The sequence below is a fragment of the Condylura cristata genome, unplaced genomic scaffold, assembly GCF_000260355.1.
Source record: "Condylura cristata isolate star-nosed mole 26May11 unplaced genomic scaffold, ConCri1.0 scaffold00015, whole genome shotgun sequence".
NCBI classification, from domain to species: domain Eukaryota; kingdom Metazoa; phylum Chordata; class Mammalia; order Eulipotyphla; family Talpidae; genus Condylura; species Condylura cristata.
The window spans coordinates 38,674,141-38,746,229 of NW_004567116.1; the positions used below are offsets into that span (position 1 = coordinate 38,674,141).

The 72,089-nt window shown below is 39.0% G+C and overlaps 3 protein-coding genes across 6 annotated transcripts in view; 2 read left to right on the forward strand and 1 right to left on the reverse strand.

Annotated features, from left to right (window-relative positions):
- Positions 1-14,712: 14,712 nt before the first annotated feature.
- Positions 14,713-57,368, forward strand: MRPL48 (mitochondrial ribosomal protein L48). Of its 3 annotated transcripts, XM_012725070.1 has the most exons (8): positions 14,768-14,876; positions 23,252-23,304; positions 26,342-26,373; positions 30,262-30,350; positions 43,923-44,092; positions 52,896-52,998; positions 54,046-54,135; positions 55,414-57,368. In XM_012725070.1, the coding sequence occupies exons 1-8, from the start codon at positions 14,856-14,858 to the stop codon at positions 55,486-55,488; spliced, it is 633 nt and encodes a 210-aa protein (XP_012580524.1). In that variant the 5' UTR covers positions 14,768-14,855; the 3' UTR covers positions 55,489-57,368. The 3 variants fall into 3 exon arrangements, with proteins under 3 accessions (XP_012580523.1, XP_012580526.1, XP_012580524.1); XM_012725069.1 differs by lacking the exons at positions 23,252-23,304; positions 26,342-26,373 and having other exon boundaries at positions 14,713-14,876; XM_012725072.1 differs by lacking the exons at positions 23,252-23,304; positions 26,342-26,373; positions 52,896-52,998; positions 54,046-54,135; positions 55,414-57,368 and adding an exon at positions 47,985-48,094 and having other exon boundaries at positions 14,713-14,876.
- A 5,248-nt stretch (positions 57,369-62,616) lies between these two features.
- On the reverse strand, positions 62,617-65,865 carry LOC101622041 (cytochrome c oxidase assembly factor 4 homolog, mitochondrial). The gene is made up of 2 exons (XM_012725251.1): positions 65,776-65,865; positions 62,617-63,419 (listed from the first exon to the last, which is right to left on the reverse strand). Exon 2 carries the CDS (start codon positions 63,405-63,407, stop codon positions 63,153-63,155), a length of 255 nt encoding a protein of 84 aa, XP_012580705.1. The 5' UTR covers positions 63,408-63,419; positions 65,776-65,865; the 3' UTR covers positions 62,617-63,152.
- Positions 65,866-65,996: 131 nt separating this feature from the next.
- PAAF1 (proteasomal ATPase-associated factor 1) overlaps positions 65,997-72,089 on the forward strand; it is a 30,835-nt gene continuing 24,742 nt past the window's right edge. Inside the window, exons 1-3 of one of the 2 annotated variants that reach the window (XM_004683190.1) lie at positions 65,997-66,055; positions 67,448-67,488; positions 70,239-70,342. In XM_004683190.1, the coding sequence (XP_004683247.1) occupies positions 66,009-66,055; positions 67,448-67,488; positions 70,239-70,342 (192 nt within the window). In that variant the 5' untranslated portion in view covers positions 65,997-66,008. Of the gene's footprint in view, positions 66,066-67,447; positions 67,489-70,238; positions 70,343-72,089 lie in introns of both variants that reach the window. The other variant, XM_012725511.1, reaches the window with a different exon arrangement.

The window sequence follows — 72,089 nt, forward strand, 5'->3', positions numbered from 1 at the left end:
TGAATCCAGAAAGCAAGCAAAACATAGTCGATAAAGGTCCCCTCTGAGGTCTCTAGGAAAATTCCATTTCCTGGAATCATTGAACTGAGCCAATGTACATATTCTCTGAATTTTTATACATTTTATTTAGTTTATTAATCTCATTCAATTTCTAGACATGTAAGTATCAACTAATTCTTCAGCATATGTGGTAAAGAAAAATCTCTCCACCTTCCAAGAATTTCCAATTCTTCAACGCTTGTCTTAATATTTTACCTAAATCTCTCCTTTCATAAATGAGTGCTTTAAAATTCTTCATTTTTGTTTATTTACAACTTTGCCATCATGTTCTCTACTGCTAGTGTTTACAGGAGCAGCAGTGAAAAGCAGGCCTTTCCAAGGTGTGCCACTTTGGCATGCTGACTATTTTGAGCTAAGGTCAGTCAAGCCCCTGCGGGTTCACAAGAAAACTGACCACTCCCTTAATAATATTGGGAATATCCCAATAATACTAGGAATATTATTTAGAATTAGAATTTTTACTAGAAGTAATCTTTTTTTTTTAGAGAAATCTATTTATATGGCAGAACAAATATTTAATGAGAGGATATTTGTCTTCATCATATGAATTCCCTTCCACTGCCATGAAGACCCAGTGCCTTATTCTTAGTTCTTAGTTCAGCATATATACCTTCATTTCCCTCTCTGGGGTTGGAATTCACATCTAGGTAGGTTCTCCAAACATATGTAATTAAATTTGGTTTGTTTTTCCTTCTACTAACTTGTCTGATATTAATTTGATTGCTTAACCAACCTGAGGAAGACCCAGAGGAGCAAGGAGATAAGTTCACCTCTCTGACACAAGATATCCCCCCAAAATATTGGGCCAAATCTTTAACCATGTAGTCTTGGTTTCCCCATGCGAATGAAATTAATGATGCCTGCAAAGCATTTAGCATAGTACCTGCAGAAAGAAATAATTCAATCGTTAAATATCATCTTGAGGAAGAAAGAGAAAAAATTGTTTGTCATAAAGTCATCCTCTCCTCTTCTGGGTTATCAACGCTTTTATATTATTTGACAGAAAACTTAACTTTAGTATCTAAACTACTAACCCATTTTGCTTATAAACTCCTAAGTTTTTGAGTGAAATTATTTGATTCATTAGTTGTAAAGAGATCACAGAGTACATTTATATACCATTGGGGCTCTGAGCAGGTCACCTCAAAATGTGCCACTTTGACATGGGGATTATTTTCAGTTGAAAACAGTCAAGGATCAAAAGACAAAGGAAAATCTTTTTTTTCTTCTTACACTGTAGTTTATTTTTGTACAATGTATGATTCCTCCTCAGGTGTAATTCTCATAAATTTCCCACCACCACAGTTCACCAAAGTTCTTGTGCTCTTACCTCCCGTTTTAACATCACCACCCTCACTTCTCCATCCCTGTATGCCTCAAATCTATGGTTTGCCTGCAAGCTTTGACTTTTTGTTAGGAAGAATCTTTGACCTTTTCCTTAACAACCTAAAAGAATTTAGAGGGCCAGTTTCAGGAAGGAAGCTTCCTGGAATATATTGCTGTAAAGATAAGCTAAATGTGGGAGATGGGAAGTCAGCAAGGACTACTTATTCAAATTCCTCTCTGTGTCCCCTTTTCTCTGAATGGCATGACAAACATTTGTTTTTTCCATCCTCCCATAAATTGTCTTCACCCCTTCGAAGTTCCTACCCTCTTCTTACTCAAGACAACATATAAACCCCAACTGACTTACCTTAAGAGAGTTCCTGGGTCTTTGCTAAATTAACTTTGTTTTTCTCCTATTAAGCTATCTTTTTTTTTTAATTTATTTATTTGTGCATACAGAACTGGGGTACAGGCCAGAGGCTCAGGGGCGGTGAGAGGCTTCACCAGAGACAGAGCGAGGAACAGAACAGGCAGATCTACGAAGTACACTGCTGAGGGGAGCAGCGGGCGGGTCAGGAGAGGTCTGCCACGCCATGTGGTCAGGAGAGGTCTGCCACACCATGTGGTCACCTCCATGGGCAGATGGGAATCGAACTCATGCGAAGCGGCTTTAGATTCTCAGTGCTATGCTTTAACCCGCTGCGCCACCAGGGAGGGCCCTATTAAGCTATCTTGTGTCATTAATTAGTAGACGAAAGAACCCAGAAAAGTGTAAAGAAATTTTTTTCTCCCTTCATTACAGTACCATCTTCTTAAAGTGTTTGTTTAGGGCACTAAAAATGAATCTACTATATGATCCGCTGATTCCACTCCTAGGAATCTCCCCAAAGGACACAAAAATACTAATTAGAAAATAAGCCAGCACTCCTATGCATTTGGCAGCACTATTTACAATAATCAAAATATAGAAACCACCTAAATGCCCCCAAACAGATGACTGGATGAAGAAGATGTAGTATACATACACAGTGGAATACCACTCTGCAATCAAAAAAGATAAAGTCATGTCATTTACAGCAACATGGAAGGAAGGGATTATGCTAAGACAAATAGTCAGGAGACAAAGGGAAATAGCAGATGGTTTCACTACATGTGGAATATAAAGAAATCAAACAAAAGACCAGGAAAAAGACAAAACTTGCACTTGACCACAGATCTGAGGCATATAGGAAGGAAGGAGAGGGGATGCAGTCAAAACAGGGGAGGGAAGTACACAAGGGATTATGGTGGTGAGAGAACTATGGGGATTACACCTCAAAGAAGTCCAAAAATTAACAATGGTGTAAGAAAAGAATAATAATAATGCTTTTTAAAAGTGTTTAGGGATTATTAAATTTCATTCAATTCTTAACTGAAGGTAAGATAAAGCCTGAGTATAACAAATCACTATTATTTTTACATTGATAAAATTTTTTGTTTTCTTACATTGTTGTTCGTTTCTGTTCAGTATTTGATTTCTCCCGTTGTGTGTAGTCCCTATAAATCTCACACTAACACACCTCCTGTGAACTATCACCACAGTCCCTTATGCTCTCCCCTCCCTTGTTCTGACAGATCTTTCTCCCTTTCCCCTGCTGTATGCTACTGATCTATTGTTTGCCCACAAGTTTGGTCTTTTTATTTTTATAACCCTTTGTTCAGATAAACCACGACTAAATATCAATGAGAAATTAAGAAAAAGCAAGATTAAAAAAAAGTATTTAAGTGTCTAGTTTTCTCAGTTTTCATTGTACTGTGTAGACTGTGAACATTAATATTCAGAACTCAGCTTAAATAAATTGAAGAGGTTAGAGAGTGCCCATGCATTTGTAAATCAGCAAACTGGGGGATCTAGCCTGTCTTGCTAGAGATAATCTCTTCCACAGATTACAAAGGGTTTGTTAGCCTTAGGTTCTGGAAAGTGTAGGTGGCTCTCACCATGAACACACTTTATTGCCACCTTCTTTTTTTTTCTTTGCATAAACCCTGTTGTTTGTCTTAACAAGTAATTACTTTTGTCTGAAGTCAACAAGAGTGAAAATATTGGTTAGCTCTATTCAATACTGGATATTTATGTCTCAGTAGAAATACAAAAGCAAAAGCCATGTTGATTCCAACACCACTTTACTAGAGGTTGGATTCTGTTCTTACAAAGGTAAATGCAGTCATGTGTCACTTAGTGATGGGATACCATTAGTGATTTCATCTTTGTGTAACCATCATGAAATGTACTTATCAACTTAGATAGTGTAGCCTCCTACACACCCAGGCAACTTATAGAGACCACCCTTGTAAATGCTGTCTATCATTTACTAAAGTTTCATTGGGTGATACATGGCTTTACTTGGAAGAGACCAATACTCAAAGTTCAAAGATGCAAGCTATGCAGAAATCACCAATTAGCTCTGGCCTGAATCCCAGTTCTATATGCATAAATAAACAACATTTGAAGAAAAAAAAATTCCTTGGGAACCTAAATTTCACCTTCACTTTCAACACTTAGCCCAATGTTTTACTCCAGTGGTATTCAATAATCACATGTGAATTGAAATAATGAATGCAGTAGATTGGTGTATCCTGGGCTGTTGTATTTTGTATCGGATTGGCAGATAAAATATAAGATGCCAAATTAAATATGAATTCAAAATTTTATATTTAACTGGGCACCTTTTTTTAAAATATTTTAAAGTTGAAGTAACACTGCATTATAACTTTATGTAGTTTAAATGTGCATCATCAGTCAACCTCTGTGTACACTACTACATTTAAAGCCCAATTCTATCCATCCTCATACAATTGACCCCCTTCTACCCAAATGACTCACCTCCCTCTCCTCTTCTAGTAACCACCTATTTTGTACTTAGAATGGAAGACTTTGTGCACTGTTTTGCATATTCATTAGTTCTGTCTAGCTTCCACATGTGAGTGAAATCATAAATGTTTATTTTTATCCATCTGACTTATTTCACTAAGCTTAACACCAAGTTCATACATGTTGCAAGTAGCAGGATTTCATCTAGTATTATTTTTAAAGATTTATTTACTTATGCGTACAAGATTTGGAGTGTAGGCCAGAAGTGCAGGGGAGGTGAGAGGGTTTACCAGAGACAGAGTAGGGCGCAGAACAGGCAGATGTACTGAAATATACCAGTGAGGGGGGAAGCTGGCAAGACAGGAAAGGTATGCTCACCATGAGGGTTAGCTCCCTAGCCCTGCTGAGGAATGGAACTGGTGCTGGCCATAACTTGATAATGCTGTCTTTAACCCCTGCGCCACCAGGGAGAACCAGAATTTCATCTAGTTTTACAGCTGAGTAGTTTTCCATTCTCACTGATATTAGACCTATGCCTTTAGATGCCATCCTTTTACAGATTCCAAGAGATTATTATAGATTTCTCTCCTAAACCCCAGACTCTTATTCTATGATCTTTGATATCTCATGTGGATTTTTCAAACTCAGTTTTTGTTATTTCTGTTTGTTAGATGGCAACAGTAATTATGAGTACCTTTAGTAAGAAATTAGATCTTGTGTTCCATAGACAGGCTACAGACTTCTCTTCTTAGCAGTAAGAATCCCCTAATCTGAAAAAAACTTGAACCTGTGGCCATTTTGCCCTCAATGTGATGGTTCTTGTGTGAAGAGGACTTTAAAACCAAGTAATCTCACATGCTCAACAGAGACTAAGCTTCAAAATATACTAGAAAAGTCTTTTATAAGGAAGATAAAGTAAAATACTATAACTCCTTGTAGAAATTTTGAGAAGGAGCATAGGAGATAATTATTATTCCCTTTTCATATTCCTAAAATGAGATATTTCTCTGTACAAAGGTAGGTAGGCTGGTAGAAAGCTTTGAGAGGGAGATACTGTAATTGGCAATTTTCCCACTTATCAATAGAATCAATTGCTGAGTAACTTCAGTTGTTATTTTGGACAAAATTCTTTAACACTTTCCAGAGTAAACCTCCCTGTTGTTTTCAAAAGCACAACATAATATATGAATGACCCAACTACTCTTATTAATATGGCTATAAAAAAAACTTGCAACTAACAAATGTTGGTAAGGATATGGAGAATTTGGAACCATCATACACTGCTGATAGAAATGTAAAATGGTGAAGCCTCTGGGAAAAACAATAGGACAATTTTTCAAATATTTGGAACATAGAGTACAACATATGATTCAGCAATTCTACTCTAAAGTATATGTATACTCAAGAATTGAACTGGGGATCAAATACTTGTATGGGAATGTTCATGGCAGCATTATTCTCAATCACCAAAGGCTAAAAACAACACAAGTTTCCATCAAATAATGAACAGATAAAAAATTGTCAAAGACCATGCAATATTATTCAATTATATAATGGAATAAGTACTGATAGTTACTACATCATGGATGAAACTTGAAAACACTAGGATAAATGAAACAAGCCAGACACAAAAGGAGGAACCTCAGATGATTCCACTTCAGTGAATGTCTAGAATAGACAAATTCAAACTTACAGAAAGTGGATTATAGATAACCAGAGGTTGGTGGGAGGAGGCAATGGAAGATAATGCTTAACAGGGAAGAATTACCTGTTTTCAAAATTTTGAAAATAACAATGACGGTTGCACAACATTGTGAATGTAATGCCACTACATTGCACAATAAAAGTGGTTACAACAGAACATTCTGTTATATACACTTTAACACAATTGTTTAAATTGAGCTGGACCTGGGACCCAATGATTTCTAAGTAGGATGGCCATCAATTCTGTAACAGTATGCATTTACTACAGTTATGTAAATCCTAATTACTACAGTATCCCCTTACATTCTTAAAGCTGCCCTACCTCGAATAAAATATATGGTCACTGTCTTTCTAAGGATCTCTGCTTTTCAGTAGTTCTGAGACCCTACCCACCGGCATTAGATCTCTGGTAAGGTTTTTACAATGACATCATCTCTGGAAAACTAACACCCACCGACCTCCGGAAAACGCCAGACGGTGGAAATGTCTGTACTTCACACAAACGCCCAGCACCCAAAGGGCAAACCATTCTTTCCGCGGGATCCCCGCGACTGAGGAGAAATACTGGGAGGGGAAAGTAGTGGCCTAGAGGGCAAACGGCCTCACCCAGCGAACGCACTCAGCCACACTCAGCATGGCCGCCCCTGAGGAAATGGAGACCTGCCCCATTTCTCCTCCCAAGGGGCGGGTCCCGAGCTTCAGTGGACCAATGGCGAGAGAGAAGGGGCGGGAACCAGCCGGGGGCGTTGGCCAGTGTGCGGTGGAAGGCAGCTGGGGCTTGGCTGGCCGCGAGCGTTTTGCTGCTGCCACGTTATTCCACTTTTTTCGTCTGGATTTCGCCCTGACGGCTGCCACCGTCAGCGCTTCCGGGTTAAACTCTACCAGACTAGATCGACCCACCCTATCTAAATGCCCGTCCTCCCCTTCAAAGCCACTTCTGGTCAGCCTAGCTGGCCCCTCCGTTTCATTTGCGAGGACACATTTACTCCCCAACTTACAGATAAATTGGCAGCCCCATGAGCGGCCCGACACGTTTGAAGTTAACATTTTTTTTCCTGATTATAAAAATATAGGCATAGTTTAGAAGATTGAGAAGTTGGGAAATGAATAGTGATATTAAAAATGTTTATCCCGGCCCTCCCTGGTGGCGCAGCGGGTTAAAGCACTGCACTGAGAAGCTAAAGCCACTTCCGCATGGGTTCGATTCCGCCTGCCCCGGAGGGTGACCACATGGCGCAGCAGACCTCCCCGGCCCCCCCCGCCGCTGCTCCCCTCAGCAGTGTACTTCGTCGATCTGCCTGTTCTGCTCCCCACTCTGTCTCTGGGAAGCTCCCCTCAGCAGTGTACTTCGTCGATCTGCCTGTTCTGCTCCCCACTCTGTCTCTGGTGAAGCCTCTCGCCGCCCCTGAGCCTCTGGCCTGTACCCCAGTTCTGTATGTACAAATAGATGAGTCTTAAAAAAAAAAAAAAGTTTATCCCACCAACAATTCTGACTACCTTTTGTCACTCATCCCCTCTCTCCTGGACCCCCCCACTCCATGTAACTATTTTGACAGCTGGCACACCAATATATAATATGGATTGTTTCTTACATATTATTTTTCTTTGTCATTCTAATTACAAGCATAGTAAAAAGTATTCCAGAGATGAATGTGTTAAAATTTCCTATTTCCCCAATGGGCATTTAAGCACTTGGAATTTCAAAGTATGCAGCTGGTTGAAGGTGGGGCAGATAGAAGAGGAGAGAAGCTAAGAACTGGCTATTACACAACCTCATCCTCCCTTTATAAAGTTGCCCCACAAGAATTACAAGATTATGGAACCTTCAGAGATTTCACAGTCTTAGGGATCTGGAGTATTATTATTACAAGAATTTTACTCTTGTAAAACTTAGAGTCATAATACTGCAGCGCTGGCAAGGATCTCTGAAGAAATAAGTCCAAACTTTGACCAAATGCAGCAGTATCGAACAATCAAGGCCTTCTGAAAAACTGCATCCTTTACATTAAGAAAGTCCCTCTATCTGTACTCAGTCTCCTGTGTCAAACAATTCGTCACACTGGTGAAGAAAGTTCCCAGCTTCTTCCTTGCTAAGTATCCAAGTGCTCTGTATCTTGAATACCTATTCTAACTAGACAGATAAGCAGGATAGGAAAGAGGGTGTTTCTTTGTTTGGCATGAAAGAAATAAATTTTGGTCCTTTCATGTAACTAGGAGGGTAGAAGTCCTTTCTTATGGCTGTGGAGGTAGAGGGACTTACTGACTGCTTAGGGGCTCAGTCATAATAATAGGCTGATCCAAATATGGATCTCCAATTCACAATTATGAAATGTGATCATATTGAGTGATGGTAGTTGAATGAAAAGAGCCCTGGGCCAAGGGACAAAACACCTGGATCCACTTTCTGTGTGATGTTGAACAAATCAATTCAATTTTCTAAGCTTAAATTTCCTTATCTCGTGATGAGAATATAAATTCATCTTTATTTGCTTCATAAGACTATGGTGAAGAATAATTGAGAACAAGTCTGTGAAGATATTTTATTTTTTTATTTATTTTTTTTTTTTTAAGATTTATTTATTTGTGCATACAGAACTGGGGTACAGGCCAGAGGCTCAGGGGCGGCGAGAGGCCTCACCAGAGACAGAGTGGGGAGCAGAACAGGCAGATCGACGAAGTACACTGCTGAGGGGAGCAGCGGGCGGGTCAGGAGAGGTCTGCCACGCCATGTGGTCACCTCCGGGGCAGGCGGGAATCGAACTCATGCGGAAGCAGCTTTAGATTCTCAGTGCTGTGCTTTAACCCACTGCACCACCAGGGAGGGCCTGTGAAGATATTTTAGAAAAAAGAAGACACTATGCTGCTGCTCCTACTCCAGTAAGGTGAAGTCTGGGAAATTTGTTTTGAAATCCGCCTCCATGTCATGATTTTGTAAAATCTGTACCTGTATCTTCTTTCCCAGTACACATATGATATTTGGTTTTAAGCAATGACAACAACACAAAGGACTCTTTTTTCTTTTTTGCATAAAAGAAATGAAGTGATCAGCAGTGTACTTTGTTAATCTAGCTGTTCTGCTCTCCACTCTGTCTCTGTGAATCCTCTCACCACCCCGGCACCTCAGGCTTGTATCCCAATTCTTGGATGTGTAGATAAATAAATCTTTAAAAAGAAGAACTGAGGTGAACAGAGGTGCAGTAGGTGAAAGGATTCACCAGAGACTGAGTGGGGAGCAGAATAAATAAATTTACTGAAATACACCGCTAAGGTTAATAGCAACCAAAACGGAGAGGGCTTGGTCCCTGGCTGGAATTGAAATCAGGCCACAGCAGTGATAGTGCTGAGACTTAGCCCCTGGGCCACTAGGGAGGCACCAAAGAATTCTTTCACTTCATAAGAAAGGTTTCTCTTCTATTGAGTATAAGATATAAAAGGTGATTTATTGAATGACAACCTGAAAGGGTTGGGAGAAGGAGTACTAGTGTAGTCTCTCAGGTGTGTCCAAGTTTGCCAATATCCTTATGGGGAGTGACTTTGTGAGCAGGTACTCTCCCAGTATCCTTACGATGGAGGCCACACTGAAACAACTTGAACATAGGTTTTGTGCTTTTAGAAAGATTCTTAATGGGTTGCATGCCTTGCTGCCTAGTGAGTGGCTCTTTGCCCTGTCTCCTTCCCTTCTTACCTGTTTCTATGATCTCACTAACCACTTGAGCTTCCTTCTTACAGCACCTTTCATCATCCTTCCTCCCTCTCTAGGGTTAGGTAATCCCTACTCACTCTGCCCAGCCTACACAAGCAGAAAACTCTTGATTAAGTACAAATTGAAAAGTGAGCACCAATCTCTTTCTGACTTTTCTTCTGTAGCCAACTCTGTTCCACTTCTGACCTTTTTTTTTTCTTTGAAGTACGATTTTCTTTGTGCCAACACTATACCCAAAATAGAGATAAAATACTTTTCCATATGAGGTAGTTTAATATATGTGCTTTCACTCAAGTAATAAATCAGAGCTATTTGGCACCCTTGGGAAACTTTTTATAGTAAATACTACAGAATTATTATTTTAACAGAAGTTTAATCTAAGATCAAAGACATTCTTCTGAAGGGACTCCCTTTATTCTCTCTTGTTCCCTAAGGCTTTCTCTGATGTGGTTGTGCTGAGCACTGGAGCATTAAAAAAAAAAAAAAGGCTTTTAAGAAGGCTGGCTTGTAATAATAAAACCTGAAAGGCCAAGTTCCTCCATGGTTTGGTTGTGGTGCAAAATCTTGAAAAAAAAATCTAAAACCCACAATTACATCTAGAAATTTTTTAATATTCACTCATTTATTATTTCATTCAATATTTATTAAAGCCTCTTTATGCTCTGTGATCTGTGCCAACTGCTAGGGATACAAAGAATGAAGTATGAGTATGCACAGGACTATGTACAGATGAAGTAGACAGAATTTAGGAGACAGTTGTGTGAATGGAAGGAGCTAGTACATCGCTGCAGAAAAATTGGTGTTTCAGTGCATTTAGTCTCCCTTCTTATCTGGAAAACAGCTGACTTCATTGTTTATTCTTCAACAATATTCACAATGATGCTTGTCGCCCATATTCATGTGTGCTGTGTAAATGCCAATCAACTAAAGTTGGTTTGGGATTTAGAGTTGGCAATGGAAGATCTCAGAGTATCTAGTTTGTTGTTGGTGTCCCTGACTATAAGAAAGACTCTTCAGAGCTAAAAATCTATTGCTATTTCCCTGATTTTGTGATGTGCAATTATTTAAGCTTAGGCAATCAACCTAAACTTCTCCCCTTTATTTTTGTCATCTACAAAGTGATAATTCCTATCACTCTACCTTGCACAAAACTGCATATGGTTCATGTAAAAATATAAAATAATACAAAAATGATATCTGTAGTTAATCTTTGAAGGGGAAGAAAAGAATACGTCTTTTAAGATTCGTAACCTCTAGTGGGATAGAAACATGAATGAAAAGATTTGACCTGGCACAAATTCACTTCTAAAATCCCAACAGCTTTTAAATATGTGCGCAGGCAATAACCAGTCATTGTCATAGAGGTGTGGCTTGTCCTCTGTTTCTCTAAGCTGAATTAATTACTATTTCTGTGTTGCCAATACTTTACACAGAATTCTGCCATTTTAGCTACCAGGCTATGTTTTATTTCTTACTGTTGCTTTCCCATGTTTTATTGTGAGTTCCTCAAAGATTGATTAATTCATTCCAGCATCTAGCACAGGACTTCTAACCTCCATTTAACAGCTGATTGACCATAAGTGAAACTTTCTGACATTCAGTTGCCTCATAATAATTGATAGTAACTGCTCTTAACTGAGTGACCACTTTGTACAATGCATTACACTCAGTGTATCATTTAACTGTGAACTTGTCTTTTTAGATGGTCTCTTAGCAACATTGTCCCAAAGGGGACATGTTGAGGGATATAGATTTATCTACATAGATCTTTGTTTTGCCTCAGAATTTCATCAAAAGAAGGATTGATAAAACAATAGAATAAGAGATAATGGTAAGGTTTCTGACAATAAAGCGAACTCCCTATCATTGAAGCCCCATTCATATTTAGCAATTTTTGAACCTTTTCCTTGCTAAGAACATAAATAATGAGAACAATAACCATAGCAGCAGTAGCAGGAACAATAAAAATAACTGCATGTTTATTATTTCATTTGATGCTAACTTTATACAACAATGTAATCCTTTCATAATAGAGTTTATATCTCTGTAATTGGAATTTCTCAGTGCTTTATTATTGTTTATGAGGTGCCTCCCTACTAATGTCTATAAACTACTTTTAAAAGTTAAAACTGTATATATTTAAGATGTGTAACTTGATGACTTCATATACATATATATAGTGAACTGATTACAAGCCAAGCTAGTTAATATAAAATAAAGTTATCTTATTTTCCTTCTTTCTTTTTTTTTTTTTGATGATGAGAGCACTTGAAATCTCCCTTAACTTATTTAACTTATTTCCAGTATTCAATACTGATGTTGTTTTTGGAGTTTGGAGTTCTTGGGTTCACTCTGGGAAAGGTGAGCTTCCATTTCAGCAGCACACGGTGAGTTTCTCCACAAGACAGAGATTTAGTTATATTTAGAGCGCAGGTTTATTAGGAGCAGGGACAGACAGAGAAGGACACTAGCATAGATGCAAGTAGGCAGGAAGAGCTTCCCCAAAGGGATGGGTTTGCTAAGAGAGGCCTGCATGGTTGCAGGCTGGCAGCCTTAGGAGAGCTGCCTCCTCTGAGGGAGGTGATACAGAGAAGTCTGGCATGGTACAGATCACTGACAGGCAGGGGGCTGCTGCCCCAGAGAGGGAGAGAGTGATGGAAAGAAGCACCTGCATAGTCACAGGTGGGCGGAGGACTGCTGCCTCAAGCCAGAGCAGAGACTGCCCTGATATAGTCCTTTTCTCTTGGGAAGGGGCTCACTCCTTTGTGGAGTGGTCTATTTGCTGCTGATTTTGTATAAATACGCGGACTCTCACAGTGGGCCCAATCTCTGTATCTTTACCCTCAGATCTGTGCTTCCAATATTCCCTACAGCAGTTTGAAACAGCAGTGTAATATAGGAGTCTCTATGACTGGGTTAATGGTCATATTAGTTCCTTCTGCTTCCACCTCCTTGCATGAGTCAGGTTTTAACACTGTGATGCCTCCCTCAGATTTTCTACTCTTTTCCTCCATCGAATACAGTGTAATTAACTCTAGTCATCATGCTTTACATTAGGTAGACTACACACATAACTAGAACTTTATATTTTTTGACCAACATCTCCCCTTCTTCCCTATGTCTCCAACCCCTGGTAACCACCATTTTACCCTTTATTTCTATGAATTTGTCAATTTTAGGTTCCACATATAAGTGAGATAATACAATACTTGACTTGTCTTTTTCTGACTGGCTTCTTTCATTTAGCATATTGACCTTCAGATTTATCCATGTTGTCATAAATGACAGGATTTTCTTCTTTTTAAGTTCAAGTGATTATATATTCTTCATTATATATATATATGTATATATACACACATATTATTTATGCATTCAATCCTCCATTGAGGAATCAACACTTAAGTTGAATCCATATCTGGATTACAGAGAATAATGCCATAATTAAAATGGGAGGGGCCCTGGTGGCACAGCGGGTTAAAGCACAGCACTAAGAAGCTTAAGCCACTTTCACATGAGTTTGATCCCCGCCGGCCCCGGAGGAGTTCCACATGGTGTGGCAGACCTCTCCTGACCCGCCCGCTGCTCCCCTCAGCAGCGTACTTCATCGATCTGCCTGTTCTGCTCCCCACTCTGTCTCTCTGGTGAAGCCTCTCGTCACACCTGAGCCTCTCGCCTGTACCCCAGTTCTGTAAGCACAAATAAATAAATCTTTAAAAAAAATGGGAGGGCAGCTATCTCTTTGAGATGCTGATTTTATTTTCTTTAGATATACACAGAGAAGTAGGACTGATTCCTTTTTCAGCAACCACAGAAGTAATAATTCTATTTTTTATTTTTTGTGTGGACTCTACATAATGTTTTCCATAATGGGGAAATTTGCATTCTTCCTTTCTCCAGATCCTTAACACCATTTGTGACCTTTGGCCTTTTTTATGATAACCATTCTAAAAATAAATAAATAAATAACCATTCTAACAGGTTGTTGTGATAGTGCACTGGAGTTTTGATTCGCATACCTGATGGTAAGTGAGCTTTTCACACATTTATAGGCCATTTGTTGTCTTCTTTTGGTAATTTTTTATTCAGGTTCTGAGTGTATTTGTTTTTGTGGTGTTCTTGTTTGAGTTTCTTATATATTTGGGACATTTCGATGTATGCTTTGCAAATATTTTCTTTCATTTCATAGATTCTCTTCACACTGTTATTTCTTTTGCTGCACAGAAGTTTTCCCACTTGATGTAGTTCTCTATGAACCACTTCAAGGCACAAACTATGTAATATTCACCTCTGTGTTCCCAGGATTCAAAGTGTTGGCACACTTTGCTAAGTAAAGTGGTTGAAGAATATAAAATATGTAAATGAATGTGTACAGTCTCATTATCATCTCATGTAAGACAGGGTGTGTGCAGTGAAAAACATTGTACTTGAGACTGAAACACACCTCTAAAGGGGGTAGATGTCCAGTGGATTATAGCACAAGGTTGTGAGTGCCTTGGTGGTGGATATGGTGTGGTAACATACATCTAAAGAAGTGTGAAACCTGTACCTCTGAGTGTTGTAAACCAATGTTACATCAATTAAAAAAAAAGAAAGAAAGAAACTCGCTTCTGCCTCAGATTATCTGCCCCAGACCAGTCCCTTAACCTCTTAAAATATCCTTATTTGTAAAATCAAGTGGTAACATCCCACTAACTGGGAACAAATTATGTTGATGCAACGCACATAGTGACCACCGAATAAAAAGCAGTTATTGTCAATTATTATGTAACTTATTATGGTAAATTTTACTGATTGTCAAGGTTAGAAGGCAGATCACCACATCCTGTGCCAGAAGCTGAAATGAGCTAATCAGACAGGATCTCAGTCCTTGAGGAATTCACGAGAAACATAAGCAAGCGATAGTAACAAATCATGAATAGGTAGGTGAAATAGTAGAATACTGTACAAAATATTGAATAACACATAGATGGCAATTTATTCTGCCTGAAAATTAGTGGTGAAGGTGACTAGAGCCGTAATGAGGGCGGAGTCTGAAGAAACGGCTGCCTGAGTCTGAAGCTGCCGGAACCAAGGTAATGCGGCAGTCGAGAGGATCTCGGTCGGGTATTGTTACTGGACCGGATCGTTCCGTCAGTGTTTTCAGATACCAAGGAGACAAAGGCTGCTCCGGGCGCTTTCGACTTTCAGAATTGCAGGCGGCAGCAGCGAAGGATGAGCAGAACTCTAGGAAAGGTAATGCGGGTCCCCTGCGGACTAAATGCGGGGGGTAGTGCGGACTAAGAGCGGAGTTGGCCGAGCGATCACCGCCAGTGTACACATCCGGGTAACCAGACTCTAGCGAGAACAAGGCTCTTTCCGGCAGCACGTGCGGCGCCTTTTACCCGACTGGACTGTGCTTTCTCCTACCCGCCGCCGCGTACTGGCCGGGGAACGCGTGAGCCACACCCCCCTCCGCGGGTTACTAACGCCGCCCATTGCCTGGAGAAGGAAAGGCTCTTACTGGGAGTCTGGAGTCCAGTATGTGGTTCCTATAATCTGTATGACCTTGAGCAGTCACTTTCTCTTTGGTTAAATTATCAACTTCCAGATTTTCTTTTTCAAAGAATACCTTTTCGATTTGATGACCTGATTTACACTTTTTTTTTAAATTTGCACTTTTACAAACCTTATCGACGTGACAGAAGTAAAACTTTTAAACCACCATAAATACATTGCTTTGTGATTCCCTCGTCCACTTAACACATTTCAGTTGTCCTTTCACTTGTATGATGCTGCTTATATTACTTATTTTAGCAATTTATAGTAAATTTTTATTTTAGACATTAATCGCAGAGACTGTCTCCAGGATGCATCTATCAGCATGATCATTTTTGCAAATAGTTCTCTAGGGAGCAGTTCCTGAATGTCTCCAGATTTGTTTCTTTAAATGCCCAAATCTCATTTCATACTTTATGAAATGAAAGAACTGTTGTTCCCTTTAGTTGAATTGTGAGAATTTTGTCGGTTTGGTGAAAAAATAAGAGTATCAATCAGAGAGTTTAAAACTTCCTTTGTTAAAGATGATCATATTGGTGTCCCACATTCTTGCTCTATTTGCCTTGAATTTAAGGATGGTGAAATGGAGGAATAATTTTTCTGAGTATATTGTTTTCAACCATTCTGTATTCCTGGAGATCCCATGGAAATCTGTCATTAGGATTGTCATCTAAAGATACCAGGATATACAGGGTTGCTCCAAATCTGATATCACTGTTCCCTTCTAGGCTTACTCTTCCTGTTTACCCTACTGCTTTGGCCACATAATCTCTTCTTTAGTATACTAATGCTGAATTCCTGATCCTTAATCTTGTGCATTTTTCTTATTTAGAGTGCCCTCACCCTTCTCACCACCTATCCAAATGCTCTATTCTTCAAGACCCAGCTGAGGTTTCATCTTTGCTATAAATCTTTTCTGACCACTTCCACTCATCTGTGAAATGAAGAACAAAAACTTACTTTCACCTTCCATTTTTCAGTATAGTATTACATATTTATATAAGTATATAGTATAAACATATACAATATATTATAAATTATATGTATTATAATAATATAATACATAAAATATAAAAATAATTTCTATATTTCCTCACAGAAAGATTTTAGGGTCAGCAACTGTAATTTCTTCATGTCTGTATGTATCCAGCCAACTTTGTACTTGACCATGACCTAAAGCAGGTATCTGATATTGAATAAATATGTGAATAGACAACCATTGACATTATATAGTAAGTACTTGTTCAAGCTTGGACTTGAGCTTCAGAATTCTTAGCCCAGTCTTCTTTATTTGGGACTCAAAGAAATTTTTTTTTTTTTTTTAAGATTTATTTATTTATTCATACAGAACTGGGGTACAGGCCAGAGGCTCAGGGGCGGTGAGAGGCTTCACCAGAGACAGAGTGGGGAGCAGAACAGGCAGATGGACGAAGTACACTGCTGAGGGGAGCAGTGGGCGGGTCAGGAGAGGTCTGGCTCGCCATGTGGTCTCCTCCGGGGAAGGCAGCAGGCGGGAATCGAACTCATGCGGAAGTGGCCTCAGATTCTCAGTGCTGTGCTTTAACCCGCTGCGCCACCAGGGAGGGCCGAAATTTTTTAATAATAATTTATTTTTACATATTTTTGTGCATTTTTCCATCTCAGTTGCAATCCCTTTGGGTTTCCCATCACCAAATCACCCATGTGCCCTCACCATAGTCCAGTGCATTTCCCTCCCCCCATTGTTCAAAGAAATTTTTAAATGCAGATCATCTCGAATTCTAGATGAGTGAGAAGCCCAGACTTACTGGATTTGATTTGGCTGGAATCATATACATTCTTGGGTCTGCAGATGTAACAGAGCAGGATGGACCCAATTAAGACACTATTGCAGATATTCATCAGACCCCAGAAAGCATATTAATTGATCGCTATGGCAGGATGGTGTCTATAGAAGTCAGAATGGGGATAGGTAATGACTCACCTCTAAATTACTTTGCACAGATATTAGATGATCCAAACTCATTTCTAGATGTCACTGACCCTGAGGTTATCATTCTTTTCTGAGGGATTTGCATAACCTTGTACCTACCACAGGGCCATTATGTTTGGAGGGGGTGCCCAGTCAGTTGAGTCTTACCAGCCCAGAAGGAAAAATCTTGGGGACCAATTTCATAGGTAGTGAATTTTTTTTTTTAAGATTTATTTATTTGTGCATACAGAACTGAGGTACAAGCCAGAGGTGCAGGGGTGGTGAGAGGATTCACCAGAGACTGAATGGGGATCAGAACAGGCAGATTGTCAAAGTACACTGCTGAGGGAGCAGCTGGTGGGCCAGGAGAGGCCTGGAGAGATCTGCCGAGCCATGTGGATCACTCCTGGGGCAGGTGGGGATCAAACTCATGCGGAAGTGGCGTTAGCTTTTTGGTGTTGTGCTTTAACCTGCTGCGCCACCAGGGAGGGCCGGTAGTGAATGTTTTGAAGGGAAAACATTGAAGGCCAACACTATACAGAGTTCATAAGAACAAATAACAGTGAAGGATGAAAGAAATGACATACCAACAGATATGAATTGGGAGAACATAAGGTATGAGACAGAACACAAATTTTAGAGTGCTTAAAGGCTAGGAGTCCAAAGCTTAGAAAGTGGTCAAGAAGTTGACTGTTTCTTGGTTGCTACTAGACTGTAAGTTCTAGAGTATAGGGAGATCTTTCTGTTTTATTCATGGTTGTATCTTTAGCACCTGTCACACACTGAGGTACATATTTAATTAATGATGAGTTGAGCAGTCACCATTCTCATCACTGCTATCGATCTGACCATTAATAATTGTCTTGCACCTATTGTACTAAGCCCTTTTCACAAAGCATCTAATATAATCTAATTTTAACAACTCTATGAAGTGTAAACTTTTATAAGGAAGTTTGGTAAGTAGCAATAACCATTGACATCTGCTATCTGCTAGAAATTATGGTAGATGTTGGGATGAACAATTAACTGTCTTCTTGGAATTTATATTCCTAGCCAAAGAGACAGATTAGTTAAACAGATAACTATATAACTAATGGTGATAGCTACCACAGAAGAATGTTTCTGGGTATATAAGAAGATCCAAGCAAGTTAAAGTAGTCAGAACATTTTTTTGAGTTGATTCATGACTTAGAGAAGAATTTAGACAGGAAGAACACATGCAGAGATTCTAAAATAAAAAACATACCTGGAGTTCCAAAAGGCCCAGAGGAAATTGGGAGGTAGAGAAAAAATGGGGGTTGGATCAAAGGAGAGTGTTCAGAGAAGCATGAGAATGAGAGTTGGAGACAGAGTAGAGGACTGGACTTATATTCTAGAATGTGACTACAGGTATTTCGAAACTGAATTTAGTCCTGGAGATGTTAGGGAATTGGTGTTACAAAGCTATGGCCTAGAAGTGCCAGCTAGCACTTTCATTATGATATGAGACCAGATATTTCTTTTCTTTCTTTAAAAAAAAAAAAAGATCTAATTCACATAATGTTCGCTCTTTTAATATGAACAGCTCAGTGATTTTTAGTTTATTCACAAAGTTGTGCTGCCATCACCACAATCTGATTCCAGAACATTTTTTAAAGGATTTATTTATTTATGCATAGAAAAACTGGAGTATATGCCAGAGGTGTGGGGTGGGAGGATTCATCAGAAACAGAATAGGGAGCAGAACAGGCTGATCTACTGAAATACATTGCTGAGGACTCAGTGGGTGAGACAGGAGAGGTCTGCTGCACCATGTGGGTCATATTGCTGGTTGGGAATTGAACTCGTGTTGCAATGGCTGTGGATAGCTTCATATGCTGCACTTTAACCCCTTATGCTACCAGGGAGGCTTCTGATTCCAGAACATTTTTATAGCCCCCCAAAGTAACACTGTATCTGTAAGCAGTCACTCCTTATTCCCCACTCTGCTACCCCTCTGGTAACCACTAGTCGACTTTTTGTTCCTATGGATTTGTTCCGGTCATTTCATGTAAATGAAATCATACCATAAAGAAGCCATATCTTTCTTAAGTGATTTGCCAAGATCATGCAGCTGGTAAAATGAAAGAAGTGATAGTTAAGCCTAGGTCTGGGTAAATCTGTCGTCTGTGTTCTCAACTGCCACTAAGACTCAGTGCAAAGACAGACTTTAATGTTCAACATAGTGAGCATATTCAGAAGAAAACGCCCCTCCCAAATATGCAATCTTGAAAACCTTAGGAGAGCTAGAACACCATTTACTAGTTATATATATTAGAGTTATGCATCTTTCTGAGCTTTACTTCCTCATAGTAAAATGGGATAAAAATATCTCACAGGGTCATTGTAAGGATTAAAAGAAATGACATCTGGTAGATAGCAGGTGCTCAACAAATGGCATTATTATTGATATAATTTTCATCAACATAAATTGGTATTACTTCTTTAAGAGGTGGTGGGTAGAATGGAAAACATTATAATAATACCTTATTAATGTTATGACTCAGTAATGCTATTTTAAATAATCATAAGTAGTATTCATTAGTATACAACAGAGTAAGTTCTGTTAATATTCATTTAAAAAGCTCTCAGTCAGTTGCTTGCCCCTGGGGCCCCTGACATACTGCTATGACTACCCACTTAAGCTACTCACACACTCTAGATTTTACCCCATGACTTTGTTTCTTTGATAGTTGTGCAGTCCTTTCCTGCTGCCTGGCTCCTAGGACAACTATTTTTGTAACATACTGCAGCAGCTGTGTCCTTGTTCATTCATTCATTCATTCACTAGCTTGACTGCCCTCTTCTTCCTTTAGCTTCAGAGTGGGAGCTGCTTTTCATTTGCTGAGAGGGGGAGGGAATATTTGTGGATACAGTCCCCAAATAGATTACTTTTGTCCTGATAAATAATGCCAAGCCCTGCAGGGGAGAGGACACACATTCATTTACCAGAGCTGAAAGGGAGAGAAGTCACACCACAATTTGAATGCCTTCCAAAAAGTTGTTAGCCATTAAGTCTGGCTTTTAGATAATTAAATCCTTAGCTATTGTAGAAACTCAGAAATATAAACAATTAAACCGTAGAAAAGTCAGTTTCATTTAGATCTTTCTTCCTATACAATTCCTCTTTTGTATGAAGTGACCCACTTACGAATATATTCTATTTGCTCTGATTTCTATTCTGTTTGTCATGGCTGATAGATTATAGGCCTGAAGAGTCCTTAGAGTTATTTGCTCTAAGTCCAAAGAAAGAAGTACTAGCCAAGGTATGGTGGCCATTGATGGGGGAGCTGATCAGAGCTCCTCTCTCCTGGGGCTCCAAGTTCCTTACTCTTTATGCTGATCCAATATTATATTAAGTATATTCCATACATACTTTACAGAGCATTTTAGTATCTGGTTTAAGTATAATTTTTAAGATTATCTACATATTTTGCTTTTGCTTCCATCTGTTCATTTCCTTCCCAATCTTCATGTCCTCGCATTCTTTGGAAGACTTTTTCTAAATGTGAGCATTTCCCCCATTCATTTATCTGAGAGAAGTGGTAAAGAGTAGGAAAATTATGGCTTTGGAGTCAGAAAACTAATACTCAATGATGGTTTTGACAGTAGGTTTGTGAGATAAATTTACTAAATCTCAGTTTCCTTACTTGTAAAATGGGATAATACTGTTTGTTTTATAACGATATTGTAATTCAGATACAGGGTAGATACTCTGAAAATTGATGTGGGGGCGTTCCCTGGTAGCACAGAGGGTTAAAGCACAACACTGTGAAGTTATCCGCAGCCACTGCCGCTCGAGTTCTGTCCCTGGCCAGCAAGGTGACCCACAAGGCCACATGGTGCAGCAAACCTCTCCTGACCTGCCCGCTGCTCCCCTCAGCAGTGTCAGTCAATCTGTCTGTCTCTGGTGAATCCTCTTCACCCCCACACCTCTCGCCAGTACCCCAGTTTCTATATGCATAAATAAATAAAATCTTTAAAAAAAAAGATATTGCTTTAAAAAATTGGTGTGGGTGCTTAATCATTGATGGTACCAGTGATTATCACTCATTCACTTATTTTTTCTTATCATTTGTTTATCACTAGAACAAACCTTTATTGTTTTCCAAGTGCTTGAGAAGAAATCAACATGACCTGTACCTCTGTAGATTTTTTTTTAAGGTGTATTTTAATTACTTCAGCACACAAGAACTGGGGTATAAGCCAGAAGTGCGGGTGTAAGAGGATTCACCAGAGACAGAGTGGGAAGCAGAACAGGTGGACCTACTGAGATACACTGCTGAGGGGAGCAGCAGTCAAAACAAGAAAGATCTGCTGTACCATTTGGGCCAGCTCCCCAGTCAGGGTTTGAACTCATGCTGCAGAGGCTGGAGATAGTTTATATCCCTGAGACTTTAACCCCTGCACCACAAGGGAGACCCCCTGTATATCTTTTCACCTAGTGCTCTATGGGTGACAAGTGAAACTTTTGAAGTAATATGAAGTAATACTTTATATATCTATGGATATATATTTATTTGTCTGTGGAGAAGATTCATGACTTTGAACAAACTCTAATCATTATATATAATACTACAAAAGCTAAGAAATCCTGCCCTTATCCACCTGGATTCCTATTTCCAACCATCCAAACTCCTATTTGGATTGTGCTTACACTTTTACATGGCTTTAATAAGATATAATTCAAATATCATAAATTCACCATTTAAAGTATACAATTCAGTATAAAGTATACAATTTAATGTATTCAGAATTGTGCAAACATCACCATAACCAATTTTTCATCACCCTAAAAAAAAAATCTGTCCCTTAGCTGTTATTCCCCAACTCCCCAGATCCTCCAGCCCTAGGCAACCACTAATCTACTTTCTCTATAGGTTTGTCTATTTTAGGTATTTCATATAAATGGAATCAGAGTAATTGATCCTTTGTGACTGTTTTCTTTTCATTTTACGTAGTGTTATCAAGATTCATTCATATTGTAACAATTAATTTTTATATTCCTTTAATATTCATGCAGTAAAATAAAATAAGTTTTATTTTAGAATAGTTTTAGGTTTATAGCAAAGTTGCAAAGATAATGTAGAGAATTCCCACATATCCCAAAGCAACTTTTCTATTATATTAGTACATTTTTTATAAATTAAATCTAATATTTTATTTATATTTCCTTATTTTTTATTATTATTATTATTTTAATGTAATGCCATTTTTCCATTCTGGGTTCCCATTCAGGATACTACGTTACATTTCATTGACATGTCTCCGTAGGCTCCTCTTACCTGTGACAGTTTCTAAGAGATACTTCTTTGTTTTGCATAATAGACTCTTAAAATATACATGTTGAAAGAATTGAAGTTGTTATCTATGGTTGCATACTTGAAGGAATTTTCTCTTTATATTAATGTACATTATGGACATTTAGTATTTATTACTTAATTACTTTATAAAAAGATTCTATGTTAAAAAGATTTTTGATTGGATGCTAGCAGAACAGAGTGAGATTGAAGTAACTGGGGAAAGGGAGGTTTATGGAGGCAACTACCACTGCATTTTTCCCCCCTTTCATTGTTTTGTTGATGTTTGTATCATCATCATCACTATTACTGATAGAGACAGTATGCTGTAATAGAGGCATAGCCTTTGAAGTAAAAATGTCCTCTGAGCCACTTACTAGCTATGATTTCTTAGAATATAAACTCTCTGGGCCTCAGCTGCTTCATCTATAAGATTAGCTTGCAGTGAATTTTGAGAATTAGGGAAGGGGAAAGGGGAAACACAGTGTCTGTGTTTGACGGGTACATAGTAATTGTTTACTAATATTAGAAAAAAAACTATCAAAGGAGAGATAGGGTGAAAAAACCAAAAAGCAACATGGAAGAGGGGTTTCTGTTTGCTAAGCATTTTTTGGAGTGGGTGGGAAAGAAGGCGACTTTGGTTTATCTGCAATTTTTCTATTGACAGTAAGACAACCCTGCTAGAGACTTTGGGTCCTTTTTTGGTTTGTGTGCTAACTACACAAACTGTTTGTGGGTGTGAAGAGATGCATGGAATTCTATGATTGCTTAAGATTGTCCTAACATGGCTGTTTTCTCTGTAGGTGCTATATCTGCAAAATGATACCATTTTTAAACAAGCCTTTTCCCTCTTAAGGTAAGGATATTAATAACAATAATTAACTATAGCTAATATTTTTGTTCTGCTAGATAGTAGTTCACATAGCATTCTCCTTTCATCTCTATTTATTGCCCTGCCATCTTGCTTGTTCCCCGTTCTCACTTAATTGATAATTCCATCCTTCTGGTTGCTCAGGTCAAAGTTATCCTTGACATTGTTATTTGTCTCACATCCAATTCTCTAATAAATGCTGTCCTCTCTACTTTTGAAATACGTACAGAATTGAATTATCTCTCACCTCCAGTTTCAGGTTTCATGCTTTCTATTTTGCTAAACTGCTAGGGACCAATTCCTTCTCTCCTCATCTTCTTTATCATCATTCTATCTTCTCACCAGCTTGTTACTTTTACTTTTGTCTTCTATCCTTCACAGTATATCAGAGTGATTATTTTAAAATCAAATTAGTTCACAACACTTCTCCAAAAACTCTCGATGGCATTCCATCTCATTCAGAGTAAAATTCTTAGTTCCTACCATAGCCTAAAAGGCTTTACATAATCTGTTCCCTCATCATATACTATACTTAGTCAGCATTAGCCACACTTTGGAAGGGTTCCCTTTCAATCCTTGAAGATCTAAGCACTCTCCTACCGCAGGATTTTGCAGTTTTGCATTAGATATCCCTCTTTATTTCGGTTTGTGCCCAGATATCATCTCACCAGAGGTGTCTTCCTTAACTATCCTAAAATTGTAAAATAGCTCCCCCACCCCCACTCACCATCAGTCTTTATCTCCTTACCTTGCATTATTTTTCTTCATAGCAGGGATTACCAACTTATAAATTTGTTATATATGTGTATCACACATAATATGTATATGACACACACACATATATAACACATTTATCATATACATGTAAAATATATTTTCTGTGCCCTCCCTACTCACTAGAATATAAGCATCAAATAAATAAGGAATTTGTTAATTTTGTTTACTGCTATATACCTAGGATGGTATCTGGAACATAGTAGACATTTTAATAACTAATTATTTGATTAATGAATGATCCTCAGCGTGATCTGGTAGATATAGGTCATAGTATCTTCATTTTAAACAAATCTAGAAAGGATAATAAGTTGCTCTAAAATTTTTTTTTTAAAGATTTATTTATTTATGCATATAGAACTGGGGTACAGGCCAGAGGTGCAGTTGTGGCTAGAGGATTCACCAGAGACAGAGTAGGGAGCAGAACAGGCCTCCTGACAAAGTACACTGCTGAGGGGAGCAGTGGGTGGGTCAGGAGAGGTCTGCTGCGCCATGTGGATCACCTCTGGGGCCAGGGATCGAAATCACACTGAAGTGGCTGCTGTCAGCTTACAGTGCTGTGCCTTAACCTGTTGCACCACTAGGGAGGGCCTGCTCTAAGATTCTTAAGTGTGATCTGAAATAATGAACTGTATTATCTTCCTGGACCTGGTACTTATGAGCCTGAATGTTTTTTCAGCCCTTTATATTAGTGAAGCCTTTCTTCTCTTCCTCCCTTTCCACCTTAATCTATTTTTACATCATTATTCAGTGAACTATTCAATAAACACCTATGGCAGAGTGGTGGGCATTTTATACATTTTTCTCTGATCTTTACAAAAACAATGCAAGCATATTAATGTTGTCATTTTATAATAGAGGAGACTGGCTCAGAGAGTTTGATAGATCTTCAGCCCCATGAGATTGATCTATCATTGTCATCTTTCTAAAGATGATACAGCTGAATTACAAAGGTATGAAACAACTTGCTCGGGCCTCCCTGGTGGCGCAGGAGGTTAAGTCTCAGCACTGTGAAGCTGTCTGCCACTGAAGCACAGGTTGGATCCCTGTGAGCTGACCCACATGGTGCACAGACTTCTCCTGCTTCACTTGCTGCTCCCCTCAGCAGTGTATACCAGTGGATCTGCTCCCCACTCTGTCTCTGGTGAATTCTCACCCCTCCCTCCATCTCTGGAACACACTCCAGTTCTTGTATGCAAAAATAAATAAAAGTAAAACAACAAGGTTGCAGTTTGGAAATGATAGAACCAGCATTTAATCACAGATTTGTTTTTTTCCAACTTGGTCTACAATTTAGTTTCAGTTTCTTAGGATACTGAACTAAAATATTCATATTACGTGGTCACCTAAATAAAAACATACATTTACTTTGTGTTCTGTGGCTTCTGTGCCCAGTCTGGCTCTCATTGCTGCCCCTTCCTCCCCATCCTTCCTTAGCATGTTATTACAAGGCTTATTTTCTCCTCGGTTATTTTAAGAACCTCTGGACTGGTTCACTTGTCTCAATTTTACTTCTCATTCATTGCTTGCTTTGCTGCCAGTATTAATTTTTCAAAATTTAAAAAATAAAGTGTTTTTCAAAACTTAAACTAAATAATATCATTCCTGTGCTTAAAATCTGCCAAGACATAGAGTAAATATCAAACTCCTTAGCACAGTTACAAGGCTCTTCATGATCTGATCCCTGTATTATCTAAAGTCCCTCACTCCTTTTCCTGCCACTTAGGTTCCATGCACATTCAGCGGCTTGCTCTTTCTGTGTACACAACTTTCATATCTCTGCCAAGAATGCACAATTGAGGACAGTTCTTCATTTTTAAAATCTCAGATCATATAGTTTGACCTCTGGTGGGATTGATCACAGTTTTATGTGTGTTTCCTCCAAATTGTGTACATATTTTTGTTCTGGATCAGCTCTATATTGTGGCACATATTTGTTTACATATATCTCTCCCAATTGGACCATGGAGACATTTTATTTACTTTCAAATCCTCAGGGCCTACCACATTGTCTGGCACATAGTAACTACTTAGTAATTTTTTTTTTCATAATAGTTTATTTTTACATCATTTTGTGCCTTTTTCCTTCTCAGTCTTAATAATGTTTGTGGAAAGAAAGGGAAGAATGAATAAAAAATATCTAGTTTTGACATATTGTTAGTAAGAATCATACAAATTTTGATAACTGCAGATTATATTTGGGTATCTGATTGTATTTAACATACTTTCTCCCCCTGTTTTGGTCCAGAATTTCAGGAGACAGTCCCATCTGTTCTGTAGGTAAGCAGTTATTTTCTGATGTAGTCTGTTTCTTTAAGTGACTCTCTAATACCCTGTAATAATGTTATGTAGAATGACATCTACTATATTTTTGAGCAGATTGACCAGGACCAAATCCTACTCCTCATATGAACTAGGACAGTGGGTAAGAACATGAAGTCATAATTCAGAGCACGAACCACATATTTTTCTATGACCTTTGGTTATCTACCTCTCTGTAGCTTAGCCTCCTTATGTAAAAACTGGGATAATTATAGTACAAAATATAGTGAATTATTTGAAGATTAATGAAATAAAGCATGTAATGTGCTCAAAGAGGTTTGCTATTGATGATCTCCCTGGTATCATAGGGGTTAAAGCCTGAGCACTATTGCGCTATTGTCAGCCACTGTGGCATGAGTTCGATTCCTGGCCAGGGAGGTGGCCCATATGGCACAGCAGACCTCTCCTGTCTCACCCGCTGCTCTCCTCAGCAGTGTATATCAGTCAGTTTGCCTATTCTGCTCCCTACTGTGTAACTGGTGAATCCTCTGACCCTCTGCATTTCTGACCTATACCCCAGCTCTTACATGCATAAATAAATAAGTCTTTAAAAAATAAATAAATATGTGGTTCATAGGGAGTCAGAAATGAGTAAAAGGCAATCCCCCCAGCCCAAATAGGTTGTCAGTTATTTAACATTTATTGAAGCAAATTTCTTTTCCCTATAGGTTTGAGAATGTTATCTTTATCATGTACTAAGTTTCTATAGATCTGGGACTATTTTAACTCTGTTTTGTTTCATTGGTCTGTCTGTATGTTTGATTTGCCTATCAAATTGTCTGTAATATTTTTGGTTACTATAGTTTTGTAGTTTAGTTTAGTACCTGAGCTCACCCTAATTCTTTTTTTAAGTCTGGAATAACGTGAGGCATGTTAAATGCTGCTGGAAAAGTTCTAAATAGGGATACTTTTGAAAAGAATGGTGTGGGATAATAACATAATTTAGTTAATTTTCTATTTGGAGAAACTTAGGATGTCATGAGATTTTTGGAATATAAACAATACTATAGTAAACATCCCTGTACGCTATTATTTGTGCCTTTGTCTGATTATTTACTTAGGATATATTTGTAAATGTTGAACTGTTGGATCAAAGGAAATGCACATTTTAAAAACTACTGATGTGCTTTACCAAATTGATCTTGAGAATAAAGACACCATTTCATACTTCCTTTTTGCATGCTTATTGGTATTTAGTATATATTTTTTTTACTTAAGGGAGGGGAATTTTGTTTAGTATATTTTTTTCCTGGGGGGGGGCAGGAATTACTGTATTATTTTAAAATGCTGTTTCTTGTTTCTGTGATTTGTATGTATTTTTATTTCTAATTAGTTAGGCATTTTTCATATATGTGCTGTCCATTTATCCTTTTCTTTGTTGATTTTTCACTTGTGGTCAGGGAATCCCAGTGCCTAGAAGACTACAAAGCACAGGGTAATGTCCCAGTGTCAGCATGCCATGGTAGTTCTGCTTGAAAGGATAAATATTCAATGGCTTTTTTTTATAACTTCTTCCAGATATCTTTAAAATCAGAAATTTCAAATTTGGATTAGATTGATGTTCAAAACAGAAGAGTTGGGAGCAGTGGCCCATTCTTAACTGTACCCATTATACTCGCTGTGAGCTTTGGGTGCCTTTCCAGCTGTTCTTTTCCAAGGAAAATGATTGCAGTGACCATGTTTTTCTTATTGATTTAAACACATGGAAAGGTAGCAATAAGTAAATAAATAAGTAAGTACATATTCATGTATCTATGTAGAAAAGCCTAAAGGTTTTAAATAAAGGGAATACTGAGTCTTGTCATTACAGCTGTGCAAAATGGTACCGTCAGAGAAACACGGTACATTCAAGTCTAAATAATTCAATGTAATAAGAACAAATTTTGAAAAGAAATTTTGAAAAAGTAGATAACTGTCAGGGCCAAATCATTGCAGATTGCCTTGATACAGTATTTTCAGAATCTTTTTCCTTTCCTTCTTAAATATACACTTACTGAGCACATACTACTAGCCAGGTGCTGAGAAGTATCTGCCTTTCAGGGACTTATGGTCTATGGAGAGAATAACTTATAATTAGATTCTTGGCTGGGGATAACCCAATTTTTACCTCTTTTCCTCCTGCATAGCCCTGCTAAAAATGTTTGTTCCAGTTCTGAAGGAGAAACAATTAAAATGAAGTTGTTTGTCCTCTATCCTGGATTGATGGTATTACTTCCCCATTTAGTAAACAAGGACATTGAAGGACTGTTGACTGTGCTATATATGAAGGAGGGGGTGGAATGTGGGAGAAATCAATGTGTGAAACATCCTATAATTGTGCTAATTGAAGGTTATCAAAGCCTCCTTTTGAGATCCTGGAGTTTTGTGCCTTTTTTAGTGAAAAGGAGTTACATGTTTTCTCTGGAAGCTGCACTGTTAATGTGACAGCAGGAAACCCAGCTTAATAAGTTGAACTTATTGGAAATCAGAGGCTTTCAAACTTGTAAACTTTGTAATTGAGCCTGGCTAATTAATCTGTTTAACCATTGGTAATTTGACCCAAACCTTTCATTTAAAGGGAAAATGGTTAATTTAACAGTGGTTTAAACCAGCGTGTTAATTAACCAGCTACTTTAATTATAGGGATTGCCCCAAACTGTAATTGAAAATGCCTTTTTTTGCTGAGGAATTCCAGTAGATCAAAGACAGAGCAAGCATTCTCAGCACTTTTACCTAAGATGTGTCATCATCATGAAGAGAAGTTTTGGTTCTGCTCTTCGTATTTTTTTTTTCTTAATGCATACAGAACTGGGGTACAGGCCAGAAATTCAGGGGCAGTGAGAATTCACCAGAGACAGAGTGGGGTGCAGATCAGGCAGATTGACGAAGTACACTGCTGAGGGGAGCAGCGAGCGGGTCAGGAGAGGTCTGCGGGACCATGTGGGTCACCTCTGGGGCGGGGATCAAACGGGGTGGCCATCTTCGCAGTGCTGCACTCCAGTCCACAGCACCACCAGGGAGGGCCCTGATGGATGACTGCATTTCTCTGTGTTTAAAACGGGTGCTTTCTGTTTTCATTTACACACAATGTTTACTATAGAATGTGAAGTAAACTTAATGATATTTTTTTTAGGGCAGCAAAAAAGTTTCACGGAGACAGTGACATTTGAGTTGGCCCGAGAGGCTTGTAAGATTTTACCTGGAAGAGAGATACAGCCTCAGCAGGAGCTAGGCAAGGCACCCAGGCATGAAAACAGCATGGTTTATACAGAATGACAAGTGTAGCACTGTGGCTGAGGAGCGAGGCATATGGAGGAGTGGGAGTAGCAGAAGATGAAGTAACTGGAAATAGATTATAAAAATCAAGGTTCTTAAATACTTACCTAAGGAGTGTGAACTTTGGACAGTGGCAAACCACCACAACATTTTGAAATGTGGCAAAGACTTTCCCTGTATCATTCATTGGTATCTCTTTAGTACTGGTATAGTCCCTGGCATATAGTAAGCACTTTTAAAAAATCGTATGTGTGCAGTAAATAGATTGTTGAATAAATGAAAGAGGACATGATTAGGTTTATATGTTAGAAAGATTAGTTTGTTGTCATTCTACCACCATGGGCTCTTGCAGGAAAAAGTTTCTCAAAGAAAGATAGATAGAGGGGATGGAAAGAGTCCACGGGCCAAAAAGAGAGTAAAAGAAAGTAAACTGAGTCAGCTTAGTATCAAAAAATATCTCTGGTTCTTTAAACCACAAGAGGCCTGCTACTCCACATAGTCTGTTTTGTAGTAGAGAATTTCTCTCCTAGCCTATCATCTGTCTGCCTGTGGTGAGCTTTGAAATAAGTTTGTCTCATCTTTCTCTTTTAGGTGGGATTCTACTGAGTACCAGTCGGCAATATAGGTCAAAACCCACTCATGGCATTGGAAGATATAAGCACCTAATTAAGGAACAAGAGGTAAAAGGGGCAGGAGTCCTTTAAAAAATGATAGTGTACAGCTTTTGCAAAGACCCAGAGATCAGATATGCATAGGTTGGATAATACTGGAGCTAGAAAGGATGCAGGTCACTTCTCATTCCTCTCTGGTTGGTTTGGATATAATCCAGATTGGAGTTGATTCCACCACCTCCCAATCCTATCTCTAGGCCAGGTTATCACAATAAAAACCAAATGTTTTGGTTTTAAAAGTATCTTTTTGTGAGTTAATGGCTCTCACAGTGGAAATGATATATCCAGTTTAGTTAAATGAATGGGTTGTGGCAAATAGAGGTGGATTGACATTTTCCACCAAATAGTTGATTTTTATATTATATGCAGATTTAAAATGTGTATATATGAGTTCCTTGTATTTGTTATCACAGCTAACTTAGAGTTGGTTCTAAGCACCTATTGCATTGAGATACTTCTCTGAAATCCAGTTTCAGGAGTGCTTGAGTAGTAGTTAGATTTCATTGCAAGTGGTGATGTGGATACAACACTGGTTTGAAAGTCAGAAGGTCTGGCTTGGAGTCACAATTCTGTCATTTTCCTATAAACAGTACTGTTAGGAACCTCCCTAGTGGTGCAAGGGGTTAAGTCTCAGTGCTGTCAAGCTATCTCCAATCACTATAGCCAGAGTTCCATCCTGGCCAGGAGCTGACCCACATGGCAAAGTAAATCTCTCCTGTCTCACCTGCTTTTCCCCTCAGCAGTGTATTTCAGTTGATCTGCCTATGAAGCTCCCCACTCTGTGTCTGGTGAATCCTCTTACCTCACCTCCTCCCCCCGACACCTCTGGCCTATACTCCAGTTCTTATATGCATACATAAATTTTAAAAATAAACAGTACTTTTAGGAGGAAGATTTTACTATCTGCTTGGGGAGATTTCAGCAGCACTTTTGTGTCTTTGTCTTACTTTAATGCCCACACGTGACTATGTATGCCCCATTGCTGCTTTCTCCTTGTCAGAATTTCAATACCACTTGTGTTTGGGCAGCAAAAGCCACTCAACTTGCCGTCTTTTCCTAAGCATTATCCTTATATCAAGCATTATATGAACATGGCCACATCTGAGGCTTGTATGAGGCAGGTAGCCTCCAGCAGGAAACAACTAGACTAAAACAGTTAGTTTATAGTGGGAAGAGTACTGAATCGGAAGCCAGGGAGCTTGTGTTCTGAGCTTGGTTCTATTATTTACTGGCTTCATGGCTTTGGGTAAATTAACCTTCCCCCGCTGGGCCTGGTGCATTCTGATATTATATATAAAATGTTTTCTCTGTGTAAATTTTTCTAGAAAGAGAGTGCATTGCTTTTATCAAACTCTTAACAAAGGTTGAGAAACTCTGGATTAGAATATTTTTAAGAGTCATTCAGCCATGGAATTATGAAATAATTATCAATCATGTATTATGTTAGGCACTGTTGGGGGTACCCTGCCTGTTCAGACTAGGTTGCAATAACAGTTTACAGAATAAATGAGCATAACCTGGCTCACACTCAGAGGAAACTGGTACAACATTAGTGCTAAAATACAGATAATTATGCTCCCAGGCAGAAAGTGACAAGTGCTAAAAGAAAGATACAAAGTGCTACCAAAATTCAGGAATGACTTAACATCTGTTCCGAGTTGTGACCCTGTAGAGTAAGTCATTGGAATTGTTTTATTTTGGTACCTTCCCCTCTAAAAGTCCCACATAAATTAGCAGAAAATATAATTAGTTTTGTTTGGGTATGTACTTTTTTATTTTTTTAATTTCTTGGGATCTTCCCGCAAAAACAATTTTCTGCATAGATCCTGTTGTGAGCTGCTCCTTGGCTACAAAAAGAAGCTTAATAATGGCCCTCCCTGGTGGTGCAGCGGGTTAAAGCACAGCACTAAGACGCTAAAGCCACTTAAACATGAGTTCGAACCCCTCTCGTCCCGGAGATGATCCACATGGCGAGGCAGACCTCTCCTGACCAGCCCGCTGCTCCCCTCAGCAGTGTACTTCATGGATCTGCCTGTCCTACTCTCCACTCTGTCTCTGGTGAATCCTCTCGCTGCCACTGCACCTCTGGCCTATACCCCAATTCTGTATGCATAAATAAATCTTTAAAAAAAAAGCTTAATGCATACTTAGTGCCAACTATATCCATCTTCCTAACATGTTCTCCCATCTCATGGATACCATATTTTAACTGCACTGGACCTCTTGCTTTTATCCAAATCATCATACTTTTATTCATGGTCCCTTTAGTGCTCTTCTATCCACCAGGAAGAGGAAAACCTTCTCTCCTTCTTCATTGGCTAATACATCCTGAACCTTTAAATGCCAGTGAGGAGCAGGGTATTGAAGGAAAAATATGAATCTGCCCTTCTGAGAAATCTTCCTGAATTCCCTGTACTGGATTACTTGTCCTATCATGAGCTACTGGAGTTTCCACTGGCCTAAGACTTACTGTTCTCCATCTTAACTGTCTGTATGTGAGATCCCTTATGATAGAAGCCATGCCTCATTTTTCTATGTATCCTCAGCTCAGTGTAGGACTTGGCATTAACTAAAACACAGTAACTATTGATTGAGCTCAACTGAAATGTGGTTATTATAGTTTTTCTGGGTTTTTGTAAATCTGTAACCCACTCTATGCAAACAGCTGGCTGTGGGTGACCTTGGTTACTTGAAGAGAGTAATGCTGCCTTCGTTAGGGCTGTAGACTTTTCTCTGATGTGATTCATTGCCCCAGCGTGGCTGGCACAGTAGTGCTAAGTAGTGGTGGAGGTTGCTGTGGGTGCCTCCCTTCCTATGCAGGACTGCATGCTGAAAGCTTACAGAGATTCTGCGCCAAGTTCCTGTCCGTTTTGCTCCTCTGAGAACTGGACTGTATATACTAGAAGGCATTTTCTGGCCCCCTTCCTCTTCCTAAGCCTAGAACCCCAAAAAATCAATAAGTAGCCAGATTCCCATTTTTATTCCCTCTAAGGCCAGGCTGTCTATTCTCTTGAGTCCCACATCCATGAGACAAGAGTTAATTCTCATGCATAAACTCCCAAGCCCTTGACAATTTCTGCTTGTGTAATTTCTTCATTTCTTCTTCCAAGGACTCCACATTCAGCCATATGACTTCTAATCCTTGGGAAGAAAAAAGGCATTTGCCTCAGCTCAACTTTACTTATTAATGCAGGTTTTATTCCTTTACCAGTTTGGGGGTTTTTTTGTTGTTTTTGTTTGTTTGTTTTTTAATCTCTTTCTTACATATCCTGGTTTATAACTCTAGGTGAGTTTCCTTCCCTCCATGCTTATGATCTTGTGTTTGATGCTTTCTCTCAGAAATTGGTGAGCAGAGAGAGGAAAAAGGAAGCTTCTCCTGAGTGACAACATGGGGGTGAGAGCAAACCCTGGGTTCCCGGATCTCTTATAGTACAGGCCCTGCTTCCCTCTCAGTGATTGCTCTCTGCACCTTGTGCAGTTTATTTCCTCATGTACCCACTACCTCTCTCTCTCATGCTCTGTGCTTTTACACATGCTCTTTCCCCTCTATGACATGAGGCCTTTCTTTTCCCTCCTTCTCATCCTATAAAATGCAGCTTGATTGTGGCAGTGAGTGATCACATTTCAGAGCATATCTCTGTACCTATCACTGTTTCTCAATGTATAAGTCTCATTATTCCCTCCAGGCTCTGCATCATTCTGTTAAATTTAAAAGCTTAACATTGGAGTGATTTTTATTGTAGAAATAAAAATAATTTAGTCTTTCACACTTGTGTAGTGGTAGGTCATATCACCCAAGCCCACTTATTTCAGCTATTTCCCAGCCTCCAGTCTTGGGGTAATAGTAGCTCAAGAATCAGAGAGTTGCCTAGAGGAAAATGTAGGAGAGTGAAATTGAGGCAATATAAATTGCTATCAGTTCATAATTGTAATGTTCTATTTTCTAGGCTCTAGGGGAAGAAAGTAAGGTATATATTTCTAACTTAAACAATTTACTTCCTCTTTATAAAATGACCTCTATGAATCACAATACCTTTTCTCTTAGAAACTTTCTGTTGTGTTTACTTTTAACACAGAGGAGGTGTCAGTTCTAACACCTGTTCATTTTGTTGTAGCACACATAGAGTAGCTCTGACAGCCCCAAGTCTGCGAGGAGATTGTGGCATAATTCCCAGAAAAACCAGCATATCAGAATCACTTTATGGTGATAGTTCTGGCTTCCTAGGACTACAAAGATTGCCTTTGCCAACCTAGTGATGGTAAGGCTAGAAATAGATTATTACGACTGGCTTAGAGAGAATTGTTTTAAAGTAACATCCATCTATTCCCTCAAGAATACCACTTGTACTCATTAAAAAAGAAAACCAGGGGCCCTCCTTGGTGGCACTACGCATTAAAGCTTAACACTATGAAATAGTCCACAGCCACTGCAGCACGAGTTCAATTCCTGGCCAGGGAGGTGACCTATGTGGTGTGGCACACCTCTTCTGAACCTCCTGCTGCTCCCCTCAGCAGTGTACTTCAGTCAGTCTGCTTGTTCTGCTCCCCGCTCTGTCTCTGGTGAATCCTCTTGCCCGTCCCACCCTTCCCTGCACCTCTGGCCTATATCCCAGTTCTTGTATGCATAAATAAATAAATCTTAAAAAAAAAAAAAAAGAAGGAAAACGATCAGCCTAGCATCTGTGTGCTGGGCATGGTTAGTGCTCAGATGACTGGGACAGTCTCTTCCTAAGAAGAGTATGAGTATACAATGTGCTAGAAAAGATAGTGCTAGAAAATGGTACTAAATACATGTGCTAAATGCTTTACTAGAGGAATGAATTAAATATCAAGAGAACAAAGACAAAGAAGCAGTTCTCCCTGAAAGGAAGTAAAGGTGTTTTGGAATTCAGCTTAACAACCATTTAGATCCTGTACCCTGCACCTAGTGTGTCAGGTGCTCACAGTGCTCTAGGACACCCAGTGCTTAGGTTCACTGGAAACACTGAGACAGTAAAGGACATAGTATTACACCTATAGAATTATAATTTTGTCTAACGCGTGGTTTTTAAAGATTTGCTTTGAAAAATCTAAGACTCAGAATAAATGACTTAACCGAGTGATTAGTAATTTCCAGAGCCAGCATTTGAACTAAGGATGGCCAGAATCTATTTAAAGTCTGTGCTATTTCCAGTTTATATAAAGTCATTATATTGAGCTTTACAATAATTGTAGGTGTTGCAGATGAAGAAATTGATACCTAGAGAGGTCATTCATTTTCATGTTGTGCTAAGCAAAAAGTGAAGATTTCAGTCTAGATTTTCTTCGGCTTTCATCTAAATCTATGCCTCTTGTCATCCCAGTCAGGGCCAGGCCTTTTGTCTAAACGCCATGTTGACTTACTTACCAAGGTAACCACTTGATCTTTCTGCACTTCTCATACCATAACCAAATCATCCAAGTCCTCAGCTATAAATTTTATTTCTAATAAAAGTTCTTAAAAGCAATAAATTTTATTTCTATCACCAGTATTTCTTGAAACTTAATATGCTCCAAGCATATTGACCTTTTCCTCTGAAGATTAGGATAATAGAATTCCTTCCCAACTTTCCCACCTTGGATAATGCAATCTGTATACTATCTGGATACTGTGTACTTCTGCAGAACTAGAAGAGAAAGCCTAGTAGCAGCAGCCAGCCATGGCTAGACAAAAAGTGGTTATCTTTGCTGTATTTTTCTGACCTTCAACAAGTTACTTCTCCTTTCTGGACCTCAACTTTCTCCTTGCATAAAGTTATAGAGAGAAAGAGGGAAAGATGAAAGTATCTTTGAAATTGCTTTGGGATTTGTAACCTCTTGTTCTAATCTGATTCCTTTCCTATCTGCTCTTGGAAAGTTTCCCAATAATCTTGTATATTAAAAAAAAAAGCATAGTAATTTATCCTATGACCATGTTAGGGGTCATAGTGCAATCCTCCAGAAACCTGAGAATGACCATCTTGGGCCCCGCCATGGTGAGTCCAGGTCAGTCAAGAGTGCCAGAGTTTGATGGTGGGCAGTAGCCATCTTCCCTGCTGCCTTTTTCCTAGCCTCCCTTCCTTCCTTACATGGCTCCTCCATGTGTAGTCAGGGTGGCCTTCCCAAAACACAGTTCTAGTTATGCACGCCCCTTGCTCAGACATCTTTAACAGTTATGAGATCTGAACTCAAGAAGTAGGAATAAAAAGGAGGGAATGGATGTAAGAAATATTGAACAGGTAAAAATATAGGAACTGCTATCTGATATTTTATGCAGTCAGCTCTTGCTAGCTATGCTGTGCCCTGGCTCAGAACTGAAATATATCAGTTGACTCCTGATGGTACGGATCACTCCAGACAGATCTAGGCTAACATGGAAAAGCAAGTGAGATGCCAAGAGGGATTCTGAATCAGCCTTCTTTTGTTGCCCTAGAGCGACACTTTTCAAAGAGCCCTTATGTTTTCCCCAGTAAAATAAGCTTCTTGGAGGCTGCAGAGAAGTTCTTACCTTCACTGAAAATTTGTAGCTTTTGCTGATTGCATTCTGACTTTAGCCTTCTTCACAGCTCACTGCAGTGCTCACTGTCATGATGAGAAGTGTGGATTGCTGCATTTGGCCATGGGTGTGGTGGGCTCTGAATAAGAAAGAAACAAGCCACTGTATCTTGATGATTTGAAAGCTGAGTGACCCTGAAATGTCCCCCAGTTTTAGGAACTTTAGTAATACAGGGGCTGTGGTGAATGATCCCCACAGTGGAGGTTAGAAGATACAGATTTTAATTCTTAGGGTCTGTACTGTCTAGCACTGTGATTTTGGGGGCGTACTTCATCTCTTTGAGCTTCACAATATTCCCATACAAAGTTAAAGAACTGGGACAAAGTCATCTCTAAATGCCTTCCTATTCTAAAATCCAAAGATAATGATTCATTGAATGTTTTCTCTCTGTCAGGTCATATACTTGATATAAAAAATATAAAAATGAAAATAGTAATGATAGTTAACATTTATTGAGTGTCTATGTGCCACAGATTGTATCATCCACTTTTTTATATGTTCATTTCCTGGAACAATGCTGTGAGAATAGGTCTGTCATTATTAATAGTAGGGGCCTTGTGAAAAGAGCAATTCTTGTCTCCATCTTCTTCCCTAAATTGGGTCCAAGCCTTCTTAAGTTAACTTGGATAGCAGCAATGTGAAGCACTCCAGATGCTCTGCCAGAAATAACTGCTGTGGCAGCCACTAGGCTATTGGCTGTTAGACAGGGATGACTTAAGGCAGCTTAATGGAGATAAGTTTGCCCTCTCCCATTTTCTTAAAAAAAAAACCTAACTTTTTACTAAATAGCAAGCCTTATTATAAATCACTAATAATTAAGAGTATGCTATTGGCTTAAGGACAAACAAGTAGTCCAAGGAAATAGAATTAAAAGTACTAAAGAGTACTGAAACATGCATATCTCTATGGATACAATATAACTACACAGATTTAATGCAATCTGTATCAAAGTTCCAATAGTATTCTTTAAGGAAATAGAGTAAATGTTACTGAATTTTGTGTAGAACCATGAATAGCCAAAAGCAACTCTGACAAGAAGAAAGGCGGCATTACACTCCCTGACTTCAAACTATACTTCAAAAGTGACATTGCAGTGTAGGGATGCTGGGACAACTGGATTGAATCACCATGTGGGGGGGAAAAAAAGACTGTGTACTCCTATTTCACATTGTACAAAAATAATCACCTAAAATGGATTATATATCTAAATGTAAATATTAAAGTAATCAAACCATGATAGGATAACATGAGAATATCATCACGATCTTAAGGCTTACAAAGATTTCTTTAACAGAGTCATAAAATAGCCATAAAAGAAAGAATAAGTAGATTGGGCTACATTAAAAATAAGAACTTCAAAAATAAAAGAAATCCTTGGGCCCTCCCTGGTGGCGCAGCGGATTAACGCACAGCACTAAGAAGCTTAAGCCAATTCCACAAGAGTTTGATCCCCGCCTGCCCCAGAGGAGATCCACATGGCGTGGCAGACCTCTCCTGATCCACCCGGTGCTCCCCTCAGCAGTGTACGTTGTCGATCTGCCTGTTCTGCTCCCTACTCTGTTCCTGGTGAATCCTCTCACCCTCCGCATCTCTGGCCTGTACCCCAGTTCTGTATGAATAAATAAATAAATCTTAAAAAAAAAAATCCAAATTGGAAAAGAAATTAAAATACTACTATTTGTAGATGACATACACAGAAAATCCTTGATTCCACAAAAAAAGTTAGAATCAGTAAATGAGTGCAATAAAGTGGCAACAAAATCAATTTACAAAAGTCTGTTGTTTGCCTGTATGCAAACTAGAGGATAAATAAAAAAAAATCCTATGTACAATCACATCCAAAAAAATTAAGTACCTACAAATCGGCAAAGGACGTGAAAATCCTATCCAACAAAAACTATAAAAGAAATAAAAGAAGACAGAAAGAAATGGAAAGATTTTCAATGCTCATGTGTTGGAAAACCTAGCATAGTTAATATGTCCATCTTACCCAAAACAATACACAGATTTAATACAGTCTGTAAAAATTCCAATAGTGCAAACATTATTGATATTTGTATAAAAACATAAAAGATCCTGAATAGCCAAAAACAACTCTGACAAGAAGGAAGGAGGTAATACACTCCCTGACTTCAAACTATACCTCAAAGCAACAGTAATCAAAACAGGACAGTAGTGAAGTAAAAATAGGCATATAGACAAATGGAATAGAATTGAGTGCCCAGAAACAAACCTCCACTTATATACATAGTTAATTTATTACAAAAGAATTAAAACATACACTGGATAAAGAAAAGTCTTTTCAACACAAAGTGTTGGGAAAATTGGTCAGCCACATGCAAAAGAATGAAACTAGATCACTATTGCACATCATAAACAAATAATTCAAAATAGATGAGAGACATAGATGCAAGACCTGAAACCAGTAAATACTTAAGAGGAGAACATAGGCAGAAACACTCCTAGACACTAACATTAGGAGTGTCTTTACAACAGCAAGGGAAACAGCCAAAAAGTAGGACATTATATTAATAACCTCCTACATAAAGAAACTGTCAATGCAAAAAGATACTCTACTGAATGGGAGAAGATATTTGCACATCATACATCTGACAAAGCGCTAATATCCATACTCTATAAAGAACTCATACAACTCAACAACGGAAGTTAAAGAACCCAATCAAAAAGTGGACAGAACATCTAAATAGATATTTCTCAGAAGACATGTAGATGGCCAACAGACACATGAAAAATTGCTCATTGTTATTTACTATCAGGAATATGCAAATAAGAACCATAATGAGATACCATCTAAGACCTGTGGGGATAGCCCTTATTAAAAAAGATCAGAAACTGCAAGTGTTGGGACTGCCATGGTGTTCTAGGGGTTATGTCTCTCAGCACTATCACCCCTAACCCATATGCTGCAGCAGACCTCTCTTATTTAGCTTGCTGCTTCCCCTTAGCAGTGTATTTCAGTAGACCTCCATGTGCTGCTCCTAACTCTGTCTCTGGTAAATCCTCTCATACCTGCACCTCTGGCCTGCCCCCCAGATCTCTGCGAAAATAAATAACATTTTTAAAATTTTTTCTTTAAAAATGAAAGAAAATGCAAGTGTTGAAGAGGGTATAAGAAAGAAGAAATCTTTGTACTCTGTCAGTGGGAATGTAGTATGGAAAACAGTATGGATATGTCTCAAAATATTAAAAATACATTTACCATGTGACCCAGCATTCCCTCCTAGCTATTTAACTGAAAAGACAATAGGACTCATGCACATTGCAGCATTATTTGCAATAGTAAGCTCTGGAAGTAACCTAAATGTCCAGTGATAGATGAGTAGTTGGTATATATCACAGAATGGGATACTCCTTAGCTATTAAATATAAAAATGAAATACAGTTACTTGTGATCCATGAAGGGAACTAGAAGTTACTGTGCTAAGCAAATTAAGTCAGAGGAGAAAGACAGATAACAGATGAATATAAAAAAAAAAAAAAAAACAAGGCAAAGAAATAGATAAAACCAAACCAAAACAAATGCTTGAAATCTGACAACTAAGGCTACCAGAAAGTATGGGGGATGAAAAAGAGGGGGGCCCAATGGACTATTTTGGAGAATTATTAAGGTTCTGGTGGAGGGAATACTGATTTATGGTGATACCATACATTTGAAGAGGTGTGAACCTATACCCCTAAAACATTCTGTATTGTAGATTGTTACTTCAATAAATATGATTTCAAAATAAACACAACTATAAAAAAGAACTCCTGCTCATAAAAATACACTATTAAAAAGTGAAAAGGAAAGCTACACAGAGGGGGAAGATATTTGCAATGTGTACATTTAACAAAAATCTTATGTAGAATATGGTAATAACTGCTCCAAATCAGTAAGAGTAAGGCAGGCAACCCAATAAAAAAATGAGAAGAGAGGGACCTCCCCGTAGTCGCAATGGGTTAAAGCACAGTGCTGGGAAGCTGGCTGCAGCCTTTTCACCAAGGGTTCAATCCCCTGCCAGGGAGGTGACTCACGTGGTGAGGCAGCCCTCTCCTGACCCGCCAGCAGCTCCAGTCAGCAGTGTATTTCATCTGTGCTCTGCTCCCCACTCTGTCTCTGGTGATTCCTCTCGTTGCGTCTGCACCTCTGGCCTGTACCCCAGTTCTGTATGAATAAGTAAATAAATCTTTAAAACAAATTTTAAAAAAGGAAAAATTCCCTATACTACTGACTCTATAACTCGGTTCTTCAGGTTATAGGCTACCCAGCAGAAATCTATACACATATTTTCTGAAAGATACATACATGAGATTTGGTAGCAGTATTACTACATAAAGGCTCCACACTCAACTCAAATTTCCATCTACAGTAAAAAGAATAAATTGTAGCATTTTCTAGAGTAATTTGAAGAGCTGTTGTTTCACCTAATACGTGATGAATCTTACAAATATAATAAATGAAAGAAGTCACCCACAAATAGAACAGAGTGTATTGCTTCATTTCCACAAATTTTGAAAACAGGCAAAATAATCCTATGGTATTAGAAGTCAGAATAGTCATTACCAACTTGGAGGGGAGGAGACTTTTGGAATGCAGCTAGTATTCTGTTTCATGTTCTACTACAGTGATTATAGAGGCATTTTCATTTGAATATTCATTGAGGTGTATACTTATCTTTCGACATGAATATTTTTGCTATATTTTTAAGCAAAAACATAGATTTAAAAATTCTAATTTTGAACTGACAAAAGGGTCACATTAAAAGTTGAAAAAATATAGAAGGGATCCCTCCCAGATGGCCCAGCAGGTTAAAGAGCAGCACTGCAAGAGAGCTGCAGCTGCTTCAGTGCCAGTTTGATCCCCACCCCAGAGGTGATCCACATGGCGCAGCAGACCTCTCCTGCCTTGAGGCTGCTCTCCTCAGCAGTGTACCTTTCAGTCTTCCTGTTCTGCTCCCCACTTTGTCTCTGGTGAACCCTCTTACCATCTCTGCGCCTCTAGCCTGTACCCCAGTTTTGTATGAATAAATAATCTTTTTTAAAAAATGAAAAAATATAGGAGGAAAATAGTTTAAAAGTTTCTGCCAGTGCTATGCTCCCAGTCACCCAGTTCCCTTATAGGCAGCCATAGTGTTTTTGTGCATTCTTTCTGAGATTTTTTTTTATATATAAGCAAATAATTAACTACGTAACAACTGCACACCACACCCAAATAAATGCACATATATCTGTTCTTTTTGTAAGTATGGTATACCTACCCTTTTTATATACACAGCAATATTCTGAAGACATTCTAGTGTTTGCTTTTATAATCTAATTTGTTTTAAGGATGTTTCCTTATCAGTACTTACTTATTCCATCTTTTAGCTCCATAATGTATTATTGTATGAATGTACATTTTTTTTAAAGATTTATTTATTTGTGCATACAGAACTGGGGTACAGGCCAGAGGCTGAGGGGCGGTGAGAGGCTTCACCAGAGACAGAGTGGGGAGCACAACAGGCAGATCGACGAAGTACACTGCTGAGGGGAGCAGCGGGCGGTCAGGAGAGGTCTGCCACACCATGTGGTCTCCTCCGGGGCAGGCAGGAATCGAACTCATGCGGAAGCAGCTTTAGATTCTCAGTGCTGTGCTTTAACCCACTGTGCCACCAGGGAGGGCCTGAATGTACATTTATTTAACAAGTCCCTCTTTTTTTTTTTTAAAGATTTGTTTTTATTTACACATACAAGAACTATGGTGGAAGTGAGTGGATTCACCAGAGAAAGAATTGGGGGAGCAAGCCAGAACTTTCCCTAACTCCCTAACTCCCTAGAGCAGATCCACTGAAACAGATTGCTGAGGGGAGCAGTGGTTGAGACAAGAGAGGTCTGCTGTTCCACATGGGTTAGCTCCCTGGAAGTGAACTCATGCCGCAGTGGTTGGTGGATAATTTGATAGTGCTGAGACTTTAACCTCTGTGCCAACAGGGAGGCCCCAACAAGGCCCTCTTTTGATAGCCCTTTAAATTAGTTTATTTCCAGTTGAGAAGCTTTCTTAATCCTGGTCTATGTTATATTTAGTATCTATTTTCTCAGACCTTATTTTAACCTTTACAGCAGCTTTCACATATTGATATGCCCTGTATATGAAAGGGAAAGATTAAAATATTTTTTCTACTCCAGTTCTTAAGAGGAAGACTGTATAAATAATTGCAGAATGTAAATGTTAGGAGGGTTGGAAGAGAATGACTGCTGAACTTTGCAATTGATTCCTTTAAGATTCTTATGAAAGCTAAGGACTCCTTCCTCAGAAAATTGTGTACACATGTAAATTTTTGCTTGTGAGTTTGGAGTTGACAGATCCCTTGAAATTCCTCTGTGGGTTCTAGATTAAGATTCTTTGATGTGAGCAGTCTTTCTGCCCCTGAGCCTATGCAGGTGCTTCCTTCCACCTACTCTCTCTCTCTCTCTCTGCAGGGCAGCAGCCTCCTCCCTGTCCTTGACCTCTGCCATTCAGGGGCTTCTCTTCGCTGACCTCCCTCAGCAGAGGCAGTTTCAGCAGAGGCCTGCCCGTGACCTTGCAGGCCTCTCTCAGCAAACCTGTCCCTTTTAGAGCAGCTCTGTCTGCTTGCTTCTATGCAAGCGTCCTTCTCTCTTCTGTCCCTTTTCTATTAAACCTGACCCTTAAATATATATGACGTCTCTGTGTTGAGAATCTTACCACATGCCACTGAAAAGGGTGCTCTTGAGAAACCTTTCCCAGAGTGATTTGTTTCTTTTATGTATATAATCTCAACTATTTAAAACATGTGTTCATGTTAAAGTAATGCTATCCCCTCTCATTTCATTGGCAGATGTCAAAGTCCAAACTGATAAGGGAAATTGCCCATTCTTTCCCAGGAGAATGTCAGTTTGTAGTAGGGTAAACTTGGAGAAAAATGGTGAACAAATTTATTTGAAAGACTGATTCACTGACAAAATGGACTATTAGAATTTATTGTATAATACTTTGATTCACTTTCTTTCTCTATTTGTTTTCTGCTTAGCCCAAGAAGAAGAGGGGAAAAGTGGAAGTGAGACCCATTAATTTGGGGACCGATTATGAATATGGAGTTCTAAATGTTCACCTGACTGCATATGACATGGCCTTGGCAGAGAGTTATGCCCAGTATGTTCACAACCTCTGCAACCATCTCTCCATTAAAGTTGAGGAAAGGTATGAAGAATGCTTTTGCTCGTGTTAATGGTGTGGGTAGAATGCTTTCTTTTCTGTTACTGTTATTAAATGAGGTTTTGAGACATAACTTATATACAGCAAAATTCATTCTTTTTAGGTATATAGTTGCCACAATCACAGTTTCACTTATAGGTGTAATATTGGGAAACTGCACAACAGTGGTAGTGGGGAGACCAACTTGAAGGCAGACCATAGATCTGAGGCATGGGGTGGGGGGGAGTAAAAGAAGTGGTCAAAATGGGAGGGAAGAACACAGGAACTGTAGAGATGGTCTACAGGTGCTGTGGTGGGAGGATTATGGGTACTATACCTGAGGGGGGGAATCAAATGTTCTAACAAAAATGAACAATGTAAGAAAATGAAAAATAAATATAAAAAACTGTAAGGGAGGAGAACTAACATTTACTGCTACTCCAGAAAGTTCTCTTGTGTCTATATGTAGTCAGTCTGCTCTCTGGTCTCAAGTCCCTGGCAGCCACTAATTAATTTTCTGTTGTTTTAACTTTTTCAGAACATACTTGCTTTGATGGCATGTCTATTCAAATCTTTTGCCCATTTTTGTTATTGGGTTATCTTACTGTGGAATTATGAAAAGTTTATCATCTATTTTTGGATACCAGTTCTTTTTCAATCTGTATTTTGCAAATATTTTCCCCCAGTCTATGACATAGTTTTTGGTCTTTTTACCAAGGTATTTTTGAACAGAAGCATTTGTTGGTTTGTTGAAATTCAGTCTATCAATTTCTTCTTTTATTGTTTATGCTTTTTTGTGTCATATCTAAGAAATCTTTATATCACAAAGATACTTATGTTTTCTTCTAGAAGTTCTATAAATTTAAGTTTTACTTTCAGGTTTATGGTCATTTTGAAGTTTGGTTTTTTGGGTTTTTTTTTGGTATGTGATATGAAATATAGGTCAATGTTATTATTATTTTGCCTATACATATTTAGTATTCCAGCCCCATTTATTTGAAAAGATTTTCTTTCTCCATTGAATTGTTGTAGTACCTTTGTTGAAACTCAATTGACCATATGTATGTAATCTGTTTTCAACTCTATTTTGGTACATTGATCTGTATAATTCTGCTACACCAGTACTACATAATCTTAATTGTTATTATTTGGTTATTAACATTACTGCTTCTTTTTTTCTCAGTATTTGGCTATTGTAGATCTTTAGGTTTTCCATAAAAGTCTAAGGATTAGTTTATCAATTCCTACAGAAAGGAGCCTGATTGTACTTTGTAACATATGTTCTTGTTTATTCTGTTTCTGCTGATCCATTGACATAGTATGTCTGCCCACTTGTTTAGATATTCTTTGCCTGTTCTACTTTTCATTTACTCTTTGGATTTGTTGGAAAACTGTAAGGGAGGAGAATTAACATTTACTGCTACTCCAGGCCTTTACATATATTATCACAGTGTTTGAGAAAGTGTGGGAAGTCCTATGGTTTGCCTTAAATAACATTAAATCACATGGTGAGAAATTTCTTACCTTTTAAATTCTCAACCTAATTATGTCAAGTAGAAATTCTGGTGTGGTGCTAGTATGTCCTTAACAACATTCTAGCACTTCCTATTTTTATAATAGAGAGGAGACCTCAGGTTCAGAGTCCTGGGCAAGCACTAGTATCTAATACAATTTTATAACATCATTTTGTTTTCACTCTATGTTTTTACTAAGGTAACATTGGTTTACAACGTTGCTTGTGATTTAGAGGTATAGGATCTCCCCCTTCTGATGTTACCACCCCACCCCACCACCAAAGCACCTGTGATCTTCACCCCATTCCTTGTGCACCCTCACCAGTGCTTTATTCTCTCCCCCTCCTTAGCCTTCTGATAGTCTCAGTTCTACATCAGATTTCTAGGGTTTGTTACTGGTTTGGTTTTACCTGACCTTTGTCTTGTACATCCATATTGCATATATAAGTGATACCATCTGATATTTGTCTCCCTCCTTCTGACTTATTTTACTTAGCATTATTCCCTCCAATTCCATTCATGTTGTGGCAAATAGCAAGAATTTTTTTTTTTTTACAACTGAGTATATGGACTGCAACACCCTAACCTCCTTAACGTTTTTTATCTTTGTATTTATTTTTGACTTACTATTTATGGCAACTAATATAGCTTTTCTATTTATAGGAGCATATTTGGGTATAATTTATAGCCAATAAAATTCACCCTTTAAGTAATTAGTTTTTATGAGTTTTCACGAATACCATTATCATCAAAAAGTAAATACTATGATAGTCAAGTTAGAGAACATTTCCTTCATCCCAAGATGTCCTCTCCTATGTTTATACTTTGTTCCTCCCCACACTTCCAGTCCCTGGGAGCTAATGTTCTATTTTTCATCCCTTTAATTTTTGTCTTTTCTAGAATGTCATATAAATGGAATTGTAGAGTGTTTTTCCTTTTGAGACTGACTTGTTTCAGTTAGGATAATGTACTTGGGCTTCATCTATATTATTGCCAATATCACGTAGTTTATTTCTTTTTTATTGCTGAGGAACATCTCACTGAGTGTACCACAGTTTGTTTATCCTTTCACTTGCTGAAGGATATTTTTGTTGTTTTCAGTTTGGAACAGTAATGAAAAAAGATGCTATAAACATACAGGTGTTTGTGAGAAGAACATAAATTTTCATTTCTCTAAGAGTGAGATCACTGCCTCAGATGTTAAGAGTAGTATATATTTAAATTTATAAAAAATTGTCAAACTGCTTTCCAGAGTGGCCATCTCATTTTACTTTCTCACTAGCAATATGAATTCCAGTTGTTCCACATCTCAGGTTTCCTTTTAAGATTAATTTTTAAAGTGAGTTGATTTAAAATATATATTTAATAAATAATAGTTTGAGTGGTTTGCCATTGTAGCAAAGTAATACAAGCATGGTATGGCACTATGACAAAACTAAACTTTTTTAGTCATTAGTTATTAATATACAACCATTTTACCTGTGAAGAAACCAAGTCACAGAAAGGCCAAAAGTCACAGAATCAATAAGTTGTCTGGACTTAACCCAGTTTGGTCTTGCTGCGCTATTTTTAACTAAAAAGAGCCTTATTTTATCCTTAAACCAAATTTGAACTCTTGAACTTTATAACTAGATTATAACTGTGTTCAGCATGCTTTCTAGAAAACTGTGTAATAAACTGACTGTAGCTCTCACAGCTGATAGTACTTCAAGTGTTTCAGACCTAATGATGTGCTTTATCTTTCTGTAATGCCCCAGAGTGTTGGTTGCTCAGTCAGCACTTGACACATACTTCTGTCATGCCAGTTTGTGCTTCAGGCCTTAGTGATCTGCTCATGTGTCAGCTCCCAACCCCTCTGACTAAATGTATTCTGTGTTCTTTATTTCTTCAGCAGCTAGCTACAGGCCTGCCATAAGAGAAATATTAAGCTATGATTAAAAGAATGAGAGGTTTTGATTATGACTGCACAGTCCAGTTGTGTAGTGTACATTTCCTAAAATTTGATGAAAGTGTTTGTAATTGACTAATTAAAAAACTTTTGGTTCTCTTTTTGATGTATAGTAGATATGGTGACTGAAGGGAACTGAGGTGAATGACCCTGCATTTAGGGAATATGTATGTGTACATAATATGGAAAGTGACAAGTGAAAGAGAGAGTTTAAGGAGGTAGAGTAGTATAATGGAAATTAGAGCCATGTTTCTCAAAGTGCCAAGCTTGAGGATATCAGGAACTTACGCCAGAATGTACAGTAATGCTTTGCTTTCTTAAGCAAAAAAGCCTTGCTATTGAAAGAAAAATATTGGCTGAAATGGAGAGCGTGTTTAGTAGCTATGGTACACTTCCTGTCATCTACTAGATTTTTTTTTTTTTTTTTGCTCACCAGCAACTTGTCTGTGGACCACATTTTAAGCAACAAGCAGTTAAGAATACAAATTCTGGGGCCCTCCCTGATGGCGCAGCGGGTTAAAGCACTGCACCAAGAAGCTTAAGCCACTTCCGCATGAGTTCGATCCCTGCCTGCCCCAGAGGTGATCCACATGAGGTGGCATACCTCTCCTAGCCCACCTGCTGCTCCCCTCAGCAGTGTACGTTGTCGATCTGCCTGTTCTGCTCCCCACTCTGTTCCTGGTGAATCCTCTCACCCTTTGCATCTCTGGCCTGTACCTCAGTTCTGTATAAATAAATAAATCTTTAAAAAAAAAAAAAGAATACAAACTCTGGATTCACACTGTCTGCTTTCACTAGTTCCAATAGTTCCATAGTTACAATATGAACCTGGGAAATACTGAATCTCTTTCCTCCTCTATAAAGTGGGGATGATAATATTCCTATTTGTTTGAGTTCCAAAAATTAAATAAAATAGTATATGATAACACTTAACAGAGAGACTGGCACATTTTAGCACTTTGTAAACACTATTATTGAGGGATTAGGCGAAGCTTCTCAGAAGATGTAGTAGCAAAGAAGTATTAAATGTGATCATACTGTGGATCAAGTCCCTGGAATAGTGTTGTAAGTTTAAAAAGACTTAAGGCCCTCCCTGGTGGTGCACTGGGTTAAAGCACAGCACTAAGAAGCTTAAGCCACTTCCACATGAGTTCGATCCTGGCCTGCCTGGGAGGGACCACATGGGGAGGGACCACATTGCACGGCAGACCTCTTCTGACCCGCCTGCTGCTCCCCTCAGCAGTGTACTTCGTAGATCTGCCTGTTCTGCTCCCCACTCTGTCTCTGGTGAAGCCTCTCATTGCCCCTACATCTCTGGCCTATACCCCAGTTCTGTATGCACAAATAAAGTAAATCTTTAAAAAATAATGCTTTGCCACCTGGGTAGTGTTCTGAAGAAAAAAAAAGACTTTAAAAGATACTGTTTTTATAACCCCACTGTAGAAACCTGATTGCATTTCTTGCACATAATGGCAGGAAGACAGGTTGAACAACGACTGTCAGCCAGCCATCAACAACAGAATGGGTGATATGCTGCTTTTTGGTAAATATTCTTTTACTTAGTTCTAACAAATAACTCACATATAGTGGATCAAAGCATCACATTTGCCACCAGACTGTGTTTTACCTGCCCCTGCTGCAGTCTCATTGTGTGATACTTGTTAATTTACTTTTAGTCTGTTTATATCCTGGTTTCCTCATCTGATAACAATAAAAGTATCCATCTAAAAAAGCTATAGAAAAAATTGGGGAGTTAATATATTTAAAGCACTTAACACCTATGCCCAGCAACTCTTAGCTGCTATTATTTTCCATTGTTATTACTAATACAATGGAACTTGCTTATGATCATATATCTGTAAATGGAAGGTCTGTATTTGAACTCACCCCTCCACCCCCCCAAGTCTTAACACCCTCCATCTGGTTCTCCACAAAATTTTTCTAGTATGGAAATACAATCATGTCATTCTCATGCTTAAAGTCCTTCCATGTCTTCCTGTTCCTTTACATTCAAAATAAAAATTCCTCACATGACTTGCATGGCCAGGCCCTTGCCTCTTTCGTCTTAACTCACACTTGTTTTTCCCTCTTCCTCTTGCTCCAGTTACTGTCTTTGCTTTTTTGGTTTTTTTGCTCCACCTTATATATACTTTCTAAAGCTTAAAGTATGCTTCCCTCTTCACCCCTACTTTTTTCTTATTTTCAACTTGAATGCCCCTTCTTCAGATGACCTCATTAATTTAGGTTCTTATGCTAACATATTTAGGAGAAGTAAAGAATATGTAGCCTCTTTTTTTTATATAACACCCATTCCTTATCCTTGTAATTACTGGACAATTTTGCTTCTGTAAGGCCAGTACCGTTTCTGTCTTCATCATCAGCCTAACCAGTTGCTGACATATAGTAAGCCCTGAATAAATATGAATTCTAATAAGCGTGGACATGATTCCTAGAACAAGAGAATGGGTGATATGCTGCTTTTTTGTGGTCTTTCCTCGCTCTTTGCTTCACATAGCACAGAGCATAAAGAGAGACTCATTTTCAGCTACTCTCTTCTCTGCATTGATTGAGGTTTCCAGATTATCATATGAGGCATTCTCACTGCTCAGTTTTTTCAGAGATGAAATGATTTTCTTTTCTTCTGATTTTCATTTCATCTTGATCTATTTTCCCCTGGGAGTGGGAAGGAGGAGGTAGGGCTCTGACCTTGAGATGGAATTGGGCTAGCTTTTGTTCTATAAATGGTCTGCATTGCTGCGCTGCAACTCACAGAGAAAGAAGAGGCCTCTCCTGCTGGTCCCCTCATTTGCCCACAATCCCTCAGTGAGGACTGCCTGGAGAGACGGAATCTTGCTCATCTGGGAGCAGCTTCCAAGCCTGAAGCTGATCCCAGCCCCTGTGCTTTGTGGAGGGTAAAAGAATCACTCTGGGAGGTTATACTTACCTATTTTTTAAAAATACATTTACATTGGCCCTCCCTGGTGGCGCAGCGGGTTAAAGCACAGCACTCAGAAGCTTGAGCCACTTCCTCATGAGTTCGATCCCGGCCTGCCCCTGAGGAGATCCACATGGCCAGGCAGACCTCTCCTGACTCGCCCACCGCTCCCCTCAGCGGTGTACTTTGTAGATCTGCCTGTTCTGATCCCCACTCTGTCTCTGGTGAATCCTCTCACCCTCCGCATCTCTGGCCTGTACCCCAGTTCTGTATGAATAAATAAATAAATCTTTAAAAAAAATACATTTACATTAAAAATGCACAGATTCTAAGTTCCTCAGCATCCCAGAGGACCCCTTTATGTCCCACCCCAGGCAGTGATTGTTATGTTCATTTTTGGTTGACTCTTGATAGTCAATTATTTCATTTTTCCCCTTTTATTTTTACTATCTGATCATCCAATTATGTTGGGGTTTTTGTTTTTCTCAGAAAATTTAGACAGTACAGAAAAGTATAGATACTAAAGAAAAATTATCTATATTCTTTTACTATTCAGAGGTCTATGCTACTTCACAGTTACCTGAGTTCCCAGCAATTCTTTATCAAACTATGTCTGACTTTTTGAGACAGTTTGAGAGCCTCTCATGCCTCCTTGCATTTGTAGATAGTTATACTTTCTTGGAATGCCCTCTAAGCAAATACTAATGCTCATTCCTTCCCTCTTCATAAATAAAGCACCACCTCACCTGTGAAGTCTTCACCGTGTCCCCTTCTGTCCCTTTTGTCCCCATAATGTTCAGAACATACCTGTTATTGCCTTTGTCTCACTGTAGTACAGATGTCTGTGTACTTCTTTTTTCTCTCGGTGAATTCCTTTAAAGCATAGACTGCATATTGCCCTCTAGACAGAACAACAAAATCTTGCTAAAGTAACTGTTGAAGAATAAAATAATGCTCATTAGCAGAAATGGTAACTCCAGCTTTCATTAGTTTATCAGCAGAATGCCAGAAAGGAAAAATAGAATTTTAGAGTTCATTTTTACTTTTCTGGAAGCTTAAACATAGTTACTTTATACTCTCCCATTACTAGTAATGAATGTCATTTTTTTTTTCTTATGTAAGGAAGCTATGACCAAATTTGAGTTGGAAGAAATCAGAGAGTGTGCTAAAAAGTGGAAAGGGAGATTATTTAGGGTGGTTGCTTGGAAGAGTTTGTAATACCTAGTATTTACTTACTGTTCATAGGATCAAGGGAACTGACATTTGTGGGTATTTTATGCCAGGCAAATTCCCATGTAATCTGATTTAATTATTGCTACAACTCTATGAACTAGGTATTATTATTATCATCTTTATAGCTGAGGAACTAAGACTTAAAGAAATAATCAAGGTCAAATAGGTTGTAAGTGACAAAACCAACATTTACATCCAGAATGGACTGTCATGTCTCTAAATCCATTTTGATTATACCAAATTTACTTTTGTAGAGCTCCCCCTGTAGAGAACCAGGCCTGCTGCTATTATTAATGAAACTGCATAGTATGAGAAGTGAGGAATTCTATTGTAATTATTATTATTCCATTTAGCTTCATCTTAATGAACTTTCTGATAAAATATATACAGTGGTAAAGCCGCATTTTTTGTGTAGCCATCAGTCCTACATCACCACACCTGACTGTTTAGTGCAGATTCTAGTCCCTTTTATTTGTGAATAAACTGAGACCAGGAGGAGTGACTTGCCTAGCTAAAGAGTGCTTATGTGTTGGAGGTCCAAGGTTTTACTCCTGGTCCAGCTTTCTTTTTACTACATCTTATAGCTCTGCTGAAGTTGATTGTTATAAGCGTAGACTCTAAAAGTTTTCAACTTGGGGACACTCAGCAAGGTCTGGAGATAATTCTGACTGTCGCCATTTGGAGGACACTGCTGGCATCTGGTTGGAAGTGTTAGGAAGATGTTATCATGGGCCAACCACCACAGCAAAGGATCCTCTGGTCTTAAAATGTCGATAGTGCTGAGGTTGAGAAATACTCATAGAACCGTTGGGTTTCATGCTTCAGTTCTCCAGAAGAGGTGAAATACTCAAAGTTGTCATACCAAGTACCTTGTAACAGACTTGATTCTTATACATTGGCTGTTCTTCAATATCAACAAATACTTATTAATCACAAAGTCTTATTCTGAGTGTTATATTAGGTATGACTGGGGGTACTGAAAGACATTAGACATGATACATCACTGCAGGGACTTTAGAGAACTCTACAGAATGTTTAAGAAGATCTGGTTACTTTGCTCCTGGATGTGAAGAGCCTTAGATTCCAGGAGCAGCTGCAGTAGTGGCTGTACCCAAGGACTACTTTGGGTGAAGTGGTGTGGCTTACTACCCTCCTTAATAACGGGTTCATTCTTTCCAGTTATGCTATGCCCACGAAAACCATGGAGGTGTTGCGACTCCAGGACCAAGGCAACAAAATGTTCGTGGACTCAATTCTTACCACTCATGAGCGAGTAATTCAGGTAGATACTCTGGGAGAAACTTGAAATGTATTTGCTTCTCCTGGTTCTTCTCTGTCATGCCCTACTCTTCCTTTTGCCAGGGTTCGGTACTTGATCCATTCATCTCTGCTAATGTAATACCTTCCCTCCGTGCTATCTCATTCTTTCCCCTGACTTCACTGAGCAGATAACCCCCAGCTATATATCTCCAGTTCTGACCTCTTAACTGAGCTTCAATCTTGGCATGCAGTTACCTACTAGATGTCTCTGTTGGGATGTTTTTAGAGGTGCCCTACACTCTGTGTATAGAAAACTAATACTGCTGTTCCTCTTTTTCTATAATCCTCCCCACTATTGAGCCTAAAACTTGACTGTTCTTTGCCATCTGATATCCATTCACTTAGTAAGTTTTGTAGCTTTTTCCCCAAAAAATCTCTCAGATTCATACATTTGCCTTACTTTTATACCAGGGGGATATTGTTTTTGTGCTTCCACATTTCACTGAATATTATTTCTTCTGCTTTGAATCCTCTGTGGTCCCAGCCTAGCGCTCCCTCCCCCCACCACACACACACACACACACACAGTACTGTTAAATTCTGTAAAATACTATAAAACAGCTTACTCCTGTTTTTCTTCAAGATTCCACCCAGATACTAACTCTTCTAGAAGATTTCTGTGACTGCCCCTGATTAAGTAGATTTTTCTCTTATAGTTTTCCACAATCCCTGCATGCCCCAGTTCTACCCCAGGTCTGCATTCTCAGCACAGGGTCTGACAGCAGTCAGTTCCTAGGCTACATGGGTTGAATCAGAAAGTCATCCTGGACTTGAGAACTGTTGGTCCAGTTATGATACCTATTGTTTGTAAAAGCATGGCCAACCCAACAACCAGAGGCCTTGGCAAGAGAAATCCTATAAAGCTGGGCCCAGAAACCAAGTGTGAGCGTCATTATTCCAACCAAGAGCCCTATGGCGCTGCTGGAGTTGACATTTGAGCCCATGTTGTGTCCACCCAATTACCTCACTTCCAATATCCTCTCTTACAGCATCTTCTTTCTTTTTCCAGATAAGTGGTTTGAGTGCTACATTTGCAGAGATTTTCTTGGAAATAATCCACAGCAATCTTCCTGAAGGTGTCAGATTGTCAGTGAAGGAGGTAGGTGTTAGTTTAAGAAGAGACTCCCCTGGTGGTCCACCTGTGCTGAAAATATGAATGAGTATGTAAACAACCTGACTTCAGAAACAGAAATGTGGATTAATTTAGTCCAGATAATAATTAGGAAATATGTGCAAACTGGTATTGCCATGGTAATTATTCTGACACTTCCCAGGCATCAAGGATGATGCTTAATGGACTATAGGAACTGACCTCATCATAGCTTCCTGATGTTGGACTTGAGCCTATTATATTCACAAATGCCCTTCAGGCAGTGTGTAGCAGAAAGAACATGATTTAGGATCACATATAGTATAATTAATGAGAACACAAATAGAACAATGTATTTAGGGAGAAGATACCTGGATATTCGAATCTTAACTATCTTGACTGAATATTTTCAGTGAAGAATGCCTGTCAGAGGAAGTTTAGGAGGGTCTCCCTGGTGGCACAGGGGGTTAAGTCTTACACTATGACACTATCCACAGCCACTGCAGCAGCACGAGTTTGATTCCTGGCCAGGGAGGTGACCCAAATAACACAGCAGGCCTCTCCCCTCTTGCTTGTTGCTCCCCTTATCAGTGTATTTCAGTAGATCTACCTGTTCTGTTCCCCACTCTGTCACTGGTGAATCCTTTCACCCCCTGCACCTCTGGCCTCCCCCCACCCCTGCTAGTGTATGCATAACCATAAATAAATCTTAAAAAAAAAAAAAAAAAAGGAAGTTTGGCATGGACAATATAAGAACTTTAGCCTAAATACTGAATATCTGGGGCCATTTGCCAAGATGATCCTTATTATGATAGCTATATCAAGTCCTCTATGCCATTTGTTTCATCCAGCACCCTTTGTTCTGAGTCTGTGCTAGTTAAAATCTCTTCTTGTTACTTGGGTTTCAGGTAGTTCTGTGTACAGGGAGAAAATTTGCTGGTCATGTTGGCATGAAATGTTCCAGTCCCTGTTTCCTATATTGTAAATGAAGAATTTTTGTTCTCTCTCTCTTTTTTAAAGTGATTCTATTGTGATAGTTGTAGCATTTTGACATTAAGTCTTTATATATCTGTCTTCTCTCACCAGACTTTAAGTTCATTTAAGACAGTGAAGAAGTTTAATTCAACTTTGAATCCCCAGTACCTAATTAAATCTGGTACATAGTAGACAATCAATAAAAGTTACCTGAATCTAAGTCATCCTCTAAGAACTGGGTGGTAGATTCTCTATTGATGCTGTGCATGTAAGTGCTGTAGTTCCCACTTACTTTCTTTTTCTTCTTCCTAGCACACTGAAGAAGACTTCAAAGGAAGGTTCAAAGCTCGGCCAGAATTGGAAGAACTGTTGTCTAAGCTGAACTAGCTCATTGCAAGTCTTTTCACAATAGCACTGGTGATACTGAGTGCCAAGGGGAAGTTTCTTGGCTGGTCAAAGTTAAGCAGGAGACTCATACTCATCCCCACATCCTAGAATGACCCCTCTCTTTTGTGAAGGAATACCTGCCAATTGTCACACTTTCTTTTGAAACAGCCCTACGTATCCTCCATCTAATTAAAAATGTGCTGATGATGGGGTGTGTTTGTGAGAAATCGCCTGTGGAATATCTTTATCCAGTAGATTGTTTTCTCTTTACTTGGTGCTTTGACACAAAAACCTTTTCCCCCTCAGTATTTCTCCAATTATGATGAAGTCATCCCTTAAAGCAATATGGTACATAGTCATTTAGTGAAGGGTTATAACATAAATAAATTTTATGGGTTGAAGGCTTGGGAGTGTATGTGGAAATCTTTATTTATGAAGAAACTCTAGATAAAATAAGGGTCTGGCCATGGGTAGTTGGTGGTGCCCTGTAGCTATTTCTAGAGGGGTCTTAGGTGCTGAGGTTTTACCACACCAACCAGCAAGTCCCAGATTCCAGCTTGGGGTGTGAGAAATTCAACTCAAATTCTGACTGTATACCTGGAGTTTGTGTTGGATTCCACAGGTTAAAGGCTCAGTCTCCTAAGACTGTGCAACTCCTGCTTCCAACCCACCAACCAGCTATGGACCAGAGGTCACCATGGTGCCCAGGTGTCCGACTTCAGGTGTCTGTCCCAAGCCCCAGATTATTGCCTGTGCTTATGACGAAAATACATCAGAGTCCCAGGATATCCACCTCACATTCACTGAATTTGCTAGATGGACACACTGAACTCAGGAAACCCATTTACTTATCCCTGATTTATTATAAAAGTTAGTAACTGAAAAATACAAATTTAAAATGTAAGAGATGCAAGGCAAGAGATGCTGGGGAAAAGGCATCTTCGTGTGTTCAGCAACCTGATAGTTCTTTGAAGCCACTTTTTTCTGATCTTTTATGGAGGCTTCGCTACATAGGCACGAATGATGGAATCATTAGTCATAGGTAATTGAACTCCACTTCTAACCCCTCTTTCCTCTCAGGAAATCAGAGTGGATTGAAAGTCCCTTGTCTGTTCCTTGGTTTCCCAGGCATCTAGCTCCTCTCTCCTTTTGGTGTTTTCCAAAAGTTACCTTCTTTAACCTAACAAGAGACCTTTAGAAGTCAACTCTTAAGACCTTATAAGAGAAGCTCTGTGAACTAAATCCTAAATGCCTTTGTATTCTGAAATTTATTGAGGTGAGATTCCCATACAACAAAATTAACCATTTTAAAGCAAAAAATTCAGTGGTATTTAATACATTGATAATGCTGTACAACTATTACAACTGTTACTCACCTGAGAGCTCTAGATGTAGTTGTATTTAGCAAGACTTTAGAGACTCCTGCGTGAGGGTACCAGTGCAGGACGGCAGAATTAGCCTGGTTTTGCAAAAGGATTTAGGAGATATTTAAAGGGTAGATCCACAAGGCAGGGTGGAGGAGAGCCATTTATTCTAGGTTGAGCTATGCCAGGAGTTACACTCTTGACCTTCTCCCACAGAAGTTGTAGATAATCATTAGTCCAGGTTAGTACCTTATGGTCAGTTGGTGAGCCAAAATGAACAGGGCTTACCAGTCCATGATTTAGTTCACCTGTTCAAACAGTCTGGGCCAATTCATCCTACTGGCTCACAATGTCTTTTACCCAAGCTAGCTCACAACTACCACCTCCTTTTGGTTCTACAATCACATGCCTGTGATTATAAATAAAGGCTTATTAGAACAGAGCCATGCTCCTTCTCTTATGTTATGACTGTGACTGGGCCTTCCCTGGTGGTGCAGTGGGTTAAAGTGTAGCACTTCGAAGCTAGCCAAAGCCTCTTTGGCATGAGTTCGATCCCCACCCAGGGAGGTGACCTACATGGCCAGCAGATCTCTCCTGTCTTGCCCTCTGCTCCCCTCAGCAGTGTACTTTGTCAACCTGCCTGTTCTGCCCCCACTCTGTCCTGGTGAATCCTCTCACTGCCCCTGCACGTCTGGCTTGTATCCCAGTTCTGTATGTAAAAATAAATAAATCTTTTAAAAAAGAATTTTCCAGTGGAGATAGATTTGGTAGAATTGCTCACTGCTGTGTCTTGTTGAGAGAAGATAAGCGAGCAGCAACTAATGGATTAGTCAACATGGGGTGGTAGTGACATAAGCATAAAGAGTTGAAAGGGATCCTCTTTGGTGGCTTAAGAGTTAAGACTCAGTCCTTTCACCACCAGGCCTGAATTTGATCCCTTGCCAGGGAGCTGACCCACAGCACAGCAGACCTCTTCTGTCTTGCCCACTGCTCCCCTTAGCAGTACATTTCAGTAAATCTGCCTGTTGTGTTCTCTGATGAATCCTTTCACTGCCCCCTCCTTACACCTCTGGCCTTCACCCCAGTTCCTCTATGCATAAATAAATAAACCTTAAAAAAAAAAAGTAAAAATGGTGAATAAACAATTTACAAATACACATTGCCCCCTATCACATAGGCAGTGAATAATGTCTCTCCATTTAGAGATCTGGAAAACGGCAACTTCTCCAGATGTTTACTGTCTTTCTCATCAATTCATGAAAACAGAGCACAGGATTTCATAAATGACAAACTATTAGAGCTGAAGGACCTTAGGACCCCCCAACCTAATCCCCTTTCAGCAAGCTAGGCTAGCAGCTCAGGAGAGGCAATTGTTTACTCAAGGTCACAAGGCAGCTCCTTGGCAGAGCTGGGGGCAGGACTCGAATCTCTCCTCCATCCCTTTCCATTACATCACTGAGGGATGAGTCAGGCTTATCTCTTAAACAGAAGACTACTGGGTTTGTCATCTTGGTGCCTCTTGTGTCATTGACCTAGTTGAGGGTTTATCCTTGCATCAAAGTCAAAAGACTTTTGTTGCTCATGGTCTACCCTTATGGCTTATCTTGGTAAGAGGGACAGGAGAAAAATCTGGTTGCTAGAACTAAAGTTTCAAAACAATTTTGAGCTTCATAGGAGTTGGAGTGAGGCCCAGAAGGAAATGGACTTTCCCAGGATCACATGGCAGCGAAGTCAAACAGAACACAAGTCTCCTGACTCTAGATTGAAAATACCTTTCCCTCTCCTTGAGACAACCTATCATAAGGAGGCAGACAAACCTGAGTAGTGCTAGTTTCTGTATTTATTAGTCTGTGACTTCAGGTGAGTTATTTAAACCTCATTAAACAATTTTCTGATTTACAAAATGGGGATAATCCTTTCTTAGGAGTTTGAGATGGAAATAATGCATATGATCGGACTGACAAATGTTTATTCAGCAAATGTTACATTACCTTGTTAAGCTTCATAATTTTTTTCTGAAAACTTCTTAATACATTGAGGTAAAGATTGTATGTAATAAAGCACAATAATCTTAATTGTATAGCTGATCCGTTTTGAAAATGAAGCCACCTATGAAACCTATACTTGTATCAAGAACATTTTCATCATCCCAGAAAGTCCACTTACCTTCTTTAGTCATTCTTCCCCAGAAGCAATGACTAATCTGATTTGTAATGCCATAGATTAGTTTTGTCTACTTAGTACTGTATCTTGTATGACATGTACCCTTTTGTGACTGCATTCATTTATTTACCCTGATGTTTTACCCAAGTTGTTTATATCAGTATTTCAATCATTTTAGGTATTCTTAGTTTTGAATATCCCAGTTAGCATTAAACAATGCCGAATACTGTTGTGGAAACATAGGTGATAGCAGGAGAAATGAAAAGGGAGATCAATTGATTGGGAATCAGAATAATTTTGGCACAATCAACATATCACCTTTGGGTTAATCTTCATTTTATTTTTTAGAAGATTTATTTACACAAAAATCCATACAGGAACTGGGGTACAGGTAGAGGTGCAGGGCATGAGAGGTTTCATCAGAGACAGAGTGGGGAGCAGATACAGGCAGATCTACTTAAGTATACTGCTGAGGGGTGCAGCAGACGGGACAGAAGAGATCTGCTACCCCATGTGGATCACCTCCCTGGCTGGGGATAGCTTCATACTGCTGGTTTTTAATCCATTGCGCCACCAGGAAGGGCCCTAATCTTCATTTTAAAGATGAAGTATCTGGCCCAGGAGGGAGTTTTCCAAGTTTGTCCACTTAGCCAGTGACAGAACCAGATATAACTCAGGATGGCTTCAGGTAACTCAATTGCTGATTCAGTCTTTATTTACTGAGTTTTTAGCAATGGATTTTTGTGTAAATCATTAACTTAGCAGGACCAACTGAAGGGTCAATGGGTAATTTTCCTATTTAAGGCTAGTACAGATATGGCAGCTTCAGGTTTTAGCCACTTTCCTCTACTCTGGGAGCTCGGAAATTACTATTGGTAGATTCTAAAAAGGCACATTGCAAAGAAAAAAAAAATGAAATCTGAGTATTTTGGCCATTCCAGTGCTAATGCTGGGGGAGGCCCGGTCCTCACTGTTTTTAGGGAGTAAATGTGTTTAATGAGGTAAAGCTCTCAAGCATGCATTGGGCATGTCTAGAACTAGAGCTGCTAGAAAGGTTAAGAGAGGTGGCCAATGTGCCTTCTGTTTGTTTCATCTGTATTTTGATCTCTGTTGTTTTGTCTTGAAATGTTTCATCTCCCTGGAGAACCTGAAATGACTCATTTGTTTTTATAATCCTTCTGGACCAACTTTTATTCTTAGACATTTCTGGTTTAGGGACTTAGTTCAACATCTAGACAAAATGCCCAGGCTCTGAAAGATGCCCAGATTCTGGAGAATGAAAATTTCAGAAGATAGCTGCTAGAGAAGGGAAGCATGCCTGCTTTAAGTCAAAGAGGAGAGTTAGCTTGAAGAGTGACTTCCAGACCTGCCAAAGAGGAAAACAAGTTTTGGGGGACACTAGCTCCAACAAGGGGCTAACAATGTATTCGTGCAAAGAGGGTTCTATTGCCACTCAGTATTTGCATTTGGTCAAGTAAATCAAATAATATCTACTTAATAGGCATACTATGAATTAGATATAATTAGTAACTAATAAAAATTAGTTTAAAAAATTAGTGCTTAATGCAGTGTAATTGGTACATATAGCACATTCAGTCCAGGTGGTCTGATTTTAGAACTGGATTCACAGTTCCTGTGACATGTTGCCTTTAAATTCCCACTTATGCCACTTAACTTAGCTGTGTGACTTCGGGCAAATCCATTTCTCAGGATGGTTTGGTTTTTTTTTTTTCTGTGAAAGTGCAATTATAGTACCCTCTTCATAGGCCTCAGACCTAGTAAATGTTGACCGTCCTTTTAGGGTTCTTAAAAGAATGTTAAATGATATTGGTAAAGAGCTTTGAAAGAGTGGCATATAGTAAATATTCAGTAAAATTAGCTATTCTCACCACCACTGTATGCTAGTCACTGTCCTGAGTTACATTATTTCATTCATTCCCCTAACAACATTCCATGACTCCCCTTTACAGAGGAAATGTGGTCAGATAGAGGGTTAGTCTGCAAGGCTGTGCTGTGCTCTGCTTTATTCTCTCACAGCAGCCAGTGCCAAGTATGGTGCTTAACACATAGTATATTTATTGTATAAAAAAAATTTTAGCTTTTTACAAAAAAACATTAACTTGCAAGTAGCCACAGGACCAGGATTGGTGCTCTCTTTTTTTAAGACTTGTCTCAGCAGTCCATAACCACGGAACTGGAATTTGAGGTGGGCCAGTATAACTTATGCTGCAGAGAGGCTTGATGCCAGGGATGCATGGAGAGACTGCTTAGCTGGATGCCCCTCTTGGCTAGGCCTAGAAGACTCATAAATTTGGCTTTTCCCTGCAAGGTCCTTGGCTGGGCATTTGGCCTATGTTCAGTACAAAGGTGCACTGTAAAGTGTTTTACTAGATGAGTAATAAGATATTCCTCCCACTCACCTCAGGTAAAGTGGCTAGACTAAGTCCTTGGGCTGCTGACATTAGAAATCCAACTGGAGCAAGTCCAGGCTGAAAGCTTATACTTTCCTGCTGTACAGAATGCTAAGGCTCAGTGCTCTTTCTCCAGCAGTGCTAAACTGCCTACCTTCATGATTAATGTTGCCATTTTATTTACAAAATTTAATACATAGATTCATTCCTGTTGTCAAAGATTTGTATGAAAAGATACAGTCCTTATGATAAAAAGATATAACCAGATTAAAACAATGTTGTAATAAACCCAATTAACATATATAAATCTTGTATAAAAATATATTTAAAAGGGCCCTCTCTGGTGTTGCGGTGGGTTAAAGCAGAGCACTAAGAGGCTAAAGCCACTTTAGCATGAGTTCAATCCCCACCCTGGAGGTGACCCACATGGTGCGGCAGACCTCTCCTGACCTGCCTGCTGCTCCCCTCAGCAGTGTACTTCATCAGTTGGCCTGCTCTGCTCCCCACTGTCTCTGTGAAGCCTCTTATTGGCCCTGTACCTCTGGCCTGTACCCCAGCTCTGTATGCATAAATAAATCTTTAAATATATATACGTGTATATATATATATATATACACACATATATATAATATATATATATATATATATATATATGAGGATCCTGAAATACAGGAACTGAACTATTTAGGTGCCACCAACTTGTCCTCCAAGAACTTGTTATGATCTCTTTAGTAGTGTGAATTTCCCTATTTTTCTCTATCATCCATACCAGCTATTAAGTACTTCTAATTTTTGTCAATACAATTAACTCAAGATACTTTATTTATTAAATCTTTGATCTTGGGGGTCTCTCTGGTGGTGTAGGAGGTTAAGTCTCAGCACTATCACTTCCACAGCCTGAGTTCCATCCAGCCAGGGAGACAACCCATATGGTGCAGCAGACCTCTCCTGTCTCACTCACTGCTCCCCTAAGCAATGTATTTCAATAAATCCACCTATTCTGCTCCCTATTGTGTCTCTGGTGAGTCCCCTCATCCCCCACACCTCAGGCTTACAACCCAGTTCTATGCAGAAATAAATAAACCATAAAATCTTCATTTCTCTGGTTATCAGTGATGTAGATGAAAATGTTAAAAAAAAAATTGCTTTTTTTTTTTTTTTTTAACAGTTTAAGGGCCTCCATGGTGGTGCAGGGGTTAAAAGTCTCAGCACTGTTAGGCTATCCCCAGCCAGGGTGCCAGTCCACATGGCATGCTCCCCTCGGTAATGTATTTCAACAGATTTCCTGTTCTGCTCCCCACTGTGGTGAATCCTACTACCCACTCCCAAACACACCTCTGCCCTACACCCCAGTTCTTGCATGCATAAATAAGTAAAATAAATCTTTAAAAAAATTAAACATCCAGGTAAGGAGTTCTGTATTTGACACACTGACCTGAAATGTATGGTAGGAGGGCATCCCTAACCCTACTGTTTTACATGGCAAATTTTGTTCCATACTGAATACTGTGAAACAAGATGGATGAAGATGTGTGAGATCTCACTAAGAAAACATTACAGTTCTTTTGGTAGTCTCGTCTATACCCACGGCAGCTTGACTTGCCAATATTATCCCTAAGTTTTACACACTGGTCCATAGTTCCATGGCGTAGGATTTGTTCTTCCTATGGTCTCTCTGGTGCTGTTTGTAAGACAGTTCTCTGGGGACAACAGGTGGTTTGGGGTTTCAGTGGTGGGCACTGGTTTGCCCTTTCCTCCTCTGCAGCTCTTCCCGCCGCCTTGCTTGCTGCTCACTCATGCAGTCCTTGAAGGCTTGCACCTGTGGCTGGCACTGTCGCCAGTCCTGGTGCTGGGCCATGCACTCCTGCACTGCATAGTGGGAAGCAGCACAGCCAGAGCGGGAGATGAGCTGGTCTAGGGGGTCCTCTTCCTCGCCTTCCTTCTTTTCCTGTCGGGTCCAGTTATGGCCTTGAGTTGACATCTTAGGGAAAATCTAGTACAATGGTGAAGAAAAGGTTAGAACAGGGACATAATGAAACATGAGGTTCCTGTGTTATAAATAACAATGTAACTGCCTATTATGTCTGTCTACACTAGGAGAATGAAAGCTATTTGAGAACAGATACTGGGCTTACTCACCTTGAAGCCCCAACATTAGGCCTGGCAGAGAGTAAAATGGCTTGAAGTGAACCATAAAGTATGCAGAAATGCTCAGCACAGCACTAAATAAGCCAATTCTGCAGTGGAATTTGAATTAGATGAAATGTCACCTTTCTAGAGAAGCTATCTCTGACTTACTCAAGAGAATGTCTCTTCTTTTTCCCTATTGGTCTTATTCTATAACTAGACAAGAGGGTTTGACACAAGAGAGGAAAAGAGAGAGTTTGCTGTGGCTGTAGCAGAAAAAGTATGGGGCTAGAGCAAAAGATGAATCTGTGTGCTAAGTCAGAGTATTTAATGTAACATATTTAACTATACTGTCTTCCCAAGATCATTTGTTTCACATCACCCAGTAGAAGGTAGTATAGAGAAAGAATTTAAGAAATTTAAGACATTAACTCAGCCTTTGTGCAAATCTTACCATGATATGGTATAAGGAGCTAGCACTCCTTAATGCCTCCCCTGTTTCTAATTCATTCTACAAATGATAATGAAAATACTTACCATATACCATGCACTATGCTAAAGTTGAGGAAACAGGAGTGACCAAGACAGATACAGACCCTACCTTCACTACATTTATAATTTCGACAAGTAAAGCGACAATTTACTATATAATCTGCAGAGGTTATCTAAAGTGGTAACATAATAGAGGGTATAAGGGCAGGGGAAGCTTCCTGGAGGAAATGATTCCAAAACATGAAGGATAAGTACGAGTTAGTCAGAGATAAAGAGGAAGAAAGTCAATGATAAGTTGGGTGGGGGATTCTGACAGAATCTGACAAAAGAAAAACCAAAAGTTCTGTAGTCTATAGAGCAAGTGAATGAAATTGGTGAACAAGTATCTGATCTTAGTAAAGACATGTTTGGAGGGCAGAGGGAAAGTCACACAAAGGATCTAAGCACTTCAAAGCACAAATTTCACTTACTGGGCCCTCCCTGGTGGTGCAAAGGGCTAAAAAGTGCAGCACTATGAAACCATATGCAGCCACTGCAGCACTGAGTTTGATTCCAGGCCAGGGAGCTGACCCACATGGCACAGCAGACATCTCCTGTTTCACCCACTGCTGACCTCAACAGCAAATCTGCCTGTTCTGCTCCCCATTCTGTCTCCAGTGAATCCTTTCACCACCACCCCCACCTCTGGCCTGTACCCCAGAACTTATACACATAATTGAATCTTTTAAAACAATTACTTTGGGGGCAATATAACATAGGGGAGGAAGGGAAAGGGGTTTTGAAAATGGGTTGAAAATATAGGTTTGTCTCTGTCTCACTGGGTGACTTTAGGCAAATCACTTCATAATCCCTCTTGAAATATGAAGATCTTTACTCCACAGGATATGACAAAATGAACTAATGTTTGTAAAGAGCCTACCATGTCCAAACAGTTAAGTGGTATCTCCTATCACTGTACGTTTCCTCTTCCTAAATGCCCTGTAAGCTTTTTTTTTTAAAAGATTTATTTATTTGTGCATACAGAACCGGGGTACAGGCCAGAGGCTCAGGGTCGGTGAGAGGCTTCACCAGAGACAGAGTGGAGAACAGAACAGGAAGATCGACGAAGTACACTGCTGAGAGGAGCAGCAGGCGGGTCAGGAGAGGTCTGCCACGCCATGTGGTCACCTCCGGGGCAGGCGGGAATCAACTCATGCAGAAGTGGCTTCAGATTCTCAGTGCTGCGCCATCAGGGAGGGCCCTGCCCTGTAAGCTCTTTAAAGGCACAGGGGACAACCTCTTAGGGAACAATGTCTTGAATGCCAACAAAAAACAGTTTCAAATACTAGCACTAAGGTTAACCATACAATCTTTTTTGTTTGTTCCTCCAATTTTGTTAGGATCAATTACAAAATTAATGTATGCATTGATGTAAAAATGAATTAAACTTGCATGGACTACAACGGGGCTCAATAACTGCCACCCTACTCTTTTTCCACCACATCCCGGCTTCAGTTTCTCCTCTGGAGTAGAGACCCTTGCTCTGAAATCTGGGTAAGCTGGATCAGTCGACAGGTGAATAGTGGAAACTGGCCTGAACTCGAAAAACATGGAAGGGATTGGGAAAACAGAGGAAACCAGATGGCTTAGTCACCAAGATCCTTCTTCTATCATGGGTACGTGGACTGCTAAGTCCATCGCCATGTGTTCGCTATACCTCACCGCGCAAGAACGCGGCGTGCGGAGCTCACCGAACAGGTATAATAAAATGGCCTGGGAGAAAGCTCCAGTGCGTCCCCGCTGTTTCTGAAGCAGTTGAAATTCTCCGTCCGTCCAGTCCGGAAACAACCTCTTCGGCGGGGCGCGGAAGCGGAAGCGGTAAAAGGTGCGCCCGCTGCGCATTTTCATTGGTGGCCGCTCGGTATAGATCCCGCCCCTCGTCTCGCAACGCAGCTTCCTACTTCCTGTGGAGGTGGGGGTCAAGATGGCGGCGCCATTGAGGATTCAGAGCGACTGGGCACAAGCTCTCAGGTGAAACCAGGTCCAGGACTGGGACGGAGGAGGCGGGTAGCGGATGTTACCTTTGCGCTAAGGAGAGCCCAGCCCAGTCTCCGATAGTCATAAGGGTCACGCCATCAATTGTCGAGGGAACACGGGTGTGGAAAAGAAGTCTCAAACTCACGTGGACATTGTTTTTCTTCCCCAAGGAACTATCCTGAGGTCTAGGGAACGCCTATCCATTGTGGAATCTTAGGGTCAGAACTAGGATCATTAAGTTGGAGAAAAGAACACTAGGAGGCAAGAAAGTTCTACGTTTGACTGAGCAGTAATTTAGAAAATATTATTTGGTTGTTAGCTGTTTGCCTAAGTCCTAGTACTCATCATTACCACATTGCTTTTGAGTGTGTAATGAAATCTTGTGTCCTTGACCCTTACTGCTATATTATTGTCATATTGGACAGTTATGTTCAAGAAACGGTACCATATTCAGGGTCTTGATACATACGTTAAGATGTGTTCTCTGAAGTCAAGCCTAATTGGAAATGCACAGCAAACCATTCATTTAATATATTAATAATGCTGTTTTATTACTCTGGACACCAAGTTGCGTACAGCAGTGCTATGAATGGTAACTATTACTAATAAGGTTTTTTTAAGTTAAAATAATGGTGAAGATGAATAAAACAACCTCCCGCATTTAAGGAAGGCTAAAATAAAACACATTTCTTAGTAGAGCTCAGACTGTGTGATAAATAATAAGAACTCTTTACATTTATCGAGGACCACCTCGTGCCTATGAAATAATGCAGAATCAGAATCAGAAAATAATGTGCCCAGGATCATGCAGCTAATAAATAATAGGTTATTCTATCTCTCTTTACAAGTTGGTGAAAAGATACCGTTTGGATATTTGGGGACAAATTCTAAAACGTAAAAAGTCAGCATGAGGTGGTAGAACAGTCACAGGTTTTAATACCTGCTTCACATGTAGATGACTGGCCAAGTCACTTCTCTGAACTTATTTACCTTTAACAGGGATGATAAAAGCTATCTTGTTAAATTGTGAGAATTAATGATGTTATATGCAAAGTGCCTAGTACAGGCTTGGCTTACAATAATTCCAATAACTATCTAAATATAAAATCTTGATTTTTTTCAAAGTTGTACAACAATAAATAAGTGAAGTTCCCTGTTGACAAAATATTTGAACATTCATTTAACCAACAAATACCTATGCATTAAACACTTAATCCACAAATATTTTTTCAATAAAGTTTGTCTTAAAATAATCTATACCTGCATGAGATGTTACACTGGATCATGTCTAGGACCAATCTGGAAATTATATGAGCTTCTCCCTTGTCCCCAGTGGCCCCCCTTTCATAATTGAATGACCCTAATTAGGTTTTTGTCTCTTTATAGGAAGGATGAAGGGGAGGCGTGGCTGAGCTGTCATCCCCCAGGTAATGTCCGTAAATCTATATGTCTTCCCACAAGAGAATGAGGATTTACTACTCCTGAGAGAGTGAGTCCTACATTTTCTAGCTCAGACTACTGGTCAATGCTCAAAGTCTTCGTATGTTTTCCTACCTGTATGGTGCTGAGGTTACCTAACTCCATTCCAAGAGAAGACTTTCAGGTTAGTTTTCCAGTCGGAAACCGTAGATTCATGGAGATGTTGCTGATACATCTTAATCAGTCCCTTAGCCACATATCATTGTATTCTAAGCAGTTCTGTAACATCAGCTCTAGTCTCTCTGATGATGATTCCTAGGTGTATAACTTCAGCTCTGATTTCTTCATGTTCAGAGACTGAACAGTTTTGTTTGCTAGACTTTTCTGCTTAAAGCACTCACTGTTATCTTGATTTTATCAAATCCAAAGCCAAACTGAGTATTTCTGTTGCCAGATTCTCTGTCTTGATTTTCTTACTTTAAAAATTACCATCATTCTGAGTATCAGTGTTGAAAACCTAGTCACTTCACTCTGCTGTATACAAATAGCTAAGTCCTATCATTTTTTCCTTTGAATGGCATTTTGTGTTATTCCCATCCATTTGTTTGCAGTTTATCAGGTACAATTCTTTTATTTTAAGCAAATTTTCTTCTAAATTTGTAAGAAAAGTTTGCTTTACTATTTTTCATTTTATGTATTTGGTTTATTGATATCTTTTGATGTAGTAATATTGTTTCTATTTTTATGAGTTTTAAACAGTCTTAAGGAAACTTGGGAAAGAGTCTTGGTGCTATAGTCTTGGTGCTATGTAGAAGAAGAAAGAGTGATAGCTAGAAGGTCTTTTATCAAGGTTTTATTTTATTTGTAAAGACAAGAACTTACTGGAGGCAATTAAAATACAGATTGTAGGTAGAGGAGAGAAGAATTAATGGAAAAAAATCTTAGAGAAGAGAGAAAGGATGATTGTATTAAGTCTAAAAGACTAACATGAAAAATGGTGAGGAAAAATGCACCTGTAGGTAAATGTGTGGCTCTGGACATGGAGATTTGAGAATGTCTAACTTCAGTTTTCTGTGTTGGAGTCAGTTCTTAAGGAAGAGTTGTTTTTTTGTTTTTTGTTTTTTTAAGTTTTGAAATAAAATGTTATCTCTATTAAATATTTTAAATACATTATTTCTGTTTCTCACAACCCTATGGGGTAGGAACTATTACAATTTAAAATTTTTTAAATAACTTTCACTGAGATTTATTTCACTTGCCATAACATTCATCTTTTTTTTTTTTAAGCTTTATTTATGCATATAGAACTGGGGTGCAGGCCAGAATTGCAGGGGCAGTAAGAGGATTCACCAGAGACAGAGTGGGGAGCAGAACAGGTAGATCAAAGAAGTACCCTCCTGAGGGGGAGCAATGGGCAAGACAGGAGAGGTCTGCCACACCATGTGCATCACCTCCAGGATAGAGCTTGCACTGAAGCAGCTATGGCTTACAGTGCTGTGCTTTAACACATTGTGCCACTAGGGAAGGCCCCAACATTTCATCTTTTAAAATATATGCACATCAGTTGATTTTAACTTTATTTAAAGAGTTGTGCACCTGTCAACACTATCTAATTCCAGAACATTTTCATCGCCCCAACAATACCCCTTGGTAGTCACTTGCCATTCTCCCCTGCTGAACCACGTGGGTTAGCTCCCTGGCCAGGCATCAAACTCACGCTGCAGCTACAGTTGGCGTTAGCTTGGTAGTGCTAAGACTTAACCCCTTGCACCCAGGGAGCCCTGAGTTGCAATTCTTTTTTTGTTTTTGTTTTTAACTTTTTAAAATATTTTATTTTATACACACACACTTTTTAAAAATCGTTCTTCATGTTATACATTTTTTCATCTCGGTTGTAATCCCCATGGATTTCCCACTACCAGTTCTCCCACTTGCCATCACCATAGTCCCTTAATCAACAAACAACTATAAACCAGAGGCATTCAACGGAGGTGGAGAGGAGAGTTGCAATTCTAACCTAATTTCCTTTAGGTTATACCTAGCTGGGTCTTATCTTTTCATGTCCTACTTAACCCCACCTTCTCTGAGAATCCCCACCTTCTAGAGAATCCATATGACTTCAGCTTCCCTCTTATTCCTAGAATTTCAGTTTGGTGCAGTAGTTATTAATTAATTCAAGTATTTCACAGCCTAGAAGAGAGGTCAGAAATGTAGTATGTATGGGCTATTACAGAAATGTATATAAGAAGTACAAAGAACAGAATATTTTAGACTTCATTCTGTTTGACTATGTATATAGTTAGTATCTTATTTAGTCCATAATACTACAAAAGCAGTGTTCTATTTAACCAAAATTTCCAGATTGTGTAATCTTACATCTTGGCTGTTTATTTGTATGTACTGTGGATAGATGCATATGTACATGTTGAAATTCTTCTTTTCATCCTGGAAGAATTTCATCTCCCAGACATTAAAACTGAGGTTAAGATCATTCTAATAGCTTTTGCTATAGTATCAAACACTGTACTATAATCCTAAGTGTTTGTTCTTGGCTCTTAGCTTTTGAATGGATTTCTCCCCAGATGAGAGTCACTTAGGCTAGTGCTTTTTCCATTTCATCTCACATTTAATATAATCACTTGCTTCTCTTTCATGAGTCAATTTTCTGCCATCTCTACAGATGCCTCAATTGGATCTTCAAGGAGAAAATTCTTGAATTAGTATTATTTTTGAGACATACTTCTTTTGTGCTGTATAGGGAAACCAACTTTGTATGGCAGCCTAACTTGTCAAGGAATTGGTCTAGATGGCATCCCAGAGCTTATAGCTTCAGAAGGATTCATTGTGAATGAAATAAACAAGGTAGGTTTTATGGCACCTCTCCAAAACTATGACAGTATATCTGTATACCTGCTTTAAATATGTATGTATTATCTGTATGTCAGTGTCATTTTCTTTTCATTTGTGTAATAGTCATAGCTCTTACTGTCATTGGATGTCAAGGTTTTTCTTATTCTTTTTTAGTTACTTATACTTTTAGATGTAAGCAGACTTTTCCCCTTATACCACTACTGTCCAGCAGCTATGAAGCACATATATAATTTAAAATTTTCTGATAGTTACCTAAAACAGGTAAGGAGAAACATATAAATCTGATTTAATTAGGTATTTTATTTAATCTAATATGTTCAAAATGGTATTTCAACCTATAATTAATATTAAATGTTAGAGATATTTTATACTCATTTACTGAATTTGCACCTATTTTCTGTTACATGCTGACTAACTTAAAAGTTTTAGAGATCTTGTGAACCACTATAACACATCTCAATTCAGTCATTAATTTTTTATTGGAAACACTTGATACTATTTAGGGTCTATAAAATTTATAATAGAGAAAATAGAGTCACATATCCAAGCCCCATGTAGTTCCAAGTATACTTAAAACATTTTTCCATAACTAAATCAAATATCAGCTTTTATTGTTTATATTTTAGTTTTTTGATCAAGTGTCACTTTTTTTTTTTTTTTAAGATTTATTTATTTGAGCATATAGAACTGGGGTACAAGCCAGAGGCCCAGGGGCGGTGAGAGGCTTCCCCAGAGACAGAGTGGGGAACAGAACAGGCAGATCGACGAAGTACACTGCTGAGGGGAGCAGCCGGCGGGCCAGGAGAGGTCTGCCACGCCATGTGGTAACCTCCGGGGCAGGCGGGAATTGAACTAATGCGGAAGCGGCTTTAGATTCTCAGTGCTGTGCTTTAATCCGCTGCGCCACCAGGGAGGGCCCTCACGTGTCACTTTTTAAAAAACACTTTAAGTTAAGTAAAACACACATTCAGTTCCTTATTTGCCTTTGTCACACTTCTGTAGCGTCACGTGTCTAGCACCTATCATATTGGACAACAGAGCTTTGTTATGGTCTGGCTAGGCCTTGGTGAACACCTACATTAGACTTAGTTGTTTCTCTCATTTGTGTTTGAGATGAATAGATGGCCATCGTTAGTGTTTCAGAACCCATGATCTGGTTTCCTTACTCATTTTAATGACTCTAGAGTGACTAACCAGCCTTTTTTTTTTTTTTTTAATTTTGCTTTTTGTTTTTATCATTTTAAAATATTTTAAGTATACTGATAAGAATGAGAATAATTAAGAATAAAATTTTTTAGGCTTTTTCAATTTAGAACCCCCTTGTATCCCTTGATATATTTTCTTAGCTCAGATTTCTTTCTCTCTCTCTCTCTATATATATATATATAAATATATATATATATATAATATACTTTATATATATGTATATATATGTACAGGCACTCAAATATATTGGGATTTTTAAGGAAACTTGGTAATATTCTGCCCACATTGCTTGCACCTGTTTTATAATCAGTCTATCTGGTTCCCTGTAAGTCAGAAGATGTAGTGCTAGCATTAATAACTTTTTTTTGTAAACATTTCCAATAGGAATAGAACCATTGGATCTCCCTGTGGTGCAAGGTGCTAAGTCTTTGTTCACTGAAGCTATTCACAGCCACTACAGACAAGTTTGATCCCTGGCCAGGGAGCTAACCCACATGCACAGCAGACCTCTCCTATCTTACCTGCTGTTCCC

What these genes read in the sequence shown, in the direction of transcription:
- MRPL48 (XM_012725069.1), top strand. Translation starts at nt 14,720, where the DNA reads ATGCGGCAGTCGAGAGGATCTCGGTCGGGTATTGTTACTGGACCGGAT. An exon ending in TGAGCAGAACTCTAGGAAAG is followed by an intron (nt 14,877 to 30,261) that starts GTAATGCGGGTC and finishes TTTCTCTTTTAG; the next exon opens with GTGGGATTCTACTGAGTACC. An exon ending in TCAGATTGTCAGTGAAGGAG is followed by an intron (nt 54,136 to 55,413) that starts GTAGGTGTTAGT and finishes TCTTCTTCCTAG; the next exon opens with CACACTGAAGAAGACTTCAA.
- LOC101622041 (XM_012725251.1), bottom strand. Translation starts at nt 63,407, where the DNA reads ATGTCAACTCAAGGCCATAACTGGACCCGACAGGAAAAGAAGGAAGGC.